This window comes from Eurypyga helias, unplaced genomic scaffold, assembly GCF_000690775.1.
Source record: "Eurypyga helias isolate BGI_N326 unplaced genomic scaffold, ASM69077v1 scaffold9188, whole genome shotgun sequence".
In the NCBI taxonomy this organism is placed as follows: Eukaryota; Metazoa; Chordata; class Aves; order Eurypygiformes; family Eurypygidae; genus Eurypyga; species Eurypyga helias.
The window spans coordinates 1-65,038 of NW_010268844.1; the positions used below are offsets into that span (position 1 = coordinate 1).

Sequence of the window (65,038 nt, forward strand, 5' to 3'; positions counted from 1 at the left end):
CTCCCCGAGCAGGGCAGGGACGGGTGGTGCGGGCCTGGCGGCGGGTACACCTGCCTCCCCGCGCCACGGGCCTCCGCCACGACACCCTGATTTCTCTTTTAACTCTGCCTGTCTTGTACCGTTTCAGAATCCGCTGGCATGGATGGAGATGTGGAGTATGACAAAGGTAACGTGAGGTGGCTTTTCGAACGGACGCACGCGTAATCGCACACTGAGAATGATTTAATTCGTTTTTCTTTCCCCTCTCTCAAGTTGAAGAAGTTGTGGGCAGCCACGTTGAAGACGCTGTAACGTTTTGGGCACAGGTGAATTCAGAGAACTGTTTGATTTTAACTGAGGTGTTTGCTTCCCCTGTCCCGCAAGTTTCTGCAGATGGGAGCATGAATGAGAGCATTTGGTGTTGGAAAAGTTACTTTAGATTTCAGAATTGTGTTTTGTGCCTTTTTAAACTGAAATCAGTTAACTCTTTTCTGAAGTGTCAAAAAATTATTCACTTTTCTGTTGGAATTGTAGCTGGGTTTTCTTATGTATTTGGTAGACCCTATGCTAAAAAAAAAAAAAAAAAATTGATGGTTAAAATATTTGCTGTTGACTGAAGAATACCGTTGGAGCTTTGCTGGGAGTGGATCCCCAACCTGCTGACAGCTCAGTGTTAGGTGGTTTCAATGAAGCTTGGCAGGGAGACAGTTCGGAGATGTTATCCTTCTAAGTGCTGTGTAAGAAAAGTAAAAAAAAAACCCAAAAAAACAAACAAAAAACACCCCAAACCCACAAACAAACAAACAAAAAACCCCAAACCCCAACAGTGAGTGGTTTTCATTTATGGGTTGGGGGGTGCAGCAGGGAGAGGGCAAAATCCAGGAGTACCAAAGCTTGCCTTTTTTATTGGGTCTGCTGCCTCATGGATGTGTGCATATGAGTCAACACCTGCATGGCTCTGAGCCAGCTGGAGGAGGTAGTGGTTGTCCTGTCCCTAATATGAATTTGAGGAGGGGGACCAAAGGTTACTCATTATGGAACAACTTCTTCTAATAAAGGGATTTTTAGATGTAGTCATAGGTAATTCCCCTTTAGGTTCTTACCCAGACATTCTGAGATTAAGTGACTGTTTTTAATATTATAAGGTACAAAAAAGTTAACCTTAGAAATACACTCTTAACAAAATGTTTAGCACTGGTGTTTTCTTTCCTGCGCTGAATCCTTTTCTTTGAATTGGGAGTACTATGTTCTCTATTAAATGCTGTGTTTCTTGAACTGACCCAGTTTTACAGTGGTTCAGATACCAAATTGTAACTGGAAAGACTCTGCTGCCCTCAGCCAAACCAAAACCCACGTCTTGCATGTAAAGAGAGCGAGGGATGTGCTAGAGCTGTTGTTTCCTTGTATGAAGGAGAGAAAGAAAAAGAACAGCAAATACATATTAAAATTTGTAGGATCGATAAGTAAGATCTGCATACTGCTCACAGAAGCTGGTAATTAAACTGTTAAAACTGTTCCTTGCAAACTGTTTCTCTGGGGTATGTCACCTGCCCCTGATCTGTTTCATTAATTTTTGAGAGAAAATGAGAACAGGCTTACAAATGCAACTAAAATAATGAAGATTGAAAGCTGAAGGTGGGGCATTACCTGTCTCAACAGCAGTGCAACTGTTTTGATTTAATTTTTGGCTGTTACGAGCCATCAAGCATCTATTAAAAGTGACAGTTAATAACTCTTATCCTTTCTCCACATTTCTTAGGATGTCAGTAGATATAATGACCTCCTGAAGTTAAGTTATGCTCTGGCAGAAGTTTGTCCCCAGGCTAATGCAGTTTTTGGCAAACCTGATTTTAGTAAGGTAAGTAGGTTGTGTATTTGTAGAGTTTTTCACCTGGATGTAAAAGCCTTAATTCTGTGCAACAATTTTCTTAGGTATTTTCTTGATCTTTGATCATGCTGTGGGTTATATTCTCTTAAGATCCCTTTAAGAACTTCTGGCTTCTCTAAAGAAAATGCTTATTTTGGGTGAGCAAGTTTAAACATTTCTTGGCTTCAGACTTCAGTTAAATTATCCAACCACAGTTGGGGTTAATATTTTTTTTTTTTTTAAAACACTCATGAAATTCTTCAAGGTGATGTGCAGAAGGCTGAATTCTCTTTTGCTGCCCAGTACACATTATGGGTTACCTTTCACAAGAGAGCAATGCTTTCTCAGAGAAGTGATTCTTTGCTCTATCTTGTAAAAAACCAAAACAAACCTGTAGCGTTAAAGGCTCTGCACAAGATGCCTTATGCTGACAACAAGGATATATTTAATAGCAGTTCTGTGACAAGCATACAAAAGGCAATGGCAGCTTCTGGTTGTGTGTGTGAACTGCTGAGGGCTTATCGCAAAGTAAGGTTTAAATAAAACAAATTATCTCAACTGTTTGTGTGTGCAGGACCTTCTGCATTCCCCTTGAAAAGGAAAAAAACACACTAGCAGCAAACCCAGCATGTTTGTGGTGTGACTGGCTTCTTCCTTTGTCAGGCTTACTGGTGGATGAAAAGCTGGACATGAGCCGGCAGGGTGCGCTGGCAGCCCAGAAAGCCAGCTGTATCCTGGGCTGTATCAGGAGAAGCGTGGCCAGCAGGTCGAGGGAGGGGATTCTCCCCCTCTACTCTGCTCTTGGGAGACCTCATCTGGAGTGCTGCATCCAGCTGTGGAGCCCTCAACATCAGAAGGGTATAGACCGGTTGGAGCGAGGCCAGAGGAGGCCACAAAGATGCTCCGGGGTCTGGAGCACCTCTGCTATGGGGACAGGCTGAGAGAGTTGGGCTTGTTCAGGCTGCAGGAGAGGGAGGGACCGGGGAACCCTTACAGCCCCTTCCAGTACCTGAAGGGGCTACAAGGAAGATGGGGGGGGGGATGCGACACGACATTTTACAGGGGCAGGGAGTGACACGACAAGGGGTAATGGGTTTAAATTGAAAATGGGGAGGTTCAGATTGGATATGAGGCAGAAAACCTTCCCAGAGGCACTGGTGAGGCACTGGCACAGGTTGCCCAGAGAAGCTGTGGATGCCCCATCCCTGGAAGTGTTCAAGGCCAGGCTGGATGAGGCTTTGAGCAACCTGGTCTAGTGGAAGGTGTCTCTGCCCATGGCAGGGGGGGTGGAACTAGATGATCTTTAAGGTGTCTTCCAACCCAAACCATTCTGTGATTACTAAGCCCTCAGTGTCAATAAAATATTGTAGTCACACATTAACAGAAAAGCACGGAGTCTGCTCTGTAGAATGTCGGTGTTTTTCCAGTTGCAAGTTTTTATTTGAGCTGTTGTTTTTGAAACAACATATATTGTTATGAGAGGATATCACATGTATTACTTTGTTTTCATACTGCTGTTGGGATAATTACAGGAGAGTGTGAAAATAAGATTTGTAGTCTGTTACAAATACCATTTTGATCTGTGCTTATGTTTTCAGACTGCTATTCTTGATCCTGTTTTCCTAATTTCCAGGTTTATGGTGGCTGTTTTTCTGAAGATAGGTGTTGGTACAGATGTGTGGTACAGCAAGTGATCGACAATGAAAAGGCAGGAATCGTTTTTTAAAGTTTTTAATCATGTATATGTTCTACAAGCAAGATGACAGGAATAAATGCAACTCCTCCTCTTTTTGAAACTTGCTCTGTGAACTCATTTAAAAACAGTGAACTCTACATGTGGGACACAAATTCAAGTGACCTGTAATTCTGAAAAATGCTGATGAAAAGACTGTCAAAACATGACACATTTGCAGAGTGCTGTTTGTATCTCTTCATAAGGAGAATCCCGAGTGGTAGTTAATGTTGTTAAGCAATGTAACTTAATTTCAGAACTTCTGAGTGGTGAAAACAGCAGCCTTCATGTGACAGGTTAGCGGTGATGCAAATGACCTGTAAGAACTGTTGGTCAGCATTAGGTGACCGATACAGAAGGCTGGTCGTTCCTGTTTGAAATGCTAATTGCTATCCATGCTGGTCAGCATGGAAACATTAGATTGCATATCTGTTCACTGAAGAAAGTCTATATTGCTTTATAATTCTAGCCCGTAGATGAGGCAGAAAAATTGCCAGCAAAGATCTGTTTTGTTACTGAAAGTTTGTTGCAAAGCTTCTAGACAGATGCCCGCATAAGAGCTTTCTCTAACTTGGTCCCTTCCTCTGAAGGGTGTCGAAGCTTTGTGCAGTAGATTCTGATCTCTGCAACACGCACGTGTGTTAAAATGTTTATGTTCTAGTAGTGGTCAGCACATGTTTCTGTAGGCGGTTACAACCTCTGCTGATTCATGTTTTATATTACTGTTGCAGTGTCAGGTATTGTACATCGACTACGGAAATTCTGAGGTTCTGAATACATCAGACCTAGTTGAAATTCCACCCAACTTGCAGTGCCCAGGTGTTGCCAATAAGTGCAGGCTCTGGGGACTGAAGATATCAACTGATCAGAACTTAAGCATGTTTGACCAGGTGAGTGTCAGATTTTGAAGCATTTGAATGATGGGCTCTGTAACAGATGCTGTCACATATCAGCACAGTGTTACTAGGAGGAGTGTTCCAAGAGCTGAATGTTTAGCTATGAAGGCAAGGCATGCTAGTAAGAACTTACTGACCTCTTGCCCTGAACATACTGTAGAAACTCCAGTGGTTTTATCAAAAAACATTTCAGGTTGTGCTGGGACGTGACTTTCCAAGTATGCTTTTGCCATCTTCACAGCCTCAGGTCTATTTGGGATTGACCTAAGTTCTTTCTGGTGCTGAGGTGACAAAGCACCTCCTTTCCTTTCCCTTCAGAGGGAAAAACCTCCCTTGGCCACAGAACCTGTGGTAAATACACTTAGGTCTGTGAGCTGCTCGAATGCCGTGTGCCTGGGTACCGTACAAACTTTTGGTCAGGAGAGAGAATAGCAGGTGAATGTCAGTGGTAGTAGGAACCCTGTCATCCCTGGCCAGCAATGAACATGAAAGGCTCAGGATGCCAGCTGGACTGGTAAAAGCTTTGAGCCCTCTTCAGAGCCACTGGTGACTACTGGTTTTTACTAGTGGTGGTCTCCCTTTTCTGGGACACTGCTTACAGTCTTAATGGCATGCTTCTTCAAAGCTTGTCACTGGCAGTGCCAGTGCTTCACTGGCTGCTGGTGGGTTGGGAGCAGCAGTTGCTGGAGGAGGAGGAGGCAGGAAGCTGATGTCCTGCTTGCCATGTCAGTGTACCTCTATCATTTAGAGGAGCTCCTGAGATTCCTTGTATATGGTCTTGTCCCTGTGGTGCTACTGACATCCCTTAATGCGATTTCTTAAGACAGGTGAAAATCTCTGCTCTCAATTCCCTGGAGTTTTGTTTGTGCGCTTGTGGTGGTTGGTTTTTTTTTTTTTCTTCCTTCCAGGCGGTTCATATTGCTTGATATAAAGCTTTATTTGCTTGGTCTGTGCACCTTCCCTGCCCCCACCCCTGCCATTCTTAATTTTCAGCAAGACCAGCTTGTTTTTAGAAGTGACACTGCACAACTTCATTGTATTTTAATTTCACAGGGGAAGGTGTTCTTGAGCCACCTAGTCTTTGGAAAAAAAATAAAAATATGTCACAAAGCCAAGCGTGAAGATGGTACCATTATTGCCCAGGTGGAATATGAAAAAATAGATGTTGGAGAAGAGGTGGCCAAGGCAGGGTTTGCTTCAAAATGCAGATTCTCAGGAAACCTTGAAGATGTGGGAGAGAGAAAAGTAGATGTCATGCAAAACCAGCATCGGAGAGTAAGAGTTTCGGTTCCACTGTGGGTGAACCGGTCTGATCACGCGCTGTACAGCATCCCGAGAGGGCTTTCTGACCGAGAAGCTGCCAGCACAAGGAATCAGAATTTTACTGGAAACCGTGTGTTTGCCCCAAAGTAAGGCCGTGGGATGTCATAGAAAACTTAGTATGAGTGATCTGAGCAGCCTGGTTGCTGGGATGTGGGTATATGAAAAGGTGGATGGGGAAGTGAGTATCTAAAAATACAAAGATCAATTTCTGTCTCTTCCAGCATGTAGTAATACAGGTACTCGAAGGAAAGGAAGTACATGTGCATGTGTGCATGCTGTGATGGTAGGAATTGGGACGTTCATCTGTAAAAAAAACCTGTTTATTAGTGTTGTTGCTGGTTGGATAGCTTATTCTTCCTCGTTTGATTTCCAGACAGACTGTTCTTGGGTATCTTAATGCAAGGTTTTGGAAAAGAAGGAAGGGATAGCATCTAGTAAGCAGAGAACATACTGGAAATCTTAGTTGAAGGCGAAGCTTGCAGGACATCGGGCCTCCAGCGGGTTTCGCGGTGATAGGCAATGCAGTGGTGTCGTTGTAGCATCTGTGCAAGTTCCATAGGCTTGTCCTTAAGACTTTTCAGAGTTATCCTGTATTTACCTGTAAAAACTCACCGGACACAAATGTGGAATGTAAAAATACACTTACCTAGCAGGACAATCATGTTTTGGTGATCTGTTTGTTTAGGAATATAACAGTGTGCGCTTATAAGGAATAAAGCCAGCAATCACGGTTCGAAGTAAGCTTTAGGGGATAACGGTGTCTCTGCAACTTGTAATTAGGTTGATGAGAGGTGGTGGTAAATTGGCGGGTACAGTTGTTGTCAGCAGTCTCTTGCAAGAGACTTGTCCTACAGTTGCTACGATTGCCATGGCAACAGGCTGCTGAGAAAAATGTTTGTGGGTGGGAAGGATAGTACTCGGCGTTCAGAAAGCTGGGATGGTGTAAGAAGTAATGGTCTCCAAAAAAAAAAAACCTTGTTTAGAATTTGCTAAAGTTCCATAATTCGAGCTTCTCGAACATTTTAATGAATTGCCTGAGGGCATGCCGTTCCACATCCCAGCATGGTATCCAAGTCTGCTTTTGCAATTAGATCATGTAGGCGAGTCTGTGCTGTTAACAAATACTTACATGAAATGAGCTGTTCTTCAGATAAGTCTAAATGTATACTGAAGTGCCTCGTCCTGAATTATTTTGATACTGTCATCTGTCCTGTTTTCTGGGTTATAGATACACTCTGATCTTGAAAAAAGAAATAGCCTTTTTTTTTTTTTTTTTCTTTTGTGGCACTCATTGTTGAGATACTTTTGTATCTTACAAAGCTATCCTGACTGTAGTGCTAGGACAAGGGATAATGGGTTTAAATTGAAAGTGAGTAGATTCAGATTAGATATCAGGAAGAAGTTCTTCACGGAGAGGGTGGTGAAGCACTGGCACAGGTTGCCCAGAGAAGCTGTGGATGCCCCATCCCTGGAAGTGTTCAAGGCCAGGCTGGATGAGGCTTTGAGCAACCTGGTCTAGTGGAAGGTGTCCCTGCCCACGGCAGGGAGGTTGGAACTAGATGGTCTTTAAAGGTGCCTTCCAACCCAAACCATTCTATGACTGGCCTGAACAACTGGCAACCAGCACATTCTCTATTCCATTTTGTATGTTCTGGTGTCTTTTAATTTCTTGCACATCACAGGCATTTTTGGGGTGGTAATCCTGCAAAGGAAATTGAGAAAGAAAGAAACTGGGATGTAATCAAAGCCTTGCAGGTGAGGATGAAGTTGATGTGAGGTCTAGTGGAGCGTTGGTACTGTACAGTACTGTCACGGTGCTCTGAGACAGATGGCTTCACATCAGTCTTCTTCATTATAAAAACAACTTGGGGTGTAGATCCAAAACACTAACCTTAAAATGCTTTGGCTTATTTAGTAGATAGAAGATTTGAATTGCAGTGGACCTTGACTTTTCTGGGTCTGCAGTGTGGTATCGTAAGATGCTTTTGCATGAGAAAGACTTTTGAAGTAGTGACTGTGAAAACATACAAAGGATTGTCTTCACAGAATGTATTTTTTTCCCTCGAGATCGTAACAGTTTTTGTAAAGACTGGTGTGGAGAGGGATACAGATTCTAGAGAATTAAAGCATGATTGTGTAGGTGCTTCTATAGTCTTTGATGTGGTGTTCCGTAGTCATTACTGAAATGACAGTAGCATGGCGTGAAAGAATGTACATTGTGTGTAGTGTGGTTTGGGTGGTGTTTTTTTTTTTTTTACTTAATTCATTTTTAAAAGGGAAAAAAAGCCAGCTTCTACCTCAGTGCCAGACACCAGCTTGGAACAAATAAGACCAGATCAGAAGCTGTGTGAGGAAAGAAAATTTCTCAGAAGGGAGGAACTGGAACTGAAGGTTCAATGGCTGGAACGTGAACTTCAGGTATGTGGAAATACAAAGAGGATGCTCCTTGTTGCAAGTGTTGCTGACAATGCTTCTGTCTTACTGTTTCATCATACTGTTGTTTGGAATACAGAAGGATTAAACTGGTTGGGTGAAGACTTACGTTGCCCTGGTGCAGGGAGATGCTGTCAGTGTGTGTTAGCACGTTTTGCAGTCCAGGTTGGACCCTGGCTCCCAGCTTTTCCCACTCAGTTACCTCTACCCAAAACACCCGTGTTAGTATGTATAGTAACCTGTCATTGCACCAGTTCTCCATCAACTGAAGGGAGGATGTTTGCACTTCTGTGAAAACTAAATTAGCAGGCAACAGAATGTGTATCTGCAGCTAAGAAAAAATACTTGGATGCAAGGAATTCTTAGAAGCATTTCTTACCTATAGTTTGAGTCTTTCTAAGTGTTTTCTACAAATTTTAATTACCTTCTTGTGTTGAATGCAAGTAAACTGCTTTAGAAGAATGTTTTGCATATTCTTTTTAAATAAAATATTTATTCCCTGCTAAAAACACTATAGTAGGGAATGATTTGATCTAGAAGGATGATGTGTGGTGGTGACTTTGGGTGGTACTTAAAAAGCCACCCTGAAGTGACTTGGATGAGCATCCATGACTTTGGATGCTCATCTGCATAGACAAAACTATTTAAATAATTCTATGTTTGTGTTTGTTGGTATTTTGTTAAAATATGTAGTGAGTCTGAAAGGCTAAGAACTTTTAGAGACTGTGTTTCGCTACCTAAAGTGGAGTTTCTGAAAGCATCTCTGTGTTTTGAGAGCAAGAGCTCTTAAATATAGGTTGTCCCTTGAGGAATATAGCCTGATACGGTGTGTGGGCTTTTTGGGGGTCAGGAATATTCCTTTTTTGTCTTACAAATATTCCTTGAAGGAGGGTCAGGATGGTTGTACATACAGTGAGAGTTGTTTTATGGCACCATTTTGAGGTGTGGTAGTGATGACAATAAGGAGTTATTGAAGTCCTGGACTTTTATTTCCCTGAACTAAGAGGTAGGAATTTTTCAGCAAGTAAAGAAAAGATTCCATGTTGCCTGAAGACTTGGTAGCAAATGGGAAGTAATTGAAGTTATACACTGGAACACATCACTGCTGAAATGTGAGGAAGGAAATGAACTATTAACCTTTAAGAAGCTATTAAAGAAAATAGAATTATTCTAGTTGGTCTGTGGGCATTTTATTAGTGTTTTGAAGAGGTCCAGCTCTACACGTGTGTGTGTTATCTCTAGTTTTCAAAAGTCTAAATCATGGTGTGTATGTCAGTAACCCTGGCAGACTCTTGTTACTATTGTTCTATCTTTACCTCTCTTTTGAAACACTGCTCCAAAAACGATAAACAGAGAGAGAAGGAAGCGTCCAGGAAAACTAATTACATTGGAATGAAAATGAGAAATTTGGCTGCTAAGTTGAAGGCATTGAAAGAAGTTAGGTATGTATTTAAAAATTTTTTTTCTACAATAGGACTATTTATCACTGCCCTGTTTATCTCTTGAAATCATTCATGCTTTTTTGTTTCTCAAAACTTTTGTTTTATTAATTTTCTAGGAAAAATGTAGTGTTGTATGTGGAGGAGAGTATTTCTCAAAAGCAAGGCTGAAACCTGAGCCTTTTTTTGAATTTGGAATTTATGTTGCCTACTCCTTAGTGTTTATCAAATGAATTTGGTTCACTTCTCCTTTACCAGGGCTGTTGCAAGAAAAGCTTTTAATTCCATCTTCAAGGAAGATGCTAATTAGTAAATGCAGCCAGTTGTTAAAAGTAACTGGTTAGTCAGAGTTCCTTGGGTGTCTGTATTGCTGTGCGAAGTGTATCTGTTTGGGTAGCCCAAAGTACCCTTCTAGTTTTAAAAGGGGCAAAACTGCAATGGGAAGACTTGAAGCTGATGGTCATTTCTGTTTCTTTAAGAAGGAATATGTATATTGGCATAGGTGTTCATGGAAGGTGAGTAAAAAAAATCAAGGGAGGAAATAGGACAAAAGGGAAATTAAAAGCAGGAAAGAATTTCCATGTACTGTGTTGTCAATACTGAGGTATAATTAATGTATTCTTTGTCCTTCTTCCTTTCCCAAAAAAAAGATTTAACAGCTGACTGAGACAACTTGCTGCTGCTACCTTTTGAAAGAAACTAGATGATAACACGGCAGGTGCCATCTCAAAATTTACCTGTTCAAGGGTTCCAGATAGCATTGAATGTTAACTTCATAAGTTCTGGGGAAGAAAAAGTCCTGGTAAAATGTTGTTTCCTCCTTACAACTTAGACGCACCGATAAGAAGAGTCATTTTGTGGAGCAGCTCTCACAAGCCATAAAAGTAGTTACAGAAGAGTGTCTCACTGTTCAGTGTTCCTTGGAAAATTTGCAGAAGATTTGGACAGAGTACGACTTGGCTCAGGAGAGGATTCGGTTATGCAGAAATGTGGTAGGTTAGAACTCCTCTTTTTTTTTTTTTTTTTTTTTTTCCCCCCCTCAAGAGCTGTCATTTATGAGCTATTGACAGTTTAAGTGTAGTTGGACAGCATGAGCACAGTAGGGAAACATCAGTCCTTTGTTAGGTAGCGTTGGAGGATTTGCTACCTTTGCCACAACTGATGTGTTTGTGGAGTGTTGGGGGTTTTTTTGTGTTAAACCTAGACTTGACACCCTTGATTGTGTAAAGAAGCATAAGGAACACGCTGTCTAGAAGGTTTCTGTTCTGTAATAGGAACAGCTTCAGCTGTGCAGCTGCAGTGTCTGTCTTTGAAACCTTTTGTTAAAGCAGCATGCCACAGTATATGTTTTCCTGGGATGGGGAGGTGTAGGGGGAGAGGCATGCAAATGCCGTTGTATAGGAAGATGGACTTGTGTAGAGGAAAGCTGCCATCTAGTGCAGCTTCTCTGCAGCCGCAGATGTGAAGAAGCCTGCCTGGCTACGTAGACATGGCTGGTTTTGATAAGGATAGTTGTGTACTGGTATCTCTTGTGCGGTGATGCTGGTTTTTTGGAACGGGAAGGTTCCCCGGTCTGTGGCAGGCATTGTGGTAAGGAAGGGAAGGGATGGTGGTTGGGTCTCTGGGAGAATGACAGCAGATGTGTTATGACCATTTTCAAGTATAACCTAAACCACTTTAAACATGTTTGCCTAAGAAGTATGGGCGTATTACTCTGAATTTAACAGCTCATGAAACGGAAAATAATGGGCCATAACAAGAACCGAAGGAAGCTCTGATGTGGCTTGTGCAGGGATAAGTATTAAAACATCTACGGTATGGCATACATTTGACTGCTGTTGGTGAAAAGAAACAGTTCTCAGTAAACAAAAGGAAATAAAATGTTTAAACTTGACAACGTTAAGATAAGCATTAGTAGGCAGGTGACGTTTTAGTGTTGCATCTTGTATAGGGGAGCAGTGTGTGGAAGAATAGCTAGACTGCGAGGTACCTGGGAGCCAGGGCTGCTTTAGCATTCACTTCCACAAGATTTCCGTGAGTGAATTTCTGATTCCATGTGAAGTAGTATCAAGTTGCAGTTTTCTGGAGATCACATGGGGTGGTTGGGTTCAAGCAGGTCCATAAGCCTTGTTGAACAACAGCAGACAAGTAGAACAAAGCCATCCTAGAACTTGTTTTCTCCTCCTGTTGTGGCTTAACACAGCTTCTTGCTAACCTCCCTCCTGCCCCAGTGAGATGGGGGAGAGAACTGGAGGAAAAGGTAAGAAAACTTGTGAGCTGAGAACAGTTTAATAACTGAAAATAAATGAAATATAACTAGTACTAATATGTAGTGAAAATACTACTACTACTGATAATATGTAATGAAAAGGAAAACAACAATGAAGGGTTGGGGGTGGAGATACAACCGCTCACTACCTGGCCACCAGTTCCCCTGCAGCAGGGGCCAGAGGAGTCCCTGGCCAGCTCCCCTATCTTACATACTGAGCATGACCTTTTAAGCCATGAAGTATCCCTTTGGTCATTTTGGGTCAGCTGTCTTGGCTGTGTCCTTTCACAGCTTCTTGTAGGGAAGAAGCTGGGAACACAGGTGCAGTATCAAACTGAAAAAGTCTTTGACGTGATGTAAACATTGCTTGGCAACAAGTGAAAACATCTGTGACCAATATTATTCTTGGCACAAATCGAAAATCTGGCCTTACACTAACTGCTGTGAAGAAAATTAACTCTATCCCAGCTAAAACCAACACACCCCCCTTGTCCAGTTTTGCTTTGACTCAGCTGGGCTGGAGATAGAGGGAAAGAAAATTGTGGTTATGAGTTAGGATTGTTGCACACGCAGTGGTGTGACTGAGGATCGGTAGAGGAGATGGTTGCTTTGCTGTCATTCAGGTGGCAGTGTGTGTGGGTTGTTCCGGAGTATTTTTTGGGTTGTTTTTTTTTTTTTTTTTTTGAATTGCCAACCGCAGCAAGCAGCTTGAGAAACATCACAAAAAGGTTTCATTTCTGAAGGTTTTTCTGGTGGACTAATTTGTTAGGTCAGGCAGTCTGGACTTTGTGACCCGTTTTACTTGTGAATGGCTGCAATGAAGTCATGCCTGCATGATGTGTTGTAGTGTGTTGCACTGCCAAAATATTTGAAACACTGCTGAAATGAGCTCCTGGTAGCTCCACGTGTGTTTGTGTAGCCCTCTGTTTTGTGTTGACAAGGTGTGGCCTCACACATGGCTTGAAAACTAGTTCTGTTCAGAAATCAACAACGCCCCCTGCTTCCCTCCCACCCATTCTGACACTGTTCCTGCTTGCCTAAGCTAAGGTGTAAATGAACGGTGGCGTGAAATCTACGGCTATTCAAGAGCACGCTGCTGTAAAAAACAAAAAAAAACAAAAAAAACCCCGAACTCCAAAAGCCAACCTCCTGCTATCTGAGGAGGGGTAGAAGTTGAAGTTGTCATGGTAGTGTCACGATTATTGTAGACGGGGAAAAATAAAGGCGACGTGAGGGCTGCTAGATGTCAGGTGTCCCCCAGAGTGCCTGAGTGCTGCCAAGGGTGTGCAAGTGGGAATGTATGTGGAAGTGTACAGCTCCCGGAAGAATTAATTTCGTTTTCAAGATGAATGGATAGCAGCTGGAAGCAGGACATCTCAAGGCTCTGGTGGAATTTGTCTGAGGTATTTTGCAGACTTTGGTAGGTGACAGGTACAGAACAAGAGTTTTGGTGGCATTGTGCTAGTGCTAAGGTACCACAAAGGTTGTCCTGTTAAGTCACTGCACATTAAAACGCTTTGCTTTCCTAATAATCATCTTGATTTTTAAATACCTATTCTGTGTGCTCTAACATGCCACAGAATCTTGGCACCTATATTTTCTCATACAGTTCGGGATGCACACAGAAGTGTGTGTGTGCTACTCTGTCTGCCATCCCTACTTAAATTACATTGACTGTAGGAGGCTGACAAACGTTTTTGAGAGTGCAGCTGAGCAGGTTGATGTCACTCACTTTGTTTCTTGCTCAGTTGAAGTGAGGTACATGCAAATGCAGTGTACAGGAAGCCCAGTGAACCCAAACAGATGGATGAATAGCTGGCTATTAAACTGCATCAGCCTGCTTAACTCTGCTTAATCTGTCAACCTGGCTGTCAAAACTGGTTTTACTAAGTTAAATCTTGCTGTCCACCTCCCTGGAGTGCTGATGCCCTCTCCCGTTGTCACAAGCCTCATTTGTTTGTAAGCTCTTGGGAGTGAACATCTTGTCTTGCTTTGGGGGAAGCCTAATGTGAGTATCACAGGTGTGAGTAAACCCAATAAAGTTTGGGTGCAGGGTTAAATGGCATTGTTTTGGTTTTCATTGTCTGTGCTTGCTTAGTTGGTTTATGCTCGTTTAACTGTGTCTTTCCTGGATACCGTCCCAAAAAATGAAGATGGGTGACTAGAGCATTTGTTCTTAAGGTATTTATGTAATGCATATCTTGGAAACGTGAGAAGGTAATGAGGGAACTGGGGTAGTACTGAGGCATGGAGTGTATGAAAATAACAAAGATGATTCTTCTGGAGCGGGAATACTTAAAAATACATTCAGAACTAATAATAGAATTTGATGTAAATTCTGTGTCTAAATAGGAAGATAGTGGTGCTGACGACTTAACTAGTTCTCCTATGAAACGTTAGTGAGAGGATGGCAGCTTTAGAGGTGGAAAAGCTGAAGTTCCCCTGACTGCAGTGCAGGCAGATACTCCTAGGAATAGGCTGTAATACGAATTCTGACTTTTCAGACATCGTCAGTAGCGTTTTGTGGATGTGTCACTTAATTTATGATTCTGATATAGAAACTTATTGGAGACTTTAGTATACATATTCAGCATTTTTTGTGGGACGGATGAAAAAATCACCCCACTGTTTAAAAAAGGGGAACTATTCAGTTGCTCATTTAAAAAAGAAAAGGTTGGGGAAGGTGGAATAAATAGAATGGTTTAACGAGGTTGCTGACGCCTGAGCTAGTGTTAGATGTGACAGTTAGGATACTCACTGTTAGCAACAGTCATGCAGAAACTGTTTCCTTAGATGATAATGTAGTCCTGGTTTTATGCTGTAAAGGATGCTGTACTAGTGCAAGGTGTCATGTCATAGGAGTAGAGGTTGAAAAAAACCCCAAAAAACCAAACCTGCTTTTTCACTCCTTCCTAGTCAGGCATGTATTAAACTATTCACACTTCGTAGGGATTGAGGTGCTTTTGTATCACTTTCCATGTTGTGTGTGTGGCCTTGGGGTGTGAGTTGCTGACTTGCTTTTCCTTCTGCACAGGATGAAAAGGATAAATTGATTACCAAGAGAGATGAGGTGCAGCAGAACTTGTATTCAGCAGCAGAAGAATTCATTTTGAAAGTGGATCAACTGCCCCTCTCTGAGCGCTCAGGAACATTACAGGTGAGGAGGTTGCTTTTAACAGTGGTGATTCTGAAACACTGAGGACCTGCGGGGGATGTTTCTTAGACATCAAACGTTTTATGGTTGGAGACCTTGACAGCCGCAGACGGAGCTTTAGATCACACTTCTGGGTGAACGTACATCTGACACCTGTAGTTCTCAGTGTTACTTGTGATACTGGTCTCCTAGATGTTTTGTTTCTAGCGGCAAATTATCATCTCGATAATGGATTTGAGCAACAGTTTTTCTCTTGTGGTATTGTGTTTGACTAACGACTTCACAAAGCACAGAATATTTAGTAGAAGGCAGGTGTTAATGAGAGAACCCACAATTAAAAAGTCAGTGCAGTTATTCTGCAAATTATGGCTGTCAGTTTTGTGGTTGGATTATATACTTTGTTTAGATGACTGTTTAGTTTGGAATAGTGTAGTAAAGTGTTAAATGTTTAAAGCTTTTTTTTTTTTTAAGGTGAGAGTTAAACACTGCAGAAGCATGTGTTTATACCCAGGGTATCTCTCCTTCACAGCCAAATGAAAAACATAAAGTGGGGAAGTAGGGAAATGGGCTCTGTAGGGGCAGTAAGAACTTCTGAGAGGACTTTGCCAGTAGAAACATTACCAAGCTGGTGTTTTTTGGCCTTTGCTCTTAGAAATAATTTCTTTTCTTTTTAACCTCAGACATATTACTTGTTTTGATTTTGACACTGCAGGTGTGTGTGGAGAGGGAGAAAATGTTGGCAATAGTTTGACAGCTTATCTGTAGAAATTCCAGGGATATTTTTGTCCACACATGTGAACATTGGGTTCTTATGAAAAAATCACCAAGATTACCGGCTGCACATAAATTTGTATAAGGTTGGAGCAGCATAAATAAATTGAAGCATTCAAATTTTCATGGAATTACCTATTCAATTTCTAATGGAAATATTTTTCAGTGCCATTCAAAAAATGCTTTGATACACTTCTTGGTTCTGGTCTGATATGCAGATTGGTGTCTAATTAGAAAAGATATTGGATGGGTAGCATTTAATGGCTTTCTATGCCTGGAAATCCTGGGTGGATCATGCTCCTTCAGACAGGAAAAGGTTTGATGTGTTGTTGTGTGGGCTCTTTCTCTTATGTGGTTGGGTTTGGGGTTTTTTTAGTGTGTGTTTAAAGGTTATGCTGTGCTAATCCACTAGGTGGTAGGCATTAAGCATCTTCTAGATAATTGCACTGCAGTGTCATCTTAATAGTTTTTTTTTTTTAATATTTGAAGGGGAACTAAAATGCTGCTAGGTGTGTTAAGGGAATTCTGGGCTTTAGCTGAACTGAGGTGGTGACCCTCTTGTATTAGGAGCTAGAAGACCAAAATAGTTTTCCCAAGTAGGGAAACTGAAATAAGAAGTTGTGTTTTTTTGGTGGTTGGTTTTTTTTTTTAACCAAATACCAGTGAGAACCTTGTTTGCAGTTTTACAGACCTGAAGAGGCTGTGCTGTGCTGTCCTAGAGAAATGAGTGTTTTTCCAGTGTCTTTCAGAAGAACAGGAGTGTGGGAACTAATGTTCCTCTCACTGAGGCTGTGTATTGCAAACCTTTCTTCTGCATCGCACATCTGACTTCTATTTTATAGCTTCCAGTGAGAATGTTGTTGGCCTGAGCTACAGGCAAATTCAAACAGCTTCAGCTACAGCTGGGTCCGACTGGCTGGGGCTGACATAAACAGTTGGTGAGCTCCGTGCTTTCCAAGTGATAATACTGCATTGGTTAAGAGGAAGGCTGAGAGTGTGTGCGTACACCTGAGTTACCCTAGACTGCTTTAGAGTATGATCTGAACAATTGTCAGCTGTCTGTAAGCATGTTTCCCCTGCCCCATGTCTGGCATGTAGTAGCGTGGTCTGTGCTCCCTTTGAGTTACCACGCTTGAAGATAGCACCTGGGATGAGTGCAGGTAGGCTACTGAGCCGTCTTCCTATGGTAACTCACTGTCTTTCTGGTGCCTGTTGCTGTATCCATGTGCTGGTGAAGTTGTTTTAGGGGGATGTGTTTACGGTATGAAAAATAAATGGGTGGAAATAGGATGTACCATAGTGGATTACTTTCCATCGTGATGGAATGCATACAGATACTTCTCTGGTGTAATTAGTGCTGTTTTTGTAAACCAGATGTGATACTGGATATGAAGCTAACCAAACGCTTTGTTCTGTTACCCACTTTTGGCTGCTGTAAGATGGGCTGACTTATTTCTCCCTCCTTCAGAGTGTTCCATTTGAACTTGGCTTCTCCCTTGCTGTTCCGTTTTCTATCCATGTGTATTGAAATCCATCTGTTCAAAAAAGAATGTGAGAAAACTGTTGTGCACTTGAGTGACTTAAATAGCCTCCATAAATTTAGCAAAAATGTACTTTTTCTGTTTGGTTATAGACAAGCATATCTGCACAAAGCTCATGTCACCTGGCTCCGTTGGACATAACCATTTTAAATGGGCGGTTGTACTGAGTGAAGGCTGTTCATAACAGTAGCTGGTTATGAAATCAGTTGCAGAATTTTATAAAATACCGTTTGGTGGTGTGTTGGGTTTTTTTGGTTATGTGGTAGTGGTGGGTTTCTTGTGGGGAGTGTGTGTGTTGGGGGTTTTTTTTTTTTTTTGTGGTCACTACATGTATTTAGTTGTTAGTGAGGAAATTCTTATGCTTCTAGCCCCAGTTTGGACTGCTGCTGTGCTGGTCTGTAGAGCTGGGGCCTGGTGGTGGCGTTATGTGTAGTTCTACAAAATTGGCCCAAGTCACTTCCTCCCTCCGCAGTGCCTGTAGTCCTCGGCGAGGGGAGTTCACCCCTGCCACGGTCTGGCCTGTGGCGCGAGTGCTGGGCAGTTGGTTTGGCTTTAAGTTACCTTCGGTTGCTCCTGTGACTGCTGTGTTTCTGGTGGCCAGAAGGCTCCTGACAAGTGACTTTAAGTATCTTTCGGCGTGGAGCTTTCCACTCAGGTGCAAGGAAGGCTGCTTTCTGTACGGATGTTGTCTCTGCTGATAACTGAGTTATGCGTTCCTCCCCTGCCCCACTTGGCAATCTGTCAAATGACCTGAAGAACCTTTGTTTAAAAGAGATTTCTGTTTGCCCTGAGCTTTAACTTTGATGCCTTTCCCTTACGTGTGGCACTACAGTGTGTTTTCCAGTACAGGCCAAAAGGCGATGGACCTTCTGCTTCATATACTTCCAGAATATTTGGCTTTTAGATGGAAATAGAAGCTTCCAAACGGTATCAGAGGGCCTTCGGGTGTCAGATGTGTAGCAACTGCTGTTCCATCTAGGAATCAGTGTGATGGTGAAGGTGCAGCAGATTTGGCTAGTGACTTTTGAAGGGAGGCATCGATCCAGAAGCATTCCCTGGGTGTCTGGCTGCTCACCTTGTTTCTTAAATTCACTTTATTTTCTGAACTTGAGTAGTTCTATGAGCATTATAAATTGAATCCCATTTTGCTCTTTATCCTGATGAGTAGGACTTTGAAGTCCAGTCCATAGGGAAGAAGAAACTAGAACACAAATGAGCTGTTGAGCTTTTTGTGGTGTCTTTCTTCTGTGTTTTGAAGGGAAAAATCAGACTCTGTTTTCTGTGTGACATCCTTTTCAGCATCGTGTTTCGTGGTAGGCATACTGCCACTGGATCTGAGAGGAAAGTGGAATATGAAATGTACTTCACTGGATATAGAAAGAGGCTTCTACAGTAGAAATAACTTAACACAGAAAAAGTTAGCAGTACCTACTGGCATAAAATGTCCTTTTTTTTATAGGTAGTATACTGTTACAAAATTCTTCTGGTTTACAAACCTGTTTTTTATTTGATTCACTTGATGCACAGGAACTGTCTGCTTCTCTGGAGATGGTGTTCGGTCAAGGTTCTGAAGCAGATGACTCCGAGGAGGTATTTGAACAGTTCTTTAAGTGGAAATGTGTTAAAATGGAGAAATTAACTCGTGTCAGGAGTTATACGGACAAAGCTCTGCAGATACTTGCTGACTGGCTCAGTGGAATCTTAAAGGTAAGGTGAACAGGCAGTCTTTCCCGTTGGTGAAAAAGATGAAGCATGACGCCATCTAACCGAGCTTTGGAGGGCGTAGGCTTTAGAAGGGAACACCTACTTACAGCAGGGAGATGGTGCATATGAGCAGTGGCGCTAAATGGCAGTGCCTTCGTACAGAGAGAAAGGCAATGCCTTGAGAAACAGAGTGTGAATTTACCTTTATTCGTAGTGTACCTTTTGTGGTGAGCCTGAGTTTATGCTTTCTTAGGGAAGGATACCTTATATAAAGATCCGTACTTTTATGCAAGTGTGACTTGTGTGTGGGTGTGCGCTACCTGTGCTTTGTGAGACTGAAATGCTTTAATTAGTCTTTTTTTAAGCGGCCTTTGGATAGAAAGACTTTTAAAAGGTTGTAGTTTGTAAATGCTGCTGAAAGAGGTGATGAAAGGTCACTGCGAAGAAGGAGCCAGTCTGACCTGACATGATCTAGGTACAGGTTGTAGACATATCATAGATTTTTTTTTTTTTTTTGGTCGCCTCATTGAAATGCTGAACATGGAGAATTTTTGCAGATACGTTGTCCACTTCTATTTGCATGCCCTGCGGTATTTTCTGGAACACCATTCTGATGTTGTGTGTCTGTCTGATTTGTAGGAGGTTTGGAGCATTGAAGTTGAGTGTAGAAGAGATGGATGGTGGAAGTAGGTTATCTGTCATCCATTGAGTTCTGCTTGTAAAGAAAGGGCAGAGTAGGGAGGTAGCTTTGTGGCTTTCCTCTCTTTGTGCTTAATGTCTATGTTCTTGCTCAGTTTAGGACTCTCAATCTTCCTGGGAAGACTGTAAGCTGCTCTTCCTCTATTCCTGCAGGCCCAGCTTCCTTGATCATCTTCTTGTTGAACTTGTATGTGAATGTTCTCAGTTTGTGTCCGCATAACCTTCCTGACCATCCGAATTGTACATAACCGACAAGGGTCATGCCCTTTCCTGGCTGACGGGGTTTTCTGCCGTTGCATTTCATCGTACCCAGAGCATTTACTGCAGCCAGATGCTGTTACGAATAACAGTGTTCTTTGATATGACAGTAAATCGTGGTCAGCAGCAGGGTAGGCTTGGTGCATGTCATGTACAGTGTAATGGTAATGCATATAATTACTTGCAGATGTTTATAATGTCAGTTATTAGAGGGGGTAAACAAACCTGCAGGTGGGTTCCTGGGATTGCTGGGTGCAATTCAGAGTGCTCTTCTGCCTGTATGAAGGTGGCTGAAGTTTGTTACTATAGTGATGAACTTTGATTTACCTGTTTCAAATCTGAACTTTTCTGGGAACAGAGCCACAGGAAACGCACAGACTTTTGGCATGGGTTGGTAAAGCACTGGTAGGTAGACCAAGGAAGAAATTTTTGTTCAGTTACTTTATTTCAGCTTTTGATGTATAACTATTCTGTTGCAATTTAACTTCTAGCTCCTTTTTTACAAAAGCGTGAGGAATTGTATAGAAAAAATGCTTCTTTGAAATGTTTCTTCTCCCCTTATTTTAAATAGATAACTCTTTCCTCTCTTTCTGAATCCAAATTAATCTTGTATAGCATTGATCAGAGTCTACAGTAGGAAATGGGTCAATGATGGACAAGGAAACTTTGAGAGGCTGGATGGGCCATTTCCAGTATGCAACTCCAGGATTTGGGGAACAACATACTGTCTGAACATGCGCTGTTAGGTTTTTTAGTTCCTTTATGGTTAAGGCAGTAAAATATTTTCAGTCTTTAGTATAATACACATGCTTGACAGGTAAATGAACAAGGTGGAGTTTGCAGGTTTCGGTTATGACTGTGTATCTTGCTTGTTAAATACAGGACCATGGTTTTTTTCTAGTTGCCACTGTAATATTTCTTCTGAAGCTATGAGCAACACAACTTCGCTGAAAACAACATTAATTGTAATTATAAGCTGATCTTACTGACTTTTCTCTGGCACATTCTGTATCTTATACCCTGAAGCTAAGTTATTTCTGACTTCTGTGAAAGCACTTACAGTTTCCTGGTGAAATGTGTAACCTTGTTTCACACTTGATAAACTGTGAAATAGATTTGAGGATGTGTCTTTATCTCAGGTAGTACTATATAGGAATGTAAAGTTCACTTGATAGTGAAACTGCCATATTGAGCATCTTGTGTATTACTGTGTGGGCAGCACACGTTGATTTTTTGACATTAAACTCAATAGGAGAAGGGTTGGGATTCTTGTACTGTTTCATTTTTGGAAAAAATCAAAGTGAGATTATGAAAACAAACACCAGTCAAGGCAAGAATCAACTTTCTCCTTGACTGGTGAATCTTAATTATGTTAGTTCTAGAAATTGTTGTATCACTCAGGAGTGAGGCAGTTAAATCTAATCAGTATTTCTCACCTTTCCAGAAGTGCTCTAACTCTTTGTATTTCTTGCTTGTTTTTTCTGTCTGCATGCTAACTTATTCCAAGGCTGATAATTTTTTTTTTTCCCTTCTTTGAAGTACTTTGATCTGATGTCAGAAACATCCTCAGATTTAGAGAAAGAGGTTGACAATACAGATGAAATCCTCCAGCAGTTTGAGTTGGCTGTTTCTGAAGGACTGGATACTGACTTAAATGTAAGTTCTAAACCTGCCTACTGTGTCACGATTTCTATATATTTTACAGATCTTTGATTTAATTTTAAAGCTTTTCTTAATGTATCAGATGAGTTCATTATTTTCAAATATTTTTTTTCCATTAACGATGGAATTTCTCAGTCAAGGTTTTGCATCTTAAATATTGGTGGGTGTGAATGAAGAAAGAGGGAAATTAAAGACTGAGAGTCTGTGTAATTCAATACAGGAGCATGATGCAGAGAAGGACATAATTATGAGTGCTTACAATAAAGTTATGTATAACATTCGTCAGGAGCAAAGTATGATCACTGTCATACAGAACAGATACGTGGCCAGTGTTGAGGTAAGTTTATGCCTTATTTCTATGCCACTGATCTATACTAGGAACCCTTTCTGACATGATTTCTTTTTGAACGATGTCCTCTTACCTTTTTATAAGAAAATTCTAGGAGTATATATTGGTGATGAGAGCTTGGTTTGATTAAAGCTGGAGAATGCAGTTGTGTTCTCAGCCAGTGCTTAAATACAAAGATACTTTTTTAAAAACTGAAGCAGTGGAAGCCAGGATCTCTGGATTCATTACAAAACAGTAGGATGTAAGTTAAGGGGATTGAACTTTAAGTGGAATGTTAGTTTTCCAGAAAGTTGTTAATGTAATGAAAATTACTGACAATAAAAACGCTGTTCAATGGGAAAAGACTCTGAAAAGCTGAATTCAAACAAGCTTCAGGCAGTTTTTCTAATGTGTTGGACTAAAGCATATTCGAGTAGAATGCTTGAACATGTTCTGATTTTTTTCTCTTTTTTCCTTTCCCTCTTAGTTCAAAAAACAGGCTGAGAAATGGCTGAACAGAAGACCTGATATTGACAACTTATTATCAATCAAGAAAACTGTGAAAGGCTTGAAGGCCCAGTTAAGGTGGAAGCTGGTTGAAAAGAACAACTTAGAGGAAGTATGAAAATGTTACAGTGTTTGTTTTTTGTCTGTTGTGTTTTTTTAAACTAGTTTAGAAACATTAATTTTGTGTTGTCTGTTCCAAGTAAGTGGTAGCTATATGGAGCCGTTTGTGTTTTCTGACCTGACTCTTGCCTTAACTGTTGAAGTTCTGCAGGCCCTTGAGACCAAGCCCCAATGGCTAAAAAGCAGCCAAGTTGGTACATAGCCGTTTTCTGTTTCAGTCCCCAGCCATGACATTGTGCTTTTAATTAAGTCCCTTTGGTGGTGGCTGTTCACAGCATGAACAGTTTTGTTCAGCTCTTTTTACTGACCTGGTCGTGCGGTAAGTTTTACTTTGTTAGTAATGCGTGTACCTCCCCTTTGGTGGCAGAAGTCAGTGTCTGTCCCAGTTTTCAGGGTTCCCCACTACTCCTCAGGGAAGTCCAAAGAATGTGAATGTTACTCCAGCTGCAGTGCTGTTTGTTCGATCGCACATTAATTATTCTGGTGATACTCAAGGGAAAAAAGAACCTGCATTTGTGTCTCTAAGCATTGTAAAGTGGCAGTAAGTTCCGGGAGGGATTTAAAATAAGGCACGCTGGTGAAACCCACTGGGGAAAGGATTCTTGAATAATGAGGTGACATGAGGAAAAGGCCTGCTTATGGGAGAAAAATGAAATGAATTATGACACCTGGTGTTGCTGGTAGACATATGATACTGCTGTTATGATTATATGTCATCAGCTAATTGGGAAAAAAAAAAGCTCTTGACTTGGGAAGCAAGTAGGCAAAGGGCTACAACAGTTGGTCTGTCACAAAACCTAATCACTGAGAAAGGCGTTCTCTATTTAAGAGATTCTTTTGAGTTTCCAGGAAGGACACTGAGTAAAATACACATTTGAAAATATGTTCGACTCCAGAACTGTGATATGGAAGTTTTTCTTTGTAAATCCTGATAGAGCAGGTTACTGCTGTTTGGGTGTAACAGCAGAATGAGAATCACACACTAACTTTGTTACTCCTAACGCAGTCTGATGATTACAGTGAGTTTGAAATGACAGGAATGAAAGAGGAAATTGCTCATCTGAGAAATAGAGTTCTTAATGAAATACTCAAGGAACAAGAAGAATATGTAAGTATTAAACTACTTGGACAACTAAAACTGGTATGAGGCACGTCTGCATTTCAGCTGCTCTAATGTGTGCCCTGGGTAAAAAATGTGAGTTTTACAGAGTTGAAAGTTAAGATGGCCCTTTTTTGGTGAAACCATGGCGGCTGATCAGTTCTATCTCTATTTGAACATGGTTTCTTCAGATCTTTCCCCCTTTAAAATGGGGTGAGGTGGGGAAAAAAATGTGAGCTGTAGCGCTCAACCCAGAAGAGCTGCAGGTGAAAGTGTAAGCTCACTTGCTGAAGAAAGACTGTATTTTTCACAAGAAGGAGAACTGTTTCCTTATGACTAGGTTAAGGCAGGCTTTTATCCTGAAGCGAAGGAGATCGCTCTTTCTTAAGTCCTCTATATGGAGGGAAGAATCAGAAACCATTATTGCCCTGTGAGTGAGTAGAAGGGCACCAGGGTTTGTGGTGGCGATATACGTCCCTTTGCAGGCATAGCATTTCTGTGTTGATAGTTACCTTGCAGCATCACAGCTGAGTGGCGTCTGGAGATGCATGAGATGCTGGCCTGATCTGCGTTATCATGTGATTTCTATCTTATTCCTCTTACTGTAGTGAAGTTGTTTTCCTTTGTTTAGGCCTACTAAGTCTCTTGTGGAAAAGGAGAAATGTTTTCTGTGATAGTGCAGGAGCTGTTTTGGGTCTTAACACTACCCACCCTCACAGCTTTCAGAAATCTGTCCATATTGAACTGCTGTGTTCATGTTTTGTGTGTTGGTTGGGTGGCTTTTTATTTTTTGAGCTGTGGTGTGTGTGTTTCTTTTAAGCAAATGACAGTGTTACTTTGAATGATGTTGTTGAAGGTCATGTTGTTTTTGTCACAATCAGTGTGCATTTCAGTGTCGTGGGTATATATTGCAAATATCGGTGTATATTTATGTGTCAAACCAGTGACCTGAAGCTGTGGTCCTTGTTTCCTTCCTTTAGGAGCAGCTTACGTATTTGGCACAGGAATGGTTCCCTGAGTTACCACTTCTTTATCCAGAAGCAGGAATTCTAAACTATATGGTAAGCAGAGATTGTGTCTGAACACACTGTCAGTTACTGCTTTGGGCACTATCAAGAGTCCTCTCTGCACGGTCTCTGTCCTTCTGGGTGGCATATACCCTGAGTATTGTTTGTGGTGGTGGTTTCCCTTCTCCCCTTCTTCTAGAGGACGTTCAAGTAATACTTTTCATTAGCTGCCTCATCATAGTCAGCCTCTTGGTAACAGACGCTCTAACTTTTTAACGTGTCCCAGCTGGTGTTGTGCTTTGCTAAGTTGATTGGGGAAGAGGAGAGGTCGTCAAAGCCCCTGAGTCTTACCAGCTGTTAAATGCCGTGCACTTAACGATGAATATCTGCCTGTGCATGTGCTTCAGAACTCTGGTGGACTTGTGACACGCAGCCTGGAGCGAGACCTTTTGGATACTGAGCCCATGAAGGAACTGAGCATGAAGCGACCTTTAATGTGTTCGGAAATTCAAGGCCAGAAGGTTCTTTTAAAGGTAATGTTGGCACTGGCTTTCAGTTAGTGCTTCAGGTGTGGCTTTGGCTTATTAACGTCCTGTTTCTGAATGAACTCTGTTCCTTTCATACCCCTGTGTTTAACAGCCCTTTTCCAATTGCAGTTTTCTGTGTTGGGGCCTGTAGAACATGAAGCATTGTTTTCCTCTTGAATTGCTTCCATGTTGCTTGCTGGTTCCCCCACCCCCCAACTTGTTTTGAGGACTGCTGTTGTGAGCAGTGCTTCACCCCTACCTCCTGTTCTTTCGGGTATCTGGTGGACCTTTTTTCCTGTTCATTACTCCTTTCTCTTTTTGCAGATGCTGGTTTGTCTTCCTTATGATTTCACTGAGAAATTTCAGGAACTGTTGCTTTTCCTTTGCTCTGCTTCTCTACCAATCTGCTGGCAATTGGGAAACCAGGGGAAGTAGTGTTATGAGAGCCACAGTTGTAAATATTCTTCTTGCTTTTGACTCTGCTTATTTTAATCTCAAATCAAAGAGACACTCCCTGTTTTGTTGGTATGGACTTTCTGAGGCGTGATAATAAAATAAGGGAACAATCTATGACAGTTGGAATCGAGCTTTGTGTTAACTAGAAGAGGAAATTGTTTGATGGTATCTAACAGTTTGTGTTTCTTGCGTTTAACTTTTTTTTTTTTAACTGATGTTACAGTCATTAGGAGTAATAGCTTGGTTATCTGTTCTGTTTTTAAGGGATACTATGTAGATGTAAGCGCAGAAGCCAAAGTGATAGAAAGAGTTGCCAAGTATTACAGAGCTTGGGATCAGCAGAAGGAGAAATCTGGATTATTACAACTCTTGTTCCTTCTTTTCTGCAAGGCAAGATTCAAATTGATGATCTTGATTTCTGGTTTAAGCTGAAGGAATTGCAGTTGGACCTTAAAGCTTTGATATATTTTAAGTTGGAGCACTGAGTCAGAATAACGCTTCCTTTCTGAGTTTAGATAAACAGTCTACTTAGTAAACAGAATGAATTGATTAACATGTACTGGATGGGTATTCCTGATATTTTCAACAATCTATTTTTCCTTTTTTTTTTTTTCCCCTGTTGTTGTTGAAGTCTGATCCTTTGGTATATTTAATGGTCCCCTACTACCCAGGAGCAAGTCTGGGAGCTTTACAGGCTGATACACCTTTAACTTTAGAAGTAAGTATAATGAAAGACTGTCAGCATTTTATTTTGTGTGGTTTTGAACTGAATTCTTATTGTTTTGCTGTATCTTACGGTGCTGATGGTGTTTCACCATTGTGCTTCCTTTGGTGGGTGGTGGTGACTGTACAGAATTGCACAGGATAGCGTGACTGACGTTCTTGGCTTCTGGTCAGGCAGTAGTTTTATAACTTTCTAAAGGTTCTGTTTGTATGACTTGAAGCTTCTGTTTGCTGCTTTTTTTTCTGCCTGACTGCAAGCCATAATAATCTTACTGGGAATTAATCCATGCTTCATTGTTATGGCATGAACTTTGAAACTGTACAAACTTTAAAAAGTCTTGCTTCCAGTTAGAAACTTACTTCATACTGTGCTTTTGTTGTTTTCCATACCTGTTTTTGTATTAAACACCCCATTAGGAGGCATTACAAGTGATGAAAGGAGTGGCCCAAGGTCTACACACATTGCATGGAGCTAATATAGTACATGGATCTCTGCATGGAAGTAATGTTTTTGCTGTGAATCGAAAACAAGGAATTGTTGGAGACTTTGATTTCACAAAATCAGAGGTAAAAATAAAAATCCTGTGGTGAGTTTGAGTCAGAATTACATATCAAACCAGACAACTGTGTTTGCAGTTCAGAAGATTTATTGATAAATGTAGTGCTTAGCAGTGAGACTCCTGTTTCATATTCTGAACAGGGCTGGGCAGTTTGAGTCTAATTGAAATTTTTGTGAACTTAATCTAAATCTTGAAAGGGAAAAGAATTACCGAAGGTGGGCTCTGCTTAAGCAAACCTGTGGAACAAGAAAAGATAGAGAAGTTGGTAGAGTTGTGTGTTGGCTGTCTGTCTTGTGTGTTGTAATGGTAATCAGCATCATCAGAGGTGAGAGTAAGAACTGGCGTTTGAAGAAGAGTTAGTCAAGCCCATATGAAGCCTTTGCCTTTCTGTTTGGTAGGTAATGGGGTTCTTGCATGTGTGTTCATCTGTTGTAAAATCTTGTTAATTTACCAAATACCACATGTTGCCTACACATACCTGTATTTTTGTGTACTTCTGATTTAGTCCTCAGTTTCTGTAGTAGAGAATTTCATAGTTGTGTTTGGGGGAAAATCTAATATTCTTTAAGAATATGAGCAATTTTCTTACTGTTGATTTGAGTTTGCATAGCAAAGTCTCCAATAATGGTATCTATTCTGTAGTCATCTTTGACTTTCTAAACTCAAGTTGTTTGAGCTGAAACATAAAATCACAGAATTGTTTGGGTTGGAAGGGACCTTAAAGACCATCTAGTTCCAACCCCCCTGCCATGGGCAGAGACACCTTCCACTAGACCAGGTTGCTCAAAGCCTCATCCAGCCTGGCCTTGAACACTTCCAGGGATGGTGAATCCACAGCTTCTCTGGGCAACCTGTGCCAGTGCCTCACCACCTGCTCCAGGAAGAACTTCCTGATTTTGGTGCTAGAGGTCTGCTTCATGATTACTTAATTTTATAATAGGTTATTATATTAATGTAATAAACATACTATAAACTAAGTTTAATTGTGACCCCTTATTTCATGGACATGCGTTATCTGTTAATCTCATGAGGAGTGTCTAATGTTTGGACAGCAGGGCGTGCTTCCCTTGAAATAAAGTTCAGTTTTCAATACACTGAAGAGGTGCTTCAGAAATCTGACAGCTGAATTTTCTGAAAGGTTGCAGTCAGTACAGATGGTGTCATTGTGAAAATTGCAAGGGCTGAGGAAGACTATCCCTTTCTTTGCTCCTCCCTGCCGGTATGGGCTGTGCTGAAAGGAGCAGCTCGTGTAATAGAGCGGGAAAGTTCCACCCATGGTTCACAGCCTAGATCCGGTTAGTGCCTTCTCTGTCAGGGTTTTGGTACTGCACAGTGCTTGTATGTTCAGCGTGGTCACAGATGCAGGAGTGGAGCTCATGACTGAGATGTTACCGAGTAGTCTTCTCCAGGCTGGCTATAGCTGGTGCTGGCTGCTGTCATGGCAAGGGATAGAAACTCAGGTCTGGCTTTTAATTTGACACTAGGCAGTCCTAAAATATGCTGGAAACCAGGAAGGAGAAAGCAAGTAGTTGCAGGTAAAGACCAGAAGGGCAAAGAAGAAAAAATAGGAAAGCTGGCAGAACTGAACTTTAGAACTAAAGTTCTCCAACATAGTGCCAAATGTCTTCTTCATATTTGTGTTTTTATTCCTAATTTGAGAAGTTCTGCAATTTGTATTCTTTACCACCCTCTAAGCTTTAAGAATTGTAATACGGAGTAAAATCTTCCATCCCTGTTCTTCTCTTAGAGTTACAGACGATAGGTGTGTGACACCTATTTTTACTTTACATGAATGTGGTGTTTTTTTTTGTTTGGTTTTTTTTAAATCAGTAAAGTTGGTTTTTACATTTCAGTCTAGGTCAGCACAGAACTCTGTGGTAAAGTTGCCTGACACATTAAAAGAGAGAGGGAGGCACATCTGTCTCCATGTGCTGTATGTCTTGCTTGAAATTACAGATTCAGTTTTTTTTCCCCATAGGAGGAACGTGCTGCTGCAAACACTATGGTGGTCAGTACCCTGAGCTTAGTTTCTCCTGAACTGAAGATGGGACAGCCAGCTTCTCCAGCCTCGGACATGTATGCTTATGGCTGCCTTCTGCTCTGGGTATGTTACAGCTTGGGGAGAGTTTCTGGTAATGTTATGGAACTGCAGCAGCCCTATAAAGAGCAGTAAATGTTGTCTCTGACTTCTGCTTTGAGCTATTTTGGCAAAGTAAGTGTTCATATTTCAACTGAGTGATAGGTGTGGAACGAATGGGAGTTACGATTATGGGCAGAAGACTGCGTTTTTCTGTGAAATGTACTATGTAATTTGTATAGTAATATGAACAAAACACGCTTTCTTTCCTCATTCTGTGGATAGTCAGTTCTTACTGCACCCCTTATTCTTTGCAAGACTTCTCGCTTGTGATCTTGCCTCTGAGGAACTACCCAAGTCAAAACAGATAAGATGAAGGCAAGAGGGGGACTGTCATACGATTTGTTTCTGGTGACAGTGCTTAGATAGGTGTTTCGTTTCTTAGTGTGTGTTATGCTGGAGAGGAGAAAGCAATCTGCCCTCCTGTGTTAGGTAGTATATTGCACAGTATCTCCTCCATCTCTTTCTTGTCTTTGTGCACTGTACTGCTGCCTCCCCACTTCAGGGAGCCAGTGCCATGTGTTCTGAATGGGAAGACCTCAAATCTCGCAGACTTGAAAAGTCACAAGCTACCCAGCAGCTGCTGCTCCCAGGCAGTGATTTTGCATGAGTGCTTGATATATTGGAATTGGTTCACTGGGTACCGGTTGAAGCTCCAGGTACATGTGCATCTTCCTGGGAAACCCTAGCAGTTCCATCAGCTGCAGAGTGATGGCTTCGGTAACCCCTTGCGTGCTGTAGCATCTTCAAAAACACTAACAGATGTAAGTGTTGATAGGTAGCTACTGCCAGTTACCTGCGCTGAGAAGATGAAGCTGGTTCATATAAAAGTCAGTCTTCATTATGTTTTGTTACCACTTTAGGAAGCAGTTGCTTAGAATTAGTTAAATTTTCCTACTGAAACAGATGAAGTGTAGCTTAATATCATAAATGTTTATAACTTATTAATGTGTTATGGTTTAGTTAGAATACTTTCAGTACCACTATTCAGATCTTCATCTGTTCTAGAAAAAAGGGTTTTACAAGTAAATGTGAGTAAAAGTTAAAGAGAAGAAATAAAGACAGTTTTACAAATGGCTTGCTCAGCTTGAGGAGAACATCTGGGTTGCAGCAAGATCAGCATTCTTCTGGAGCCTCATCCAAGTTTGCCAGCTGAATTTTGGATTAATTCACATGTAACTAATCTTCAGTTAGGCCTTGGTGTTGTATTGATCATTTGGTGGAAAATTCTAGCTCAGGTGTTAGTATTATGTTCAGCAGTTGCCAGTTTCATGTTGGGCATCTGAAATTGTCTTCTCTCTCATTAAACAGCAGTGTCACTTCTAAAATTGAGACAGTGGTTTTCAAAGTTCTCTGCTGATCTGTATCCCAAGCAGCTCAGCACTGACCAAACGTGATTCCTTTTGATGTCTGTGTAATTGTTCAGAATAGAGACATTTTCAGCTTAACCCGCAGGCAGCGTTTTGAAAAATGCTGTACTCGGGCATGGTTCTAGGCAATAGTAAAGACTGGGGGAATTTTACTTTGTTTATGGGTACAGGGTTCCCATTTATCTGTTAGAGTGCACTTACCCCTCAGCCTTCCTTAAAGAGGTTTATGTAATTAAGCATACAGCTTGGACATGGACTTTGAGTTGTATTTTCAAAAGTCCATTTCTTTTAACCTCTAAAAGATTCTGATATTAATTTTTTTCCTTATTTCTGTGTAGGGGAATTTGAGCCCCTTGCATGTTTTAGCCTACTGTGAAATCAGGGAAAAAAGCTCTTCCCCTGCCATTGTGCCTTAACAAATTATTTTTCACTTGAAATATGGGATCTCCTTGACAGATGTTTGGTTTTGTTAAACTAGAGGGAAGAAACCCAGTAGCGTTATGCATTATGTATCTCTTCATTTACAGCTTTGTGTTCAAAACCAGGAGTTTGGCATAAAAGAAGACGGAACACCTGATGTGGATGTGGTTGTCATGGTATGTTAATTGTCAGATGAGGAAGATCAGATTGCTCTTGTTTAGAGGTGGTTAATCAATATTTTGTTAAGTCAAACATTTCATTGTAAGTGTTGGGTTCAGGAAATGTTTTTATTTGACTATTTGGACAATTCTAAATAGCATGCACAGATAAAATGATGTTTGAGAAAGCAGAAAACCCCAGAGTTCTCTTAATATTTAACTCTGACCTCAGGAGCAGCAGCTTCTTCACAGATATATCTTAATTGAATGACACCAAGCTATGAACTTGGGAAATAATAAGTCTTTGAGAGATTCAGCCTCAAAGAGGTATTTGAATTAGGAACCTAAGTGTGCTGTGGCCTTTATTCTTTGGTTTGTGGGGTTTTTTTGTGTGAGACATAAACTTGCCTGTGCCTCTGAAACAAATGCACAGATATAACTGGGCCCTGCGTGATATGAATTTGTGTTGCTGCTTTCATTCTTTCTACTCTCAATTGTCATTCTGCCTACTGTATGCTAGCAACTGCTGTCACCTTGAACTCTATATTCAGTCCCTTTTTTGAAGCTTATCATTGCCCAGTGTTTTAGTGAATCTTTGAGATTAAGAAATAGGTGTGTGTGCCTTCATATAGCCCAGTTCAGGTCTCCTACTTTGGCAAGTTAGCTAAGTATCAGCTTCAATCTCTTGGTTGTTTATGATAAGCACATAATTTTATGGCCTTCTCTCTGTATGCCTTAGTTACGTGAGCATTTGTCTTTCCTTGGGTTTATTTTATGTGTAACTCTTTCTCATAAACTTTCAGCCTTCTGGCCAGGAGTTAAGACATTTTTCTTGCCTCCTTTCAACCTCTTATGCTTTTGCTACAGGGGATTCCTTTTCCTCCTTGTACAAGATGGAATAACAAAAGACATGCCACCATATGTAGTTTAAAGAAATTCACTGAGAGGTTTACGGACCTTTTTCACATCATTCTCAGACTAGTTTCTGCTTCTTGCTTTTTGCTGTACCTCTGCGTGTCTAGCTACCGACTGCTTTGTTCTTGCCCTGTGTCCCTCCCATCTCCCTTGAGTGGATTGCCCTTGTGGTTTTTAATCTGGATGGGCTACTTCTCATATCATGCTTATTCTGTTGATCCTGCTTTAAGTGAGAGCTTACTGCTTTATCTAGACTTGAGAAGGCCATGAAACTCCTTAAATCAAGCCTTGTGCTGTTAGTAAAAAAAAAAAAAAGCTGTAAGCAGGTGACTGTGTAGCTTTTAAGTGAAGTCTTAGGTTATGGATAGGATTTTCTGTGGGATGTAGGAATGAGTGAGAGGTAAATCCCCGTGATTTCAGAAGAGTAGAAAAAGACTTTAAATTGGAAAAGTAGAAAATAAAGCAGCGAAGTTGCTGTTGGTCAGATAAATTTAGGTTGTTTTGTCAAAGGAAAAAGAATTCCAGATAATAAATCCCTCTTCGTTGGTTATACTTACGTATTAATGTTTTGCCTGCTTTGAAGACATAACTATTAAAATAGTAATAGGGGGCTAAAATAGCACTAGGCTAAATTACTAGCCCTGTGTTCATTGTGAGCTTAGTGTATCCTCTTTACTGTGTTTAGGTTAAGAAACTCATGATACAGTACCAGACTAACACAGCTGTAGTGGTTCCTGTGTCCAGGCAGGGTAGCTTGTGTATCCCTGCATAACGCAGTAGTCTAATCTTGGTTTATTAGATGACTCTTATTCTCTACAGTATGTCTTCTAGTAACTTCAGTTCAACACTGTTCTCCAGTGATGAAAGCATTACTGATAAAGCACAGGACTGTCTACTGAATCCCTCTGCAAAATTACTTCCAGTGTGACACTACCATGGAAAAGAAAAAAACATGCAGCATTTGAGCAGGGAGGTGATCCTGCAAGTAGTGTTTCTTATTACTCATTATAGTTGCTTGGTTTCTTATTAAAAATCAGATGCATCTCATGAAACACACAGTACTGTAGGGAAGAAGATTCAGGACTTCGTGATTCACCATTAGGGCTAACTAGGGGGTTTTAAATGTATTCCACAAAACTTGTACAGAACCGGCTGCCCAGTGTGTCATTCAGGATTACGCACCGTAATCCATAGATAGTGCAAACCCTAACTTTCTCTCATGCATAAGGGAAACTGAATTGTTCAAGGAAGTAGAAAAGATTTCTTGGGACATTAAAAATAGGAGTTGGTTCACTTCTGTTTTCCATACAATTTCTGGTGTGATAATGTTTTACAAATCAAGGCTGAAGTATGCAAATTGAAGTTTAAATGGCCGTTTTCAGGATGTTAAACGTTTGTGATCTTCTGAAGTGCAAACAGCTGCCTTTATCTCAAGGGCAATTAATGTATTCAGCCATTATTGTTATTATCAGGGGTTAATTAATTTTACAGTTTTTAATAACAGCAAGTTTCTTTAACTTTTTTTCCCTGATGAAAAGATGCAACATGCGGTTTTGACCTTGTCAGGTGCAGGAATCCTAATCAATATATCGTTGCTGGTGGTTCTTGAGGATTCATCGTGGATACGTGTGCATGCACATGCCCCAACAGCTGAAGTCTGCCGGAAAGCAGTTTGTGCTGCCTGCAGTGCCCAGGAACACACATGAGGGTTTTATTAAGAAATTTAATACTAGTAAATATTTTCCGTCTGTTTCTTTGGGAATCTTTTAGACCTCTGGCTGTTAATCCTTGTCCCACTTCTTGGGGAAAATCTATTTTGCTTTTAAGTGCTTTATTTATAATCAGCTTATTCAGAATTAATCTCCATGCCCATCTGCAGGTTCTTGACAGGCTGGTAATTTCTCTTCTATCTCAGTCTCGTGCCCAGAGGAATCGCACAATTGCAGCTACTAAAATCCTGGTTGTTTTCAGGAAATGTAAAATTGCCACAGGAAAATAACATTAAGCATTAAACCAGAGATATTAACGTTAGGTAACTGTTGAGGAAAAATGAATTTTACAGATAAGATCTTGTAGCCATTTAGCCATGCCAAGCTTCAGTGTTCTGTGTGTTTCAGCACCCAGTTCTGTGTATTTAAAAAAGATAAATAACAAAACCAAAAAGAGCAAACGCAAAGAAATGGAGTGAACATGATGGCATGTTGTCCTACAGCTGTATTTCTTGTGGTATTGCTTTTTAGTTTCCTTAATGCGAGAAGATGGTGAGAAGGGTTATCTGTTGACAGACATTCAGTGGTATCATGAAATGCAAGTATGCAAGAAGAAAGCTTTTCAAGCTTTTTAAACGCTCAGACTTTCTTCACTTTTAATTGTGCAGAGGGACTCTGTAGTCATGGCTCGCTCCTGTATTTCATTGCACATTTGTATCTTCCTCACTAGAGATACTAGTTTGAGCATTTTAAATGTTTTGTAAACATTTAATAATCCTTTATGCCAGTAAGATTTCAGATTTCCTCTTTTCACCCAGATTCCATATTGTTAGGGGAGGTCCTAATTCTCCAGAGTCACTCTGATAATTAGTGGAAGAGCTGGAAATGGTCTCCTTCTTTCCATCTTCAGTTTTTTGACTTGTGTACACTCCTTTTGCATCACAGTGATTCTTCGGTCAGTGTGAAATGAGGATAGCTGAGAGGTGTACATGTGTCTGGTGCTTTGCTGTTTTATTGACCCTGGTCAGAGGTGTTGCTGGTTTGGAGACTGAACAAGCAAGCCTTTGGGAAAGGTTCTGTTCCCGTTAAGTTTTGGGAATCTAGATCAGCATTTGAGATTGTCTTCCCCACAGACCCCTTGCCCAAAGCCAGTGTGTGCTCCTCCTCCCTCAACAGCTGATGCTTATGCATATGTGTAGCAGCTGTGTTTTCATTTGGTGTATGGAGTCTAGCACTGTTGATGTGCTACGCAATCCCTCCTGATAAATCCAAAGAGCCTAAGTGTACAGGGTAATAGCCAAAGAGCTGTGGTTGGTTCAGAGCCCATTACTTTGGTTTTATTGTTTTCCTGTGCACTTGTAGAGAGATGAAGCAGCAAGACAAAAGTTAAAAGATGAAGTTGTAGGAGGTGAATGGCACCTGTTCTGTTCTTTCTCAGTGGTAAGACCAACTTCAGTATTTAGCAACTCACGCTCTTCAGTGAAATCTGCTGGTGCCAGGTTAACAGATCTTGTTGTTAACGAGCAGTGTGACTGTCAAGTGTTTCTGACCATTGGGAATTCTGTGGTACAGCCTTCTGAGAGAGCTTACGAGATGTGTTTGTCAAACACTTGGTGGTTGTGTGTAATCGAGCGTGTTTTGCTTACTGGTGATCTCCTTCTCCCTCTGATTGTAGGATGATAAAGTTAAATCTCTTCTCCTGAAGTTGTTCTGCTGTAACAGACTGACAGCTGAGCAGGTGCTGAGGGATGATTGCTTCCTTGCAGTTGATGCGATTCCAGTTTCACTACAACCAAGTGAAGAGCGTGAGCCATCTGAAGAACATGATTCTGAGAAGACAGATGAAAAAAAACCTCTCAACAATTAACTGAGGAGGTTGGAGCAAACCCTGCTCAATAGATGAGGAACTTTTCCATCAGGTGTTTGAGCCTGCTGTTTTTGTTTGTCCTGATCTGCAGTGTCAAGTTACGAAAGGTTTGGTAGGTGCAGGCATGTTTTGTGATTACACACTTGCAAGTACAGTTTATTCTCAAGTGTTTGGGGTTACGAGTGCGATGTTACTGATTGTGTTCTTAGTTTGTCAGCATTTTTCTTTGTGTTATGTAGGCTTTAAATTTACAGACAATTGTCTTCGATGCCAGAGGTCTTTTAAGATGAAGCTTTAGTGACTTGTTTTTGTATCTGGTTTTCTATTCCTCTTCTTGATGTGATTCCAGATAACATGTTCCTCTTTAAGATGCTCTAGGGTATTACCTTTTTGCTGGAGTGTTTCTGTTATTGCATAGACAAGTTGTTCCTACAGCAAGTGCCTTCAAGACTTAAGGGGGGAAAAAAGAAGCACTACTACTTTGACAACTGGTAGAGGAAGTGGAGAGCAGCATGCCTCTTCTCCCTCTGTCTGCATCTGAAAAATGCAATTGGCTTTATAGAGGGCAGGCATCCTTCTACTTAGTCCTTCGCAGTGCTGCTGCCAACCAGAACACTATATTCATGGGTTTGCAAAAACTACTGCTTATGTCCTCTACCTAAGCGTGCGTATGTATCGTCTGTTCTTAAATGGTGTTCACAGTAGCTGTAAGGGTGTGATTTTCCTGAGTGGGTTTGTTTGCCTGCAACACTTTGCTGTCAATGCTACCACCAAAAGAGTTTTGTCAGGTCTTTACTTTTCACGAAATTGTTGTTTATGGAGGATTTTCCTTCTCAGAAAGAAATAGGTCAAAACGTGCAGAGTTGCTGTAGTGATATATTTAGCCTCTGGGTGTTGCTCTTGGACAGCGCTGCTGGCAGACTGGTATTTTGTAGAGGAATTACTGAAGCCGCATGTTGGCGGGTGAAGAATGTAAAGATGCAGCATGTAAGGGGCAAGAAGCAGTGCTAGGGGAATTGGGGAGCCCTCAGGTACTATAATACAGTCCATGGTGCATAGAAGGTACTGCCTTGGTACAGATCCACCTCTGAGATCAACCTTGGTTTTCCATCCTTAAACCAATTAGTTTTTTATGTGGAATAGCATATAAGATGTTTCATCCTTTTTTTCATTAAATAATAATGATTTTTTTTAAAATTTCTGTAATGTGTGTATAACCAATGATAGCAAAACCTTTGTCAAATATTTTTATGTAGAATTTTTGATTAGTGTGATAGATATTTTCATTACAGAAATTGTAAAAGAATAACACTTTGGTTTTTGTCAATGAAAATAAACAGTTCAGCAGTTGTGTGGGATGCTTTCCAAATACTGATTGCAGTCTTTCACTGTTAATAAAATTATAACTCTTAATTAAATGTTGAAAACTGAGTGGAGATTAGAAGACTAACCTGGTGGTTTGTGGTGTGCTGTGTCATCTATAGTGGAACAAATTTTTGCCCAGTTTTACTGCTCCAGAGTCCGTGCAACCTAAAGTGTACTTCTTAAATGCCCAGGTTGCCAACCTTCTTGTTTTTCTGAAACCAGAAGTCTCTCTGTATGCTTGAATTAAAAAAAAAAAAAAAAAAAGGCAGTCTCTTAAAAATCTCTACTTTGACCTTTTCTATGATAATTTTGTAGTTCTAGCTTTCTTTACATTTCTTACTTGCCAGAGGCGTTAAGAAAACAGGTTGGTTCAGGGTCATGTTGCACAGCTATCCTGCCAAAGGTGGACGCTAATCCATGGTAATGGACTGCCTGCTGTTTTGTTTGAGACCTGCCTTTTGCAACTGCATCTCTGCTGGCTTAGAAGATGGGTACTTGGAGATTAGAGAATGGAGGTTGGAATGATCCTGCAGGAATGGTCTGTCTCCTTACTCGGTTGCTGCTTCTAAGAAGCCCAAACAAAACTTACCTTGCTGTTCCTAGGTATCAGCATTCTGGAGTTTTGAGCAGTGTCCTTGCACAGACCAGGTTGCTGGAGGACACTCATGGGCTGAGTGTTGCTTCTTCAGGAAGTCAGGAGTTCAGCTGCTGTCATGGGCCCAAGACATTCCTATCTTCTGTGGCCTCTAATGGTAAGTCTGCAGTTCCAGGTCTTGGTGCCGACAACTTCCTTTCATGAGGACCGTGACCCTTGTTACTTACCTCAGGTTGGTGTTCTCTCTGCCCTCCTCACCTCTGCATCCACCAGTCCTGTGTTGGCATCAGTCCCAGCCTTTGCTCCACACGTCCTACCCAGGTCAGCTGCTCCAGCTGCCTTCTGGGCTGTAGATGTAGGAGCAAAGTCTGTAAGGGGAAATGCCTTCTTCAGGCACCTGCAGAATTCCTGAGGCTCTACCTAACCTAGTCTTCAGCCCTGGGATAGGGTTGGGTTTTTTTGGGAAGAGGAGTTCTTTCAGCAGATTGGGAGAATATTTCTTACCCCTGTGGTTTGGGTGGAGCTGTGGGAACTGCTCCTTTCTGAATGCTGCAGCTCCCATCACTTCTGGAGCCTCTTGCTGTTTTGTTTGCTGCCTCATAACCTTCATGCCTACCCTAACATCCGTAATGATGTGACTGCATCTTTCCATGCGGTTTGCTGCTCGCTCCATTAGTGTTCAACACTTCTTCCCATGTAGTTTAGAGAGGGGTGGTTTTTTCACTCTAAAGTTGCTTTCTGTTAGTACAGAGTCTTTTTTTATCTGTGCTCACTAGTACTTTAACAATTTTTTCCCTGGTTTTGGCTGCAAGTTTGTATAGCCTGCAGGTTAAATGATACTCCTTCATAGGCAACTGCCTCAAGGCCTTCTCTTAAATGGGCTAAGACTTGCTTCATCTGCAGTCACTTAATTTCTCCAACTTAGGAGGAAATTGGTATGATTTCATCCTCGTTTCAGGTTGGGAGTCTAGTAGTTTGCAAGCTGCTGGCTTTCTAGACGGTGGTGGATGTTTGAGAGCCAGATCTTCAGTTGTGCAATTTAAAACAGTGGTGAAAACCTCCCTGATTTCTGTGTGTGTGCTGATGGGCACTGAGGTTGGGCACTGTGCCACATTGCAGCTCCTGCAGTAGTTTTCCTCAGATGTGTGTTTTTTCACGGCAGACACATTTTGGCTTCATAGGCTGAAAACAGTTGTCCAATTGTCCTGCCGGATTGTGGACAGATCTGCTGTTACAACGTGGAATTCTGTTCTTTTAGGGCCAGTCTGTGCTGTGGTAGGGGCACATGGGCTCAGGTGGTGAAATTGGCTCTTGGCAGCTTTGGGTTCAGGGGCTGCGATGCATCGTGATCACACCACGTAAAAGCATCTGTGTGAGTTAAAACCATTTGAATTTGATTATTTTCTTTAATATACTTCACACAGACGCCAGACAAAAGGTGTAATAGTGCTAGAGCTGCAAGGTACGTTACCAATAGGTGGATAGAATCAATGTTTGCCTTGTTGAGTGAAGATGTGATGTTGGTTTGTGTTTGTTGCCCTTCTGCATTACTCGTAGCTGGTTAACTGCGGCCTAGGGATGGGACCCCCTTCCACTTGCTGTCCAGTAGAGCTGGGAAAGCTTGCCAAAATACCCTGTCATTTATTTCTTCACTTGTGAACATCCAGCTATTTAACTTTGCTGCGATCTTAACAGTTGGTAGCATCATCAAACAGACTCGATTTGTTCTGTCTCATCTCGACAGTCTCAGTGTGGACCAGAAGTTTTTGGTATCCTGAGTTTGGTGTTAAAAGTTTAACCTGTCAACTTAGCATCCCTCTGGCTTCTTTATGATCTTTTCCAACTCTATGGCCTGGTGTTTCAGCCAAGCAGAAAGCTGTACAGCCTGGTGTCCATGTACTGGGGTCTGGCAGACTTGGCATCTCTGGAGAAAGAGTCCTTGTTTGAAGTGGAAGAAGGTGGTGGATGCAAGCCTTGGGGATTTGAGATGCAAGATACTGTTCCTCGAGGTGACTCAACAGCAGGTTTTGCCCTTCCCAGTGGTGTCTTGGATTCTCTGTTCTCCCAGGCCTAGGATGCCTGTGATGTTGACGTGCATGTTGTGGCCTTGCAGTCAGTACATGGTTGCGTGTAGCTAGTTCCAAGGGCTGAGGAAACATTCATAATGTTCTCTCCATCACTTGCCATGTCCTCCATGCATTGCTGCAGCTTCCCTTTCTAACAGACTCCTTGAGGACTTTCCTTCTGTTCCCTGTCCTTGCTCTGGTAATAAGGCTTCCTTGTTGCTCTTAAAGACTGTTGTGGTATTACTAGAACCTGAAAAGCTGTGAAGCACAAATTCTTAGTAGTGATGCCATATGCACCTTGCGGTGGGTTAAGTTACTGCTTGCTCCCCCACCTTGCCCTGCCAAGGCAGGAGTAGAGGAGACACAGGGACACTTCTTAAAGGAGAATGAGAATTATGTACCCAGTAGATGGTCTTTCCAGTGTCCTGAGGTTCAGTAGGTGAATTTTAAGTGGTAGTTAGCACACTTCAAATTTTTATGCTGTGTTTGCGTGAACTGTGGTAAATTGCAAGCTGTGCGAGTCCCACCAACTGAAACACTGAACAAACATGCAAGAAGCCTTGTGCAACGCAAAAGTCACGTACAATGTAAGTGTGTAGCCAGCACAACCCAGAATTTCTTTGGCTACAAGTATCTCACTTGGAAGTTTACAGAATTGGTTCAGTTTCCCTCAGGAGAGAAACCAAGAGAATTCCTTTGGAGCAAATTGATTGAATATGCTTTGGTCCAGCTACTGTGATGAAAACCAGGTGGATACTCCAAAGTAAAAGCCTGCTGACCATGATATCAGGAGGTGCAGGAGGATGCTGCTGGAATTGGAAGTAGTTTTATTTGGGAAACTTCCCCCCTGCCCACCCTCCTCAATAGAACTTCATTTGAAGTTGAAGTCTGCTGTTGGGGAAATGCACAGCTGTTCCACAGCAACTAATTTAAGGTAACTGTCAAAATGACAATTCCACAAAAGCAATGCCACCCACTTTTTGAAGGCTGGTTGTTGCCAATGTTTGTGTTGCAGGTGTGCAGTTGTCGTAAGCTCATCAATCTGCTTGTAGTTTTTATCCTATGTCCTTGCCAGAGAGCCATGGAGCTGTTCTTCATTTGTTCTTCCAGCTGTCACCTTTGTAAGGTTGCTTTTTTTTTAAAAAAAGAAAAAACAAACAGTTGGAACCTTTTGTTTGTCTGTTTTTAACTTCTCCATTGGCCCAAGCATTGACTGCTAATGGGCATAAACTGTGAGGCTGATCACTTGGGTGTGCTGTAGTGGTTTGTCAGGGAGCAGCTTTTTTCCTCCAACTTAATAATAGGCTTCCAGCTTTGTCTGGATGTGTGCTTCATCTTGCCCCGCTGTTTTACTAGGGAAGCAGCTAATCTTTAAAGGTCGGATTAAAAAAATCACTTATGGTTGTCTGCTCTGACTTCTGAGACCGAAATGGTGTGGGGAACTTGGGGAGATATTAGGCACCAATGACTTGGGGTTTGAACACCACTTTTTCCTTCCTAGGGATTCGTTTCACTGACAGTCTCTCTGGAAAAAAAGACAGGTTTTGACAGGAAGCTTAAGAAATGTGCACTGAAACTTGTTCTAAGCAGTAAGTACATCTGAAGAGTACTTGGTAGTGTCTACACATACCACCCATATGCTGTTTCAAAGCATAGGTGGCTATAGTATTTCCTGCTGGTCCGAAGGCTACAAGTAGTTACTGCCTTAGTCCTTGGCAAGAACACGGTGGCAGGAAACAACCTGTTAGTGCTTTTAGGCTAAAATGCTGAACTTGGTTTACTGGAAATGTAAAACATTTTCTAGTCAGAGCATACTGCCGGACTGGCATGTTTTGTTAATATCTTAATGCTATGCCTCAGGACGTTTATAAAGTTAATCTTTTGACATTTCTATTTGCTTTTTGGCTCAACATCACGATTCGTTTTTTAACTTTTAGAAGTTCCGTTTATGACTGTCATTTAATTGATGGTAACTACAAATTATAGTAGCAGCAAAGGAATACATAAAAGAAATGCAAGTAGTATAATTTGGAACATGGTAATCTTAGTAGCCTGAGTCATGAATTTCATCATCTGCTGCAGTTAGTATCATTTTATGATTCATAAGCCTATTTGTTTCTTTTTTTAGTGTGTCATCAGATAAATAGCTCAACAGTCAGGTGGCAGAGTTGTCTTGTCTCACCCCAGTCGTGGGAGAGAATGCAGGTTTGATTGTTCCTGTGTATACGTAGTAAATCTGTCCCTCTGACCTCTTAAATCTGCAAAACTACTTCCTGTGCTTCAGTGGAGCACTTGCTGATTAAACCATTCAGACTATCAAATGACCGCTACCTCAACCTGAAGTTCATACTTGGTTCATATTGCTTTGAAACGCGTTTGTTCATTTGCTGGAGGTGACCTACCGCCACAGATGAGTGCAGAGACACTTACAGAGTGATCCTGGGCTGACTTAAGCAGGAAGCAATCAGCGTTTGCTTAATGTTGAGTCAATGCTACTACAGAAGTGCTGTCAGGCCCTTGAATGGTTGATGTCTCTAATTTAATTAGAGAAAATGTAATCTTTTCATTATGCTCTCTGGGTTCACTTTCAGTTTAAAGTCCTCAAGTGATGTGATTTGTTTTGGAATGTCCCTTCTTTTTAGGTGCCATGCCAGCAATAGTACCTGCCACCTACTAATTTCATTTTGAAGTTTGAAAAGCTCTACAGAAAGGATCAGTCTTTATATAGACAGGTAAGTAGAAATACATTACCAAATCAGAACTTGCATTATTCAGGAGATTGAATTTGCTCTAGTAATGTCTATTGCTTTTTCAGGAGCCAGCGTGGTGAGGAGGAACAAGTTATGGGCATATAAATACATGACCAGCATCTTTGTACCCACCATTATTCATTATGAAATCGGTATCCTCAGTTCTTGTTAAGCATCCAAGCTTATGCAAAGGTAAATGTCACATAAGCTTAAAGTGGTGAGGTGTTGGCTGTAGGCACAGGCTTGACAAAGTAATGATATAATCATAGTGTGCCAGTAAGAAGTGACACTTTTCACAGAAGCACACCTAGCTTTTCTAAAATACTCTCAAGCTCCCGCTCTGCCACATGTCTGTCCAGTGCAGAGGACAGATGAAACTGTCCTGTACATGTATGCATGCCTGTATGCGTTGTGGTGCTTTTATTTGGCTTCCTCTAGGGCTGCTGCATCCCAGCTTTCATTTCACTCACTCATGTCTCTCTTCTGAGGGGCTCTGTGGGTAAGTGGTTCAACTGTGCCATTAGAAGACCTATGTTAGTTCTAAAATGATCCATGAATGTCAGCCACTGTTTAATATCTCTGTTTTTTTGCATCAGTTTGATAAATCTTAGTATGGTAACTCACTTTCATTTGCAAAAGTTCTTTAGAATATGCAAGCCCATGCCTTTTGACCATGGACTGATTAATCTAGTAGCCTCAAAACCAGGACAACTTAGTTTTAGCAAATTAAATGTCAAGCAGCTTCAGAGTAAATCAGTTGGAGAAGAGAGGATTTCTGGAGACCTGAAACATCTCTCTAGTGACCTCAATGCCACTATCTGTCTTTTCAGTAAAATAACAGGGTACCCTTTTTCTTGGCTGAGATACTTTTTCCAGTCTTGAAGATGACACGTCAAGGAAGAATAAAAACTCATCAGAGACAGTTCAGGGAGGAGTGTGAGAAAGTCAAAGGTGTACAAACCAGGGTCTATGAGCTAGAAAAAAGTCCTGGGTAAAGAGAAGGGTGGGGTTTAAGTCCTCACTCAGGTAAAAGCCTAGAATAGAGATGAAGAAAATGGAGTTATTACTACTTTTGCCCTTTGGAGATTAATGAGTTGATTTTTACAGCAAAGGAAGTTAAGGTTAGATATTAGGGACAGAAAACTTCTAATTCAGCATAGTTAAGCACTGGAATGCAGAGCTTAGGGAGGCTTGAAACCTCCAGTACTCTAGTGAGATAAGGCAACTGTCTGGCAGGAATGACATAGGTATGTATAACTACTATGTGGGGTGGAAAATAGGCTGGATAACTCCTTTTCTGTTCCACCTGGCTCTGTCTTTTGTAATTATTTTTTCAAATGTATCACTTTGCTTAAGCCATCACTATTAGTTAGGTTGGTTTCATCAAGAAAAAAATGTGTGAACTTGGAGTACCTTGAATTGGGTAAATTAAAAGGTAGAAACCTGGCTTGGAATCTCTTTTGCAAATGGTAGGGAAAGGAGCCCTAGGCTAACTGCATGCAATTGAGATGTGTCTGCATTTCAGCCCTAGGAAGCTTAAAAAGTGGCTGGCCTTTTCTTTTCATTGGAAGCTACACACGTGACTTGCTCTGTACCAAAGGCAGCTTGACATTTTCAGAGACCTGCAGCACTCAAAGTAATAGGTTCTGCCTGCAAAGATGACTTCAGCAAAGGCTTTATCAATTGTAAAGTCTTGTTCACTACATCTCCAAATCAGTTTTAAAGCATCTGAATTTATTTTATAGAGAGGCCTGTTGTCCTTAGCTAGTTGTCAGATGCATTGCTGCAAGCAGTAACTGTCTTTTGTGGCCATAATGTTATGGATATGTGATTAGTAAGATAGCAAACTTTGTTTGGATACAAGGCTGAGAACACCCACGGATGTCTCATCCTGTTGGGAAACATTCTATTTAGGGTATACTGCCTGTGTGTCTAATCTGCCATGGGGGAAGGATTGCCACATAACACACCGCCTCCTGGTAAATTGTTATTGGGCTGGGCAGGAAGCTGCATATACATCAGTATTCATGTGGGACCCACCCCTTCTCCCAGAAAATCTGCTTTGGAGTGGGACTGACTCCTTTGAGAGAGGCTGCTGTTTTCATATCTCTTCTTTTTTTACAAATGATACCTGATGATGAAAACAGGGTCTCTCTCTATACAGGTTGTTGTCTGCTGTTGATTCCCATCTGCTGTGCATGTTTGACATATCTGCAGCAGAGGTAGTTACAATGAACCAGTCACAGTTGCCTTCATGCAGAGGAATAAGCAGCAGAAGGAGGTGAACTTCTGAGAAATGCACCTCCAGCTTTTGTTCAGGTGTCCCCGGTAGGAGTAGTATTAAAAAAATAATAATACACAGAGTATGATGCAAGCAAACTTGTTTTTTTAAAGGGAGCGATGAGCCAGGTGTTCCAGAAGAGGTTCAGTTGATAGAATGTTTCATTCATTCAGCTCATACTGAAATTTTGCTATTAGCCTCTTTCTCAGGAAGCCTGAAAATCAAAGGTCGAGGGGGAATCCTGAATCAGGAGGAGGTAAAAAACCCACCTCACTCTTTATACTGATTAAACTGAGTAAATAGGATCTGAAGTGTCCCTTCTCTCACACTTTGCTTGTTGAGACAGTCTTGGAAATGAGAGTTCTTCTGTTCACTGCATCCATGCCGTCAGGGTAGCATTTATTTTGGAAGAGCTTCAGTCATCTGATGTGACCCTAGAAATTGTTCTGAGTTAAGTCAGAGTATGTGCCGCTGCTCTAAGTCCACCACAGGCAATGAGCTCAAGGTATAGACTAACTCCTCCCATGTCTCCCAGCTCTCTGTTTCTGAATGTGCAGTATTTTCCCACCTCATGGGAGGGATGAGCTGCTGCTCTTCTGCTTTTTCAATCAGTGTGGTGACCTAGGACATGTAAGTTTAGTTAAGGTTAAAGGTGTTGGGAGTGTTTTGACTTCTGCACGGGAATGGTATGCATGCTGTGTTGCTGACCCAGGGTGGAACAGTGTGGATGAAAGGATGTGCGTTCTCTTTTAGGCTACAGCATTAACATATGGCTTTTGCAGTAATTCCCAAATTACCTATGTAGAGGGAAGATTTTTTCACTTCTGGGGAAAATAGTAAATCAGTTTCTCCTGAATGTGTAGGAAATATGTAGGTCTAGTATAGACATATTTGGGCAATATCTGGGCAACATGTCATGTGAATTTGGTGACTTTTTGTTAGTCATACAGCGTTTCTTGGTGGTAACTAAAGCTGAAGTGGTATTCTTATAAAGTTATTTGTAGTCTTTTAAAAAGTTTAACTGAAATGGTGATGGAAGTTTAGATGCCGTTAATGGCAAACAGGAAGAAAAGTATGTGTTTGGAGCAAGAGGAAGGAGGCATCATGTTTAGGGCCGAAAGCCGCCTCCTCCAAAGTTACTACTGATCTAACGTAACCATGTGGTACGTGTTGATGAAGGACAGCCTTCATCAGGCATGGAGAGGAGGTCTGTGTTATTACACCGTGTGAAAAAAGATCTTTTGTGATAAGCCAAGCATTTGAAGAAATGCATGTAAAATCAAAGGGAAAAAGAAAACATGCAGCTACTGTTTAATTTGGGGCAAATTTGTGAGAGTTTGGTTTTTGTGAAAGTGGAACTTAATGGACCACTGATGTGGAAGTATTTTGCATAAGTTATAGTGTCCTCTTCAGATGAAGTTAATGGATCAGTTCATATGATCTGTGTAGCTTCTTCCATGCCAAGGAACATTCTGCCGCATGCAGGAGAAGGCTGGAAAAGGAGTTGCTCCACTTTCATTAATGTGATGATTGATCTCAGTCTGATTTTCAGTCTGCAATTTGTGCATCTTGTCTTCCTCTGCACTGAATCCTTTCACCCCACTGCATGTTTTCTGTGTACCTTTTCCTTTGAGTGTAACTTTACAGGGCTGCATCACTTCATACATTAGCTAGCAGCACAGAAGGTTTCTCTGTTCCTGTTTAGGAGTCTGTTCAAACCTTACTTTCTTTGACAGGTCACTTAAAGGATGCAGAAATTCTCATTACAGCATCAGGCCTTTAGCTTGCCACCATGGTTCACCTGCACCATTTGTCAGAGATTCCATTTCTCCACATGCTGTCGCCTTTGAAAGTTTTTCTCTGAGGAGCGTGTAAAATGCCTGTTGGACACTGTATTTGTAGTTGCTGAATTTCTTGCAGGAGGAGGGGTTTGTGTCCTCATACCTTCTCAAAGTGTTGCTGTGTGAAATAAGTGCAACCTCTTGGGGGTGATGATTAAATAACTTGTGCGTGCACGTGCGTGTGTGTGCACACTTGCATTCGCTTCTTTTTTGTGCTGTGACTCAACTCGGTTACTCTTCTCTGGGAGTCAGTGAATGTTAGGACAAAGCCTGTTTGCGTCCAAGGTCTTTGTCTTCTAACTCTGCTGCTGACGAAGATGCAGAAAGTCACTCAAATTTATCTAATTTGAAAGTTGACAATTTAATAATCCCCAGGGTGATGTGAACAACTCGGGACATGCCAAAGCAGACCTCACAACTATCACAAGTGTGTGGGTAGACAGATATATGATGTACACGTGTTATGAAAAGGAAAAAAATCCCTAAAAGGGTTTTTGATAAAGTGCTTTAGCCTGTGTGTCTGTTTATGTGCTTCTTCTCCCTGACTTAGGCTCCGCTTGCTTGTTTGAATACGGGGCTAACAACAAGCAGTTGGAACCAGCATGCCACAGGATCACGGAGTGGATGAGTTGGGAAGGGGCCTCTGGAGATTGTCTAGTCCAACCTCCTGCTCAAAGCAGGTTGCTCAGGACCACGCCCAATTGGGTGTTGAATATCTCCACTGATAGCGACAGCAAACCTCTCCAAGTAAACTGTTCCAGTTTTTGACCATCTTTACAATAAAAAAAAAAGCTTCTTCATTAATATGTTTATATAGAACTTCCTGTTGTTTGATTTGTGCCCTTTGTTTCTTGTTCTTCCATTGAACTCTTCTCAGTGGTGTCCAATCTTCTTTACACCCTCTCATCAGGTATTTCTACACTTGGGTAAGGTCACCCCTGAGCCTTCTGGTCTTCAGGCTGAGCTCTCAGCCTCTCCTTCAACACTCCAGTCCATTTAGCCATCTTCAGGATTCTTCACTGTGCTCGCTCCAGTATGTCCATGTCCCTTTTGTGCTGGGGAGCCCCGAACTGGACTCAGTGGTGCTGAGTAGAGGGGAAGAAGGATCATGTCCCTTGAGCTGCTGACAGTGGTCTTTCAGCTGGCACAGGCAGGTCCCTCTCCCCCTGCCCTAGTAAGAGGGAGATCCCTGACGAGATGCCTGGAACAAGGTGTTTGAATGTACTGCTGTGCATCTGCAGAGCTGTGTGGATGTGCAGGTACTTCTGCATGTGCACATGGCATGATTTTGGCAGTGGCAAGTACGAGTCTGGAAATACTTGATGTAATTAAACTGAAAGGAAAAGCTTTGGACACTGGAATGACAAAGGATGATGTATGGGCACTGATGTGGGCCATTTCAGTGAGAGCTTTGGGTGCTTGTAATGAATCTGAATGCAGAGATTTATAGCAATGTTTTTCTGTGATATCCATGAGAAATTAGGCTAATGACCAGACTGAACAGCAGCTGTGGATAATGGACTCAATGTGTGTGTTTTAAGTCCAGTCTTGGGCTGCTCTTGCCTTATACAGAGTAAGACCCTGCCATCACGTATCTTGTTTTCTTGTTTCTTCTCCCTTTGCTTATTATTTGTTACCCTTTAGAAAAATCAGTGCAGAAGGTTTTGGTGTGTGAATTTCTGTGGCATTACAATGCCCAGAGCCTGAGGAGAGGCTCTGGATGCTGCCTCAGTCCAGACAGTTCCTTACCTTCTGCATAGGTCCTGAAAACCTCTGTAGAGCTGAATCAGGAACTATATGGCACCCTTGCCTGCTGGCTGGAGGAGCTATTTATTCTCAGTGCAATTCAGCATGTCACCTGTATGCTTCAAGAACAGTATTTGCTTTTGTGCTGGATCCTACCACCTACGAGACAAGTGGAGATAAAATGTTCAGGCTATATCGCTAACCTGGAACAAAGATTTCTAACAGAGTCTCTCCAAAGGTGTATATCACTTTATGTTCTTTACCAATTTGTTTATGGAACCAGCATGACATGGTCATGCTTTTGTTGGATTTTTCTTTGGTTTTTGAATGTCTCAGCACAAAGGTTTGCAGATTATCTTTCCTTTTTCTTACAGTACATCCTCAGTGCACTATTTCACCACTTCTTAAGGTGCATATCAGCACCTCAAACTGTAGTGCTTTTTGTATAGAGAGTAGAAATGTTTGTACTGATGTTTTCCTAAAAGAGTCTGTTTATGACTCGTCCATCTGTATCTTCAAGCTAACCTGCTGAAGGCTGCTGTAAACTCACTAATTGTCCTTAGTTATGACACCGTCGGGCATGCACAGCTAATCTCTGCAGAGAAGCACCCCCACTGCTGACCCTGGAGATGACTTGTCAATTTATTGCCACACAACCTGCTGACTTAGAAGCCAGATGCTTTGCACCTCATAGAGCAGATGATTGTTTCTGAAATATTTTGAGAGCCAGATGCTTTTGCCAAAGGGACTGCTCTGAAGGCATATCTTATTTCTGTACCAAACCGATGGAAACACATTAGCTTCCAGTCAAGACATTCAAGTCTTGCATAACAAATTTGGGATCTAGAGTTCTGGTCTTAAAGGAAAGCCAAAACCCCCAAAATCATAACTGCTTCTGGAGTGGGAATCCCATGGCACCCAAATGAAACTTATTCAGATGTTGTGGTAACAGCAGGCACTTAATTCCTGGTTTTCAGCTCACTGGCAGTTGTGATAATTCTGTATCTGTTTTCAGTTATCTTTGGTAAAAACTGAGATTGGATGGAAAACAGTGTCTGCGTTTTACAACTTCTGAGGTTCTAGCCTTGGTTCCATCAAGTATTCCCTTTGCTGTGCACTGAGACAGTGGAGCAGATTCTTCCCACTTACATTTCCTGTATAATGTTTTTTATGGCCATCGATTGGTGCTCTCAGGTGAAGAGCCCCAGCCTTTCCACTCTTCCAGCCTGCACACTTCCCTCTCTAGAAGGTGAGGAGTGTGTGCAAAGGAGGATCTGGAAGCAAGATTAAGGTACAAAACTGCCATTTAGTATTTGAGGGATGAGGACATGGTTGTATATGGGTCTTGAGTAATCAATTCTGTCCTGGCCAGTGCACTGTGAGACTTGGTGTCAAACTGAGGGTTTTGGAGAAGAATGTAGGAACTGGAAAACTTCACTGGGAATTGATTAGAAAAGTATGTCATTGTAAGCTACAAACAAGCAATTGGGGAGGAAAAATGAGAGATTATAGCTGGGTAGAGAGTGTAAGCATGTAGCTGTGCTGTTGAAAGGGCAGACTTGCTGTTACTTTACAGTTAAAATCTCATCACAGGTTTACTGAGAAGGAGCCCCTGGTTTTATTGTAACTGGGAGACTGCTGTAGAGTCTGTACAGAAGAGTGGAAGATGCCTGACCCAGCTGCTGCAAGGGAACTGTCAGCCATCCATTGGCAAGCAGTTTTAGGATGTGCCTGGATGAACGCCTGGGTAGCATAACTGTTTTAGGGCAAAGCCTGTAGTGAGCTCCGTGAATGAACACTTTTCGTTCTCCAAATAGTGCAATGCACTATGAGTGCATTGCATGTGCTGTCCTGAGAGAGGAGTGTGGAGCCAACCTTGATGAAAGGTGGGTCCAAACTGAAATGGAAGTGGGTATTTTTCTGAGAAGTGTCTTCTAGCCCTCACTGTGGTCTGTGCAAGGCGTCGTTCTGTTCCCATGTCACGCTGCTGCCTTCCCTTCTGTAACTGGTGCTTTCTCATAAGTTACAGAAAAGTGTCGTGTGTGCTTTATGACTCATCATTTCTTTCTATGTATTGCTTCTGGAGTTTAAATAGAGGCAGACACTCCTTCCACCATTGTGTCTATCTCCTCCTGCTTGAATAGCACTGCAAGGTTACCGTGGTGGATTATTTCCTTCCAGTGAGGGATGAGGTCTGCATGCAGAACAGGGCACTGTGAATGCGATTAGTAATGCTGGGAAGGTATTTAAAGGTGGTGCAGGTGTTATTCATGGTGATCCTTTGCTGGGACTTACCGGTGCTGGTTGGAAGGCCGTCTTTAGAAATGCTTTAGGTGTTGTTACTCAGACTTCTGTGCTGAAATTGCGTTGAAAGCAGGAAAGAAATGAGAGGTGACTCCTGTGAATGCAGCTGTCTGTGAAAAGAAACAACCTGAATTTTTGTATAGGCCTGTTGGCTAAGAGTGTGCTTGAAGTACCTGATGCTTATTAACCTTCCTACTATGGAGAAGTAGATAAGTATTTTGAGTCCAAGATCTTACTATTATATTTTTTAAAAAATGTATGGTTTTGAGTAATACGTGGGTCAATCAAACTCACTGACAGACCAATCATCTCATGACACTTTAATTGTTACTGTTTCATTTGTGACAATAAAGAACTCTGTGCAAAGCCTCCTTCTATAAGGAAGGGCACATACATGTAATTATAGGATGCTTTGGTATTTAAAAAAAAAAAAAAGAAATTAAATGACTAATACATTTTTCTGGTGGAACTGACAGCTGTAACAAACCTGCTTCTCTCATCAGCTGTAAGCTTTTATCCCTGACTCGTACTAATGAATAAATCATCTTATTACATAAAATTGCATTATAATTGCTCTCGTGTCAGTCTATTTCAGGTTAGGCCTAAGCAGTAAGGTTCTTTGATGCCCGGGTTTTCCCCTTCTGCTTGACTGCTGAACAGTCACATTTACAAATGCCTGGGAATGGACTTTGAGAGGAAAAAATGAGGAACTGGGAGAAGGCAGGAGACAAAGGGAGAGAAGAATGAGAGAGGATTTGAAGGGGATAAGGAGAAAATGTAGGAGAGACAAGAAAAACCTGAAGGAACTGTTGAATGGGAGAACCAAATGAAACACACTTAGGAAAGCTAGTGGGATGTGAGTGGGAAGAGAGGGAGAATGAGTCAAAACTACAGCAAACCTTTTTGTGTTAGGCCTTGCGTGGAGCAGCTCGTGGGAGCTCGCAGTGTTGGCTAAACAGCCATTTTGTGTGACAGGAGATTTTCCCCAACCTCTGCTAAGTTGTTATGGTCTAAGTTCTCCTCTTCCTCACTTAAAATGTTACCTGGAAAACATTAATTAGTCATTTAATACTGTAGAGTGAAGGGATGTATTCCCCCCACTCCTCCCCGTCAAGTCAAATGATTCATTTGCAGATAAGAGCAAATGGCAATTTGGCTAGGCTTTGTGTAGCAGAGAGAGGATTTTTCCAAATTAACTGTAACTAAATAACTTGGAATTCATCCTTCAACTACCAACAAGCTGTATTGACTCTCATGTATTGATTTTGTTTAGGTTGATTAGAAAGAGAATCGAGAGCAAGTAAGACTCCCTTGAACAAAACCAAGTGGATCTGTATAGAAATTGTGCAACTTTAATTAGTTGGGTTTAATAGCTAATTTAATTTAAGCTTCCTGATGTAGAGAAGGCATTTGGAAATGATGGCGCAACTCCTAAGTGAGTGATGTAATAATTTGCAAAAGGAAAAAGAGTCAGACTTTGTGTTACTCTTCTAAGATGTATTGGTGTGACACATAGAATTTTTGCCTCTGATAGCAATCTTGCCTACCCCATTTTTTATGGAAGACTAGAATACTAGTGGGATCAGGCATTATAAGCAAATGAATCTGGTAAACTGAGGCAGCATGAGTCTTTGTTTTAAGACCATTTACTGTTGTCTTCTGTAGGTTGTCTATAAAATAGATTTCTCTTAAAATCCTGGCAAATGGAAAGAAAACTTTTGATGTTTAGCATTCAGAACCCTATTTCCTACCAGGTATTTCTGGGTTGTTTCGGAGAAAAGATGGAAGACTTCCAACATCCCTAAATTTTGTTGACAACAGTGGTAAACAGAAAGAAGTCTTACAGTGAACAAAACAAACCCTTTGGGCTGCCTTTCCAGGACACAAAACGGAAAAGGAGATCATAATCCTTCCTTTTTTTGTTTGCTGAGTCTCTGCCTAAATAGGTCCATATTACTGTAACTTGTTCTGAGAAAAAGTCACTTTGTAGAGGCTGCACAAGGAGTGTGTGGGATCCTTGTTTTTATTTCAGGTTTGATTGTGGAAACAAACTGGCAGTCATTTGGTTTTGTTGGGAAAAATGAATAGGGAATTCAATGGCTTTTCCAGCACTGTGAGGCAAGAATAACCTGAACAGGTGAATAGAAGTAATTCCTTGATTACTTTTTCTGTATGGATGCACGCAACCTGGGTTTAGCATAGACCTAAATGCAAAGATTTGTCACAATTCCAAACTCAAATGTTGTATCAAGAATTTCCCTTCAGTCTAACTGTGACTATGGATATTATATTGAAGAAACATAGTGGTTTGCAGGGATTTCTACAAAGAGTTGCTTTTGATTGTCTTAATTGTGGTTTCTATTTTTAGTTCTGTTTCTCTTTGCTATAGTTTTCTCCCTTCTGGTACTTGAGGTATTTCCTGCTACCATCGCCCTGATGTGTTTAACACTTTCAGGTAGCTGGATTGCTCGGTACCTGTTCTCCTGAAGCTGTGGGATTTCTAGGGAGAGGTTGAACCTGTTCACTTGTGAGAGCATTTGACACCAGTGTATGTGTAACTTCTGGCACATTTGTGTGCAGTTGGATTGAAGGATTCATTTGCACTATCAGCACACACAGTTCTCCTGGAATTTAAGCAGCAGGAGTCCTTCACAAATGGAAATTAATTACCATAGGGAATGGTGTTGCTGCACTGAAAGAGGGGTGGCGAGGAGTCCTGTTAACAAGCCAGGAAAGAGGGGGTAGGCTACTATATTACAGTGTGCTGACTGACCTGTTATTTGAGCTTTTGGCCAAAAGCAACTGAGAACAACACATAATTAATCAATAAAGAATGTTTAAACCTTTAAAAAGAGGAGGAAAAAATTATTTGGATTGATAATGGCTGGAATCAGAGGTTGAAAACATAAAAATGGGATAAATGAGCTGTGAAAGAACAATATGCAGTGAGAATGAATTAAATTAGTGAGAAAGACTGTATGGTCCATGTAGGTCTGGTCAAGCCTAAGGAACTGGACAAAATGGGAGAAAAACATTTATGCTAGACTGTGTAAGAAAAAGCAACCTAGAGGATGTTTGGAGGGAATTCAGATGGCTAAGCATGAGATAGTAAGTTTAGACAGACAGTGGTGCTGAAGAATTGTCTCTGAGCAGGATGACCTCTCCAGGCTCTGAAAGAGTGGGCAGCAGGCTCAGGTCATGCATGGGTAGAATCGGCAGAGAGAGAGGCTGCTGAGGGAAGGCAGAGTCCTGAACATCACGTGAAGCACCAGAGTAATAGGAACAGTCGTGTGCGCTGTGGACGAAGATTTGTTTCAGGAAGCAGTGGTAAGAAGGCTGAAAAGTTAGTCTTCCTTAGCCCTGGGAGAGGGCAGACATCAAGCTTACCTCTGTACAGTATCTAGTGTGGACTGCAGCTGGACACTCCTGCAACCACAAGACCATTGATATGTCTAAACTGCTGTGGTCATTTTTGCCATGCGAATTGAAGCTGGGTTGAGTGCAGAATAGAGGGAAGAGGAGAAATCTCAGACTAGAGGGCATGTGTGTGAAGACAGCCCTGTGAATGCCATCTTTCTGGTGCCTGTCAGTAAAACCCTTGCCGTGACTGCAGGAGGACAGGGTTTGTTCCTAGGTGCTGAAGAAGTGACTAATTCAAGGTAGAATCAAACACAATTTTTATTTTCCAATGAAAACCCACGAGCCTTCTTCCTTTTATCTCAGGTTTCTGGCTTCAGCCAGGTCCTTGAAGTGGGTAAAGCTTAACTGGCAGCAGGAGCTGACTTACAACGTCATCCACAAATGAGAAAGTCTGCTCTGTTGAGCTTGCAGCATGGTGTTCTAATGATGCCAAATACTGAGGTTAGGCCTACTGCACGTTTTCTGTTGGCTTCCAAAGAATGTCCTTTGGGCTTTTGTGATTTACTAGCACTGCTTGTTAGTAATCTTAGGGGTCTGAGGTGGGTTTTTTGTTGTTGTTGTCCTGTGTTGCTTGATTAAAGGTCAGAACAAAGCGAGAGCACTTACTGATTTCAGAAGTGCTAAGTAGAGATCATAGGGGTTTTTTTACCCTCTGTATTAATGCTTTTCCCATTGTAAGTCGATGGCAATACATGTCCAGGCCATAGTGTGAGCAGACCCAATCCTGGGCTGTCTCAGCAGGACTGAGTCAGCTCAGAGACGGTAACAGCATTAAGACCTTGGTGATTATTGAACAGGAGGTGACTCGAGGTGTGTGAAAACTACTGCTGTGATAACATAAATGGAGGGAACAAACCAGACCTAAGCAGTTAATGAAATGGAAAAAAAAAAAAAAAGGCAATGGGAACAGAGATGAATTGGTGGGACTTCAAGCACTTGTAAGAAACAAGCTGCTAGGTCCAGTGTCAGTGGGGCATGCATTAAGGGAACTGAGTGGGAAGTTAATAACAGGGCAGACTGGTGTTGCTGAGAAGAGCTCGGTATGCTCTTTGTCTTACGATTCATTGAAAGGACCACAGGGTCACTTTTTTTTCTGGAGATATTTTCTCTTAGAAAAGAAGCTGTAAATCTCTGATTGTCAGATCAGGTACACCAGCAGTTACTGCCATTAAACATAGGGTAATGTGTAGTCAGATCACCATAGGGAGTTCTGATAACACAGAGTAATCAGTCAAAAAAGCAGCTTAACTAATGGTCCATGCATTTCAGTTGCTTATATTGAGAGCTCTAATAAATATAAAATTTGTAAATTTACTTCTGTTAACATATCCCAGCTCATTAAGTGTGCAACACCCCAGGAGATGCTTTTTGTTCAGCTCACCTGTGTAGCAGGCTGGCATACAGAGCAGCTGCTGTTACAGACCAGTAGTTGTCGGGGGGGTGAACAAAATGTGTTGTAAAGGGCTGCTGGGAGAAAAGAGTCTGCTCTTGTAAATCTGAATTTGGGGTGAGAAACTAATAAATGTTTATTAAAGAGTTTTGGGGGTGGGACTGTATGGGGTAGTTACAGAGCTGATGGATGTGGTTGGTTATGCTGCTTGTTTTACTTTCCCTGGGTGCTGTGACAGTCGTGTTTTGTTTTCCAAAGCTGGAGTTGTACAGTCTGTGCTTCAAAGTTAAGTATATAATGATTTTGCAGTGCTTCGCTGGTTTAGGATCTCATGTTTTCTGATTACTCTCTGCTGATGTTTTATGGATTTTCATATTCTGTCTTGCTGGCCTGTGAAGACAAGTACGCACAAGGGCAGGAACCTACGCGAGCAACGGTGCTTTTGCACATAATTTCCTAACCCCAGACAGCATCATGCTCTTCCCGCTTCAGAGGCTTTTCATGTGCAACGGGTCTGGTGTGTCACTACAGCCAGAGTGAACCCGTCTGTCGTTCTGCAGAAACAGGAGTGGTCTGGAGAAGATGAGTCCTCAAGAACAGGGCAGGATGCGGGTAGTCAAGGCCTGTCTCAGAACGAGCAGCAACAGTGTCCTACAGATGTGTGCCCTGGCCTGGCTGGCCCACATCCCAGCGCTAGCGCAGATCGTGGCAGCAGGAAGGTTCCTGTCCATGCATGCGTGCAGAGGCATGATGGTCCTGCAGTGTTTGCACATCGTGTTACAGTAGCCTGTGTCCTGTGGGTAGTATCTACGCTTCTTGTTTGCAGATTCCATTTCTATTGCCATGGCTAAAAATCGTTCTGATTTTTATGCGCAACAGTGGCGTAATCGGAGCAGCAGGGATGAATACTTGGAGAGACTGTAGCCTATAGACTGCTCACCCTTTGGAGATGGGAAGGTGCAGGAAGGTGACCAGCCACAGTGTGAATTACTGTAGTGCTTATGACGGTGAGCAGCCTCATCAGTTCAGTGGAAGTGGTGCTTGCCTGGGTGGGCCCTAGGGCTTACCTTGATTCACAGGTGAAATAACTAGAGATCTGCCTTCCAGAGCATTTGGCCAGGCCACCTTGAAGGCTGAGCTTTAAAAGGCTTTCTCTGTGAGGCTTGGCTCGTCTCCAGGGTTTTGCTTCTTGCTGGCAGGGGCTGCAGGTAGTGATTTTTGTCCTGTTCCGCTGGTGGATGCATTTCATGATCATTCTTTCTGGTGCACTTTTAAAGCCTCTGCTGCTTAAGGATGCTGGAAAGTGAAGGACGAATGGGATGGATGCTCAACATAATGGGTCAAGACAGGAGTAAGTCGGAGAGCAGAGAAAGTAGAGAGCATTATATAGGATACAAGATGGCAGGCAAACATCCTTCCTTGCCTTTGCTTCAGGTTTTCCTGGTTCCCTCTTGCTGAATCTGAGAGGGGTGGTGCGATTTTGGGCTAGGGCTGTAGTTGAACCATCATTTCTAACACTCACCTAGGTTTAGTTTGTTTCACAGACTTAAAAATATCCCAAATAATAGATTAGGGCCCAAAATAATTGCTCAAAATAATTGAGCCCGCATCTGCGTTTGGACCTGGAATCCCTTAAGGTGCCTGCTGAGGTCAGCCATGTCACCTGGAGAAGTCCCTGGTGTGGGATTCATGGGTATGTTAGTTTTGAAAGCCAAACTGAAATCAAGGCCATCCTCTTCCCCTCGCCACCTGTCCAAGGATGGCTATGCCTGTCCTACCTGCTTTGTCCCCATGGTCTGTGTGTGTGCCCTGACAGCCATTTCATCGCTTTACTTTTTTAGTAACTCAAGCTCAGTTAGTTGTGTTCCATCTCAACCTGGCATTTTTGAAAGAATTGGCACTCTTATACAGCTTGCTGCCTCCCCTCTCTTTTTTTGTTTGGCTTTTGTACTTTTTTCGTACCTCTTATAAACCTACTCATATGTTGACATAGCATTCAAGCAAACGTGCCCTACCGTTCCCTGGTAAGAGGCAATGTAATTAATTCCAAAGACCTTCCTCTGAACAGTGAGAGCTGTTCAATTATACTGGAAAGCCGCATGTGGGCCGGGCGGAGAGACCCCCCCACCGCCCTCCCAGCACTTCTCTGAAGGACTGCTGTATTGTCATCTGACAGAGTCACTCATTTCCAGATAATTGGCTTTTTAAAGGGCATCTATAGGACCCAAATAACTCCTGGCATACTGTTTGTACCATTGACCTGCCAGGTTAGGAAAGGTTAGACATAATTGCCTCATTTATGGCTAATGCATTCCAGTTTTGCTGTTGCTTTTTCTCCAAGGATAATTGCTCAGACCTGTATTCTTGTTTCGGAAGTCTTGATGAATAAAAACAAGGGTCCTGCTTTGTTGGTAGGGGTGTTGCCTTCATTGAGAGAGACAGAGGTCATGTAAAATCCTTACATTAAGGAAGTGACCACATAGGTGGATGGGAGGTTGTCTGGGTGAGCCGCGCTCAGCCCTCTGACAGCTCAGATTTCCCACTGCTCCATTGGCAAATCTCTTTGTATGGTGCAGCTTAGTGCAATGGAAAGCGATTTTCACAGACACCGCTCTCCTCTGTTCTGTCTGTGGACAGCGTATGCTCTGTGGGTACGGGAGTGGTGTAAGGGGTGCTTGTTTTGAGCCTCTGCAAGCACGGCAGCTCTGGTCACAGACTGTGCCTGGACATCCCTCTGTGGGCAAAGGCTGCGGCTGCAGTAAGAGGAGACACAAAGCACCTTCTGGGCTGCTCCCAGGTGTAAACCCAGCACTACTCTTGTGTGAGTGTCTTCAGGGGAATGTACTCCTGCTGGTCTCAGGAAAAAATCCCTGAGGAAGGCTCTCAGAAGTTTGGTTATGGTCACTGGCAGCATTTATAGAAAGGAAGGAAGGAGAGACGAGCAACTAAAGATGCCAGTGAATGTTGGATTTCATTTGCAGAGACGTTTTAAGAATATTGCTTACTCGGTTGGCCCGAATCTAGGCTGTTTCTTTCAAATTGCCTGCCTTCCCGAGGAGAGAGTAACAAACCACGTAAGCAATTGGTTATTTTTGCTGTGGAAGTGAGGGTGGTTGTGCCAGTCTTTAACCACTTAGTTGTCAGTCTCAGCTTGAAGATTATTTTGTTCATAACATTGAAACGGGAATTTTGTGCTTCCCGCAAAGCAATGTGAAGCCGACTACAGATGGTTGTGTAAGGAGGAGGTCCAAGATTTTAAAAGCTGTTTAAGAAACTGTTTAAAGCAGTAAAAGAAAGGATTATATGCTTAAATTTGTTTCCTGGGAACTAGCAAAGATCTTTTTGGCATAGTTAGTCCTTGAGTTTTCAAATGTGAAATAAACCCCAGATTTTTAAAACGGCTTTGGCAGAGTGCACATGGTTTAGGTGCTCTCCTGAATGAGGGAAAATTATATTCCTGATTTTGGCATGCCTGGTTAAAGGTGACGTGTGTCCTGGGAGACAGGCATTAACGGGGATCCCTGTCTCCCCCAGGCCATGCCTTAGTGGGTAACCTTCGTTTGCAGAGTCTGTTTGCTCAGCTGGGGAATGTGCATGCCTGTAACCACTTGTGTTTCACTCCACTTGCTTTGGGTGGTTGAAATAAAGCCTGAAGATCAAAGAGCTGCTTTCTCAAGGGCACCATCCCCATCAAGTCTGAGCATACATCAGTGAAAGGCCACAAAGGGAGGAAGCCAATCTAATAGAAACATGTAGCTAGCGGGACCTCGATAATTAAACACCTGCATGCAACAACTGTAGGACTAATTACTGTAGCCAGAGCAGCCGTTCAAACACAGTTGTGTTCAAGTCAGTGCCCTCAGCCTCAGCAGATGTTTAGAAGAAATCAGCACATGGCTCAAAACCACACCTTCACCCACTGCTGTCTTTGTGCTGCTGAAACCTTCAGCTTGTTTTATCTTGCTCTTCGGCTCCTTCTCTCCAGGGCCTGATCTCAGGAATGTTGTTTGACTTCGAATGCTAAAACCTGCCTATTGAGGATTAAATGTAGAGATCCTGAAACTGTATGCAGCGTTCACCTTGTTCTTGCTGAGCCCAAAGCAGTGAAGCTACTTGCTTATACTACTGATGATTTAAAAATGAAGAAGGAAGAATGTACAGACACTGTAACTTCTAGCCAGGTAGTAAAGAAATTTATTTAGAAGCAAATGTTATGGTTCTGTGCATTTATTAATTAAATTATATCTTGGGATTCAGTGCTGATACAAGCCAGTGATCCAAGTTTTGGGTATCTTTGGTTCCTGTCAGGCTGTAGGGCATTGGAAGAAGATGTGTGTGTTTCTGTGAACACTGATCAGTATGGAGTTGCACTGAGGAGGACTGGAAGGATCCTCTCTGTTGTCGGATTTACATGCCCTTGCCACTTGTCTGCTCTCCAAAACATCACTGACCCTGGTGATTCACAGTTTTCCTTGAGCTTACAGTAGTTAGATACCTTCTCAGTTTGGAATGAGAAACAGGAGTGCTACTTGAATTTGCTGTAGCAAGGCCATTGCTAAACAAAATCATGATGAGACTAAAATTGTATGGCATTGCTCTGCCCTACTTCTTATTTTTTCCCCTCAAGTAAAGAATAATGCCTTTGGGCAACTGATGGAGTAATGCTTCATTTAGATTTTCTTGAAAGAAAGTGACCACAGCTAGAAAATGGAGACCGCCTTTTTTGTTGGTTGTGTTGTTGTTGTTTTGGGGTTTTTTGTTTGTTTAAAATTACCAAATCTAAACTCTAGTTTGCCTGTGGACAACCGAACACATCACTTTTCCCTATTTTCATACTTTTGAAAATTACAGACTCTTGTGGCCACGCTTTTGCTCCAGTCCTACAAGAGTGCTCAGAGTGAACAGAATAATAATTTGGATTCTAGCTATGACATTTTAATGATTTAATCCCAGACCAATAATTCTTCATTTTCATTTTATTCCCCAAATTTGCTGCCTGAAATGTCTCCAAATGTAACCTAATACTGAAAACCAGGGTGAACTTAAGCTTCTTGAGTGGTATTTTCATATGACTAAGAAAATTCTGTAATAATCCTGTGGTCTAATTCTCTAGGGTACAGAGCAGTCCTTCCATCAGTCTCTTCCATCTCAAACTCATTATTCAGATTTGTAGATTTTTTTTTTTTGCTGTGATACAGAATATATGGTCACATCAAGATGAGGGGGTTTCCCATCAAGTAGATGCTATATATAGCTGTAGCATTTACCAGATTTCATGTAGTGAGGCACTGATGCCTTCAAAAGCCTCAGTGGAGCTCAGTGTTCCCTGTGACAGAAGACACTGAAGGGGGATTTGTTTCAGGTATTGATGATGAATGTAAGTTGCACAATTTAGGGTCTGTTTTCAGTGTGGGAACATGCATTCCTGGTGGCTTTACCCTGTACCACTTCAGAACCACTAAAATATATTAAAATGAAATCCTTGCATGTTCTCTACTGAAATGCCAATAAGTTTGCAAAGACTTTGTTAAACCTCTCAGGTTGCTTTACATTTTTTAAAAAATATATCCTCTCCTTCCTGACACTACAGATTCCCCAGCTCATTTCTGTTACTGCTGTCTGTGCAGGCTGGATTTCTCTGAGTTACATGGCAGGTTTTTGAGACAGCAAGGATGTTCTCTCCAGATAACAGCAAATCCGATGTCTTTGTTCTCATTTCTTTCTGAGAAGGCTTTATGTAGTAAACCCTCATGCTCTGCCTGTGTTTCCAGTGCCTCACCAGTGGCAGGTTTCAGAAGTGGATGCTCAATCTGGCGTATACCAGGACACCCAAAGTGGGTGTTTGCAAGGAGCTAGTGCACAAGCTGGTGCTGCCTCCCTCTGCCCTGGGCTGCTGCGAGGGTGCTGCAGGCTCTGTCGCTCTCTGGCTTCTCTGTGCAGGGTGGGATCGCCTTGTGCAGATGTGACCCATGCCTTTTGGGACACCTCCGTGTGCTGGTGTGCCTCTCGTTGTGTTGGGTGACCATGACTTGGGTTTGGCTCATGTCCTGAAGGGTTGATCCAGCTTTTGCAAAGAAGTTGAAGTCCGAATGTTGCCCCAGATGATAAGGTCCTTGCAATCAGGTAACAAAAAGTGTGGGTTTGATTTGTTGAATTTGAGAGGGATGGGGGTGGGGAGACAAGGAGGAGCTTTCAAGAAAGCTTTCAGTGTGGGCCCATCTGATTCTCCTCAGAGATGTAAGATTTCTTAATTATATTTTCAAAATGCATATATGTGTATACACAGGCACACTGTTTATGCACATGGGGTACATATTTAACAGAAGGGGCTAATAGCCATTGTGTCATACAAGAGCATAGTGATTTGATATAAAAACTGTAAATCAAGATATCCCTCTGAAAGTGAGGAAGTGTCTGAGCTGAAATTTATGGGCTTTGATGCAGAAATTGTTTTGTCTGTCATTGGTGCTTCATGGCAGCCCTGACTATATTGTCATAATCTTCCTGTCTGGAATTAAAATCTATGAGTGCCTTTGGTAGATGTTACAATTGCTTCTAGAACAGCTTTTTTGTATTACCATCCTCAAAAATAAATCTTGCTAATGTTATTAGCACGATGTTTCTTTATGGCCATTGCTAAGAAAAAGAAAGAACATTTTATGGAATCAAGATTAAATTTATACTATTCATTATTAGTGACTAACTTTGGGTTTGATACGTTGGGGAGATTGTATTCTGCTTGCAGTTAGGTGAGTTTTTAATGTAGAGTTTATAAAGTGCAGAAATGTGCCATTATTTAACATCCGGTACTCTAAGATACCTCTTTTTGGTAGGTTTATCTGTTTCAGTTGGTGAATTTGAACAGCAACATGCAGAAATACTGGTTTCTTCAAAGGCACGACAAATCTTCTTCAGTTGTTTGAACTTCTGGCCCATAAATGGCACTAACAGTCTTGTCTGTGGTATGTTTCCTCATGATTTATCACTGCAGAGCACCAGTTGTTAAACTATCAGGTATTACATAATTCATACCCTCCTATATGACTATTCCTTGTTTAATAATACTCTTTTCTCACTTTCATCTTTTTTAATTAACTTGCATGTCCCTACCTGTATTCATATCCCAGAGAACTATAAAAAGGCTTAATCATGTAAGAATTAGCAAAGTTAGGTGCTTAAGTCTTGAAAGGTGATTTTCAAATGTTTCCAAACCTCCTTTGGGGCCTAAATGATGGGTGTGCTCACGTGCTGTAGAATTTCCATATCTGTGGTCAGTCCCTGTGTCTGCAGGACAGCAGCGGGTACATGAAAGGTCTGCTAGAAATAGTGGTCATAGCCATCCATGCCCAAAAAAATGGGTAAAAGAGGGGTAGTGGTATCCTGTCCCCAAGTATGTGGGCTTGGTTGGTGGTTATGACATTTTTCTATGGAACATGAGACACCTGGCATGAGCCAGACATCCATTTACTTCTCGACACTAAGGCTGCAAAAGTGGAAATGGCTCTTCTTCTCTGTGCAAAAACATTGCTAGTGTTCTTTCAGCCATGAGAACAAACACAACTCCAGTCCAACAACATGGCTTCTGGTAGGCTAAAAGTCTTCCTACCCCTAAATACCTGCAAAAGCCCAGCAGTTTGGGGAACTACTGGTGTGTGGATTTGAACCCTCTCTGACTGCTGAGTGGGTGGGAGTCTGGTCTGCAGTGTGGCTGGGGGTGCTTGGGCGGTGACGTTGTTGTACAAAGATGGGGAGTTGCTGCTGCTCACAAGTGATGTCTGAAACGGCTTGTGCTCTGCTTTGGAAATGATCAGACGAGGTATGATCTAGAAAACCTCTAGAAAAGGCTGCGCATCCCAAACTGATACACATATTTAGGCCCCGGGAAGGACTGGGGCTGATGACAGAATTTCCTTGCTGTGTACCTTAGATGGGTCCCTCAAAGGTTCTGGTTGCTGTACTGCAGGGAGCCCTTCTGTATCACTCAGAACTGCAGATCTCTCTCCGGGTGCCTGAGAGGAGGTTGTGCACCACAGAAACAGAGTTGTTGAGGTTGGAAGGTACCTCTGAAGGGCATCTGGTCCAACCCCCTGCTCAGCCAGGGTCACCTGGAGATGTCTGTCCAGGGCCATGTCCAGACGGCTGTTGAATAGCTTCAAGGATGGAGACTCCACAACCTCTCTCACTTACAGCTCTTCTGATGAGATCCCTTTTTTCCCCATGAACAGTGGTGGAATAGACATGCAAAACTGGTAATATCTGCAAAGAGCTGATCATCAGTGAGAAAGAACATGTTTGTTTCCACGTCTGAGTTCTGACAAAGCACCTGCACAGTAAATTGAATGAAAGGAAAAATGGGAGAGAGAAGTAGTTCTTGTCTGTCTGCAGTTGGGCTCCCAGTCCTGCAAAGTGTTGAACGCACCTGATTCCCCTGACATGCATCTAGTGTGAAGATGAAGGTGCATCTTCACCTTCGAGAGCTGGGTCCCAGATCGGTTGTGTACTTGTGCCAAATTGTACGTTCTGGTAAAATCTGGTAAAAATGGCCCCAGTGTAGTTAGTGGATCAGGATCAAAGGGTCTGTATTTTTCCTTTTCCTGTTTAAGTGCCGTAGTGATGAACAGAGTGTTAGCTACAGACTGGTTTATTCCCTTTATGAGATGTTTCTGCTCTCTTTGCCTTGGTTCACTCTGAAGGACCTACTTTCCTTTTAAACTGTAAAAGGCCAGGGAGCAGATGTTGTCAGTTGTGAAGGCTGTTGTTTATTGCATGTGAATGTACTTTGAAAAGCTGTGGTCGCCATTAGCCTTGAGCTGTTGTGGGGTTTTTTTTTCCCCTCTGACATTTTCTGTATAAATTTCTTCTTTTTTTTTTTTTCCCTTGTATTTTAGGTTTGATGTATGTTTGATAGTTACTCTGCCTCGGAGCAAGGGCCTAGTGACAGCTTCTGTCTAGGATTTAGTTGTTTGGAAATGCTATTACCAGATAGGATATTGACAGCTAACAAAAATCCCCTGTAGAGCTAAATCTGTGTAGATGCTATTGGTCCACTGTGTATGGCTATGAATGGCATAAATAAACTGGTATAGATTACAAGTTGTGGTAGTAAATGGCTATAAATCGTATCATCAAAGAAATGTATCCCTTCAGATTCAGACTCTGATAGTCAGATGTGTTGATCACTTACTGCTTTCCTGGAAGCTGCAAATGAGGTATTCGAAAAGGATCTTGGTTTATTGGTGGTGTTTTTTTGTTTGGTTGGTTTTTTTAACCACAAACACCCATGTTGTATGGTCGCTTGAAAAAAATTGCCCTTTTCTGTTGTTAGAACAAGTTAGAATTCTTGTCTACTTAAGCAAAAACAAAGTAAGTTGTTTGGCTTAAGTGAGAGTGGCTCTTCCTTAATGCTTTTCAGCAAGTGAGAATAAATCTAATGCTGATAGCTGACTACTTGATGACTCAAGGAAAATTTTGTTTATTGGACCGTAATACATAAATTTAAAGAAACAAAAAAATTGTAGAGTGGTGGCTTGTGTTTAACCCACTCTCAGTGATTCATCAGGAGAATTGAGATTTAGTGACTTTCATGCCAGTAGTCAAATAAGAGGCAAAACCTCCGTTGCTGGTTGGCTGGCAACTTCATGGATTTATTT

General features: G+C 41.8%; 1 protein-coding gene across 1 annotated transcript; it reads left to right on the top strand.

The window, feature by feature from the left end:
• The first annotated feature begins 138 nt into the window (after positions 1-138).
• Positions 139-35,630, top strand: STK31 (serine/threonine kinase 31). The gene is made up of 22 exons (XM_010157879.1): positions 139-166; positions 253-305; positions 1,739-1,837; positions 3,480-3,554; positions 4,310-4,468; positions 5,528-5,883; positions 8,074-8,215; positions 9,584-9,672; positions 10,502-10,661; positions 14,973-15,095; positions 18,932-19,111; positions 21,605-21,721; positions 21,948-22,064; positions 22,543-22,674; positions 23,689-23,790; positions 24,762-24,842; positions 25,196-25,321; positions 26,036-26,161; positions 26,403-26,489; positions 26,912-27,061; positions 29,033-29,158; positions 35,439-35,630. The coding sequence occupies exons 1-22, from the start codon at positions 139-141 to the stop codon at positions 35,628-35,630; spliced, it is 2,820 nt and encodes a 939-aa protein (XP_010156181.1).
• Positions 35,631-65,038: the final 29,408 nt, after the last annotated feature.

Coding starts and splice junctions, on each gene's coding strand:
- STK31 (XM_010157879.1), top strand. CDS start 139: ATGGATGGAGATGTGGAGTATGACAAAG. Junction 10,662..14,972: donor TTCGGTTATGCAGAAATGTG/GTAGGTTAGAAC, acceptor CCTTCTGCACAG/GATGAAAAGGATAAATTGAT. Junction 27,062..29,032: donor TTGATTTCACAAAATCAGAG/GTAAAAATAAAA, acceptor TTTTCCCCATAG/GAGGAACGTGCTGCTGCAAA.